A 62253-nucleotide genomic window follows, 5' to 3' on the forward strand; every position below is an offset into this window, starting at 1 on the left:
ATTTTCATGTGGCTCTTCCTTTCAGTGATGTAGCTTAGCCAATGTTTTCTTGCAGTCATTTCTAATTCCTCTTGTAATGACTTTTCTTGCATTTGCCGATAAACATCCCTGCAGATGATCCTGAAGGTAATATGGACCATCAACATCAAGCCTATAGGAAGTATTTTGTTGAAGCAGCCAACACCTTTCAAGTGCAACCACTTCAGATGAAATTATTTTTACATGCAAATAAAAAGAGCTTTGGTTAACTGCCTCACTAGTGAATTCTTCCTCTAGCAAATCTGGGAGGGCAAACTGCCCCATCTGACTTTGTCATCTGTCTTTCTTTTCTCTTTCCATTTTCCTGAAACTACTGACTTGAATATTTTCCCAACCGATTTCTGCTTTTCAGCAGTACCTGACTTTTTCCCGCTAAGATGGAGACCACTCTGGTTCTCAGAGTTCAGTAAGCAAACCTCATCCTGGAGCTCTCCTTTAGTTCCGGTTCTCATGGGTGTTGTGTAATCAGTATTTTGGACGAAATTACTTCTCTTTTCTTGTTTTTTAAAATTTTTCTTTCTTTCTCTGTGCTCATGTGGGAGAGACAGGCCTATTCAGCATCTGGAGAATCAAACTTCCATTGCTTTGGCTTGCTACAGGTTGTGGAGAGCTTAAAACATTTTCAAAATTTCTCCTACAAGACACTCAAAACAAGCAGCAATATGTGTCAAAAAAAGAGTGCTTTTCTTGTGACTGTTCTTTCTTGCCTCCTAAGCAATACAGAGCACGAGTCTTGTTGGACAGTTTTTTCTCCCCTAGAAGGAGTTAAGAAAAAATCCTGCACTCTGGATATGTTCGTGGAGTATTCTGAAACCTTTCTGGTACGAGGGAGCTGGGGCCAGCCACTAGAAGGCAACGTGATCCCACAAACAGCCAAAGGTAATATTCCCTCGGAGCTACTTAAGCTGAAGCCTGCCCTTATGCTCAGTAAAATTGCTTTTGTCCCTTGTATGTGTAATTAGTAGGGGATCTAGTAAAAATACAGCATTTTACTTGGACAGTGATTGCAGCATCATGGCATTTGAAAGGCAGAGCATAAGAAGAGACGGCGGTCACTGCTGGCACACAGGCATTTCAGTCTTGTGCTTTAACAGCACTTATTATACTTATCAGCTATGTTTGCAAAGCAGGCTGATAGCAATTTACTGGAAAATAGTTAAATGCAAATAATAGTCTTTTGATAATCATTCCTGGTTTCTTAGCTATGTACGACTGTGTGAAGGGGATTTGTTGTGCCAGCTTGTTTTTGTGGACTATTAGTAGTGAATAACTTGTCCCTGTCAGGAATTTAATGCTGCCAAAGCACAGCTAGTATCACCCTATATCTAGGTGGATATACAACTACAAAATAGATGCAGTGCTCCTGTTTCACCTTTTCCCTTTCATCTCTTTTGTAGCTGGGAGACCCAACAGATGGTCCTTTCTATGTGTCTCTGTTAAAACTAGTATAAAAGCCACCACTGAGTATTTTCTGCCTTTTAATTGTCAAGAAAACATGTAAATGGAGGAAATCCTGCTCTACGGATCAAAAGAGCAGAACCCAATTAGCACGGCGTTCTGCTCTCGGAGTGCTGCCCCAGTCCTGGTCCCATACCACTCTTAAATGGACCATCTTGATCTTTTGACACCTGTTTTTTGCGGAGGTTATTTTGTTTGCTTTTTTTCCCTAGCATTCACCTGAAATTCCACCGTAATTGCTTTGTCTCTTCCTCTTCCAGTGGCTTTTGTCTTACGTGTGGGTAACAAGGACCTTTGCATTTATTTCTTTTTACTCACATGTGCTTCACGTGCAGGTTCTTTAGGCACCTGCCACTGGCCGGAGCCTGGAAGAGACGCCACAGTGTTGCTCAGAGCATGTCTTGTTCAACAGCACAAAAAGGAAGGAAAATAAAAAAACAGAGGGGAACTATTACCTGGCAGCAGGTAAGTAACTCCCCCTCCCCGCTATTCCTCCTGATTTGGTAAGTTTGTGGATCCAGGCAGTATTTACTGTAGAATCTAATAAGATGCCAAAATTTAATTAAACCTGGTAGAAAGGGGAATTATAAAATAATCATTTATGACTTTGAGAGTACAAGCTCACCTGTCACAAATGAGCCTTTGCTGCCTATATCTAACAAAAATCTGGCTTTTTGCACAACTTCGCTCCTTGGAGAGTAAAACGCTGTCCTGTACCAAGCCTTTGGATCCTCAGAAACAACTCAGAATTGTTCTACGCTGTATAAAAATGCTCTACGAGGGACAGGCACTTGGATATCATGCCATAGTCATTTTTTCTCATTACCATTGTGCCTTTATGACTGGGGCTTGCGTGAGTGTGACAAGAATCATCCATAAAATAGAAATCTAATTAGGGAGATTTTCACGTCTCCCGACTCAGTGAAACGCTCCCGCGAGAAGGGCAGGGCAGCCGAAGGACAAATCAGTGCTGATAGTCTCCCGGTAACCCCCGAGGCCGCAGTGGGGTTACCTGTGTCACCGCAGGGCTACCTGTGTCACCACAGGGTTACCTGTGCGCCCGCCGGCTGGCTGGGAGCCGGGTCCGGGTTTTGCTCAGGCAGGTGCAGAACCTGCTGTTTATTTAACAAGGTCGGCGGCAGCTGCTGCGGTGGCTTCGGAGCAATTAAGGAATGTGTTGTTCGGTAGCAGGTTGCCAGGTGCTTGCTGTCCTATATGCTGTGACAAGCAGGGCAAAATTTCATGTAAACACCTGCCAGCATCCCAGGCAAACCTGTACTACGGGGCTATTATGTACCTGCCATTAAGCCGTTTGTGGGTTTAGCTGACGGCAGCCCGTGCATGCCCGCTATCGCGGCCAGGGCTCGAAGAGATAAGATATGGCGGTGTTTCCTTACCTCCGGCAGATGCGAGGCCAGGGTGTTTGAGAAACGCCAACAAGCCTCCGGCTTTACTCTCTCAAGCGCGCAGGCCCAGTCCGTCAGCGGGGTGAACCGGTGCTGCGCCGCTGGTGGCCGGGGGAAGGTGCGACGCCCGTGGCGGAGCTCTAACGTGGACCAGGCCTGCCACCCGCGGCCCAATTTTGCAGCATGGCGGTTTTTTTTTTCCTCTGGGAACCTGGGTTTTGGGTGGGCTTTCTTGCCTCCACGTACATGGCAGGCAGGCTTATAGGTTAGCCACTTAATTGGTTTGCAAGCGTGTGTGTGATCTCTGCTCTGGTAACTGAGATTGGTACAATTAGTGTCATGAGCCACAAACTTCCCCCCAAAAAGAACAGATGCTGCTACTGACAAAATCGGGTCTTCAAAATATTTCAGAGCATATCTTATGATGATTAATACACTTCTGAGAAAGCACATGACAAATAATGCTTCCGTTACTGTGTTGTGGGAGACACCCAGATATTCTGCTACAGTCATTCTCTGAGAGCAGAAGCCAGGGGAAGAGGCCAAGGAGAGTTACAAGCTGTTCCTTCTTTGAGGCGACTCAGCCAGAGATCAGTAGTAGTCCCTCAGGGCTCCTCTACCCACTGTGTGTGGCCAAGAGCCCTCAAGGGACCCTTGACCGGCCAGAAAAGGCTGGATCGCAGCAGCGGTGTGGCCCCTGCCCACCCACCCTCGGCGCGGGAGCGATGCTGGAGCAGCAGGCGGGAGGGCTGGGTGCCAGGTCTGTGGGGAACCCCCGTGCTGCGAGGCTGGGGAGAGGGTCCTGCCGCTTACGGAAATACAGCAGGTAACAGCAACCGTACCGTGAGGAGCGGGAACCAGTACAGAATCACAGAATCACTAAGGTTGGAAAGGACCTTCAAGATCATCAAGTCCAACCATTAATCCAGTGCCACCATGATCCCTAAACCATGTCCTGAAGCACCACATCCACACGTTTTTTGAACACTTCCAGAGATGGTGACTCCACCACCTCCCTGGGCAGCCTGTTCCAATGCCTGACCACCCTCTTGGTAAAGAAATTTTTTCTAACATCCAATCTAAGCATCCCCTGGCACAACTTGAGGCCATTTCCTCTCGCCCTATCGCTAGTTACTTGGGAGAAGAGACCAACACCCACCTCGCCACAACCCCCTTTCAGGTAGGTGTAGAGAGCGATAAGGTCTCCCCTCAGCCTCCTCTTCTCCAGACTAAACAACCCCAGTTCCCTCAGCCGCTCCTCATAAGACTTGTGCTCCAGACCCCTCACCAGCTTCGTTGCCCTTCTCTGGACACGCTCCAGCACCTCAGCGTCCTTCTTGTAGTGAGGGGCCCAAAACTGAACACAGGATTCGAGGTGTGGCCTCACCAGTGCCAAGTACAGGGGCACAATCACTTCCCTAAAGTAGGGATAAAATACGTAGGAGGCTTTTCAGTTCACTGCCGTACATTAGACCATAAGAGTTTATTTTTCCTGTGCTCTTAAGCACATGAACGGGTGTTCTGCTTTTCGGAGTTGGAGACCGTCAGCCGATTGCCGTTCTGAATCTTGTTTTGTTCTGAAAGGAAACGCAGAAACCTTACTTGGAATGTGGCTGTGGCAACAGTTGCTTAAATCTCTGAGGGACTGAACGAATGAGTTCGACGACAGTGACAGCGCTGCGGCGCGGCAACCTACCCAGCTCCTGGCCGTGCCCATCCAACCACCACTGTCTGCAGCTCCATGTACGCTCTGTGATCGCTTCTCACGTGTCAGCAGATGGGCTGTGCACTCATGCCTGCTAGTACGGGTACTTGTGCTTTTTGGACTGTCCAGTTGAACGATGGAAATTCAGCAAATTAAAAGACGAAGTTAGAGATTTATTCCTTTTTTTTTTTTTTTGCGACAAGACAATCCCGATACTATTAGTGGACGAGTATCCCAGAGGTAACTTAGCCACGTTCCTTCATGGAGAAGGGAATGACTCTTATCCACACTCACTTTCTGCGTACTGTGTATGTTTGCAACAGCGATTATTGTATATGCATTTTTCTTCCTTATTGAAAAGAAAACCTGCAGTCTCTTGCCCCCTGCAGTTTTTAGTGAATACTGTACATAAATGATTTATTTCTTTCTTTAGAGAGGTCTTTGCTCTGCACGGCATCTGTCATCTTGGGATTCCCCCTTCCCCCTCTTGCAGAAATGTAGCTGGAAGCTGTTTGACTTAATCTGAGCACAACTCAAAATTGGTTGTATTAATTCCATCAAGCTTCATCTCCTCTTTAACATTCTCTTTCACCTGGTGAGGACCGTCATTAATATACACCATTTGTGATTAAGGTAGCATTTACAGGATCATCACAGGCTAATGTGCAGATTACTACACTTCAGAAATACTGCCCTGTCATTCATCCATGAAATTCAGATTTCTAGAGTTTAAAAAAAAATACTTAATAAAAAAGACTTTTTAATCACTTTTTTATTTTTACTCTAGCAAAGTTGTGCTAATAATTGCCCTCTAACACATGATCTCTTCATTTGTTGAGGCAGGGAGATGGGCAATGAGACAAGATTTCAACTGAAAGATGGGGCAACACATAAATTAAGATGAATCAAAAAAGCTAACCTATAAAAAGTCAGTAACTCGATGGGGTGCTAGAGTCCATTGCTGATAGCTCTTCTTAAGGGAAGAAATAACTGTATTACACTAGGTACCACATAGTAGTTACTGTTAGCAAATGCTAACTGTGACTTTTATTTTTTATTTTCATTTTTTAAACAAAGTTCAAAGTAGCATTCTGAAATAGAGCCATCAGGTGAACTTCTGTGTAAAGGCCAAAGAAATGCAGTTGCTGGCAGGAGATAAAAGACAAAAGTAAAATGGGTAACAGGACAGAGAAACTTTGGAAGAAAGAATAACAGAGGTCAATGAGGAAGAAGATTAAAGTAGAATAGGAAAAGCAATCAAAGGAGGTCTCAAGTGAAAGTTGTTGGAGGATAACTACACGTCGCTGAGAAGGATGTCTGAATCATTAAATACACCTAGTGTAGCCATGTCTTTTCTGATGGTCAAAACTGCTCCCACTGAAGTGAGTACAAAGATTTCAAGAGATGCAAAGCTGAGCCTACAAAGAGCCTCAAGCAGCACCACCACTGGAAATGGCAGGTGAGGTGACAAAGCTGGGGCTTTGCTATCACAAAGAAGAGCTGGAAGACTTTACCAACACAAAGCACATACAGCTCAACCATGCATGGTTCATGGGAACCCCCTTTTTCAGGCATGCCATTGCCAGAGGATCTGGAGCCAACCACAGGGTGCTGGGACTCCAGTGGTGAGGTGAAGAGCTACATAGGGCAGCTCATCACAAGCATGCAACATGCTTTGGTGTATGATCATGTCCAGGTGTCTTGCAGAGAGAGACATCAAAAAGAATGGGAAGATAGGAGGCTTATCAGCACATCAAAGTGGAAGGTGCTGCTAATTTCCCTCACTGAGGTTGAAAGCGCGATCACTTGTTTGGTGAGCAGAATACAGAGAAAGGTTTATTTCAGCCTAAAGTAATAATATTTATTTCAGCTATTTAGCAATACGGTTCTATGCCATGTGGAGGCCAGAGCAAAGGATCAGAGCTGGGATGTGGGAACACGTTTGTGAGAACAGAGTTTTCAGGAATGTGGTGGCATGGATTGCAATTGAACCAAGAAACCAAGGAAAAAGGAGCTTCGTATGAGGAGGACCACCCTTGTATACGGGGCCCACTGTGCCTTTAAAAGGATAATTCTGGGTTTACAGAATGTCTCATCCTCTCTGCTGGAGAGTAGATGGCTGCAAGGGTGGAAGGGAGTGATAGCTCAGAAAACCCAAGAAAGCTGAGACCTAGTTCTTTACCTGTTCAGCAGAAGTGTTAAAACATGCTGGGTGGATGAACAAGTTCAAGGATACTGACCTGGAGAATAAAGGAAAGCAAAACAAAAATTACTAAGAAGATAAGGTTGTAAGCAGCAGACAAAAGTGGGGTTCAACTGGGACCTTGCAGGTGCATGCTGAATTACAGTTTAAATGCCTTCTCCTGCATGTGGGCAGGCATGTGGAGCCTGACCTCTCTCACTGCTGCAGGTGAGAGATGGGCTGGAGATGTGCTTCGTGCTGCATATGTGCACAATGATGCATTGAACTGGAAACCATTTACAGGGGCCTTTGCGGCTGGGGGGTTGGGAGAAAGGAGGGAAAGCAAAACAGATATGGCATGTGAAGTAGAAAAAGCAAGATGTTGAAAGGTAGGGAAGAACAAAAGCTGAGGTGGGAGCTGTGGCTGCAGTTTCTCTTCTTAGACCATATGGGCCACTTGGAACTGGGAAGTACTTTCCCTGCCCTTAACTCCAAATGTCTGTGTTTGTGCAAAGTACCATTTTTATAACGATAGTGTAACCTGCATATCACATTTGCATTATATTATTTATTTGCATACCAATCGCACTTGATTTCCCTCCTGCATTTAAAAATTACAGATATGTTATAGCTATAAGCAAATACTGAACATTTAGTAACTTCTTTTAGCTTCTCTAAAAACACCACTTACTCATGGGACCATGTACTATTTGTTCGTGGCAGGAATATTAGCAAATGCTTGCAGGGTTTGTGGGATGAGTACAAGGCATCAGGAAAAGTTTTCAGAGTGAAAACTAGGTACTGGTTTTAGGGTCTTCAAAAAGAGTGTGTTGGCAGCGGATAATGGTTGGTGTTGAGGGAGAGGAGAATTGCTATGACATCGTGAGGCCCTCTGCTTCAGAAGCTACTGGCTGGGGGCAGTGAGCGGGCAGAGGATGAAGCAGATTTAAGGAACTGCTTTCTACAGGAAAAGGGCGCTTCAGTCTTGAAGGGGAACCAGAGAGTGGAGCAGGGTAATGAAGACTTATTTCTGCTTATGAGGATGATGACCAGCCCAAAGAGGGGAAATGAATATGTTGTCACAGATTTCCGTGTGGGCAGGCCTGAGGGGTAGAAGGGCCTCCAAGGAGCTCTAGATAGTAGATGGGACTTGATCAAGATTTGTGTATCCTTGATGGTAGAAGAATTGCATATCCTGAATTTATTCAAATTGATTTTTGTTTGAATCTTGCAGTACTGCTGAAATCTCCTCTTGGGGATTGCTGTCTGCCCCAGAAAAGAGCAGGTCGTTGAATGGAAGAAACATGGTTATCTCAGGTGGGACAGGGCAGCTCCTCCATGAATTACGCCATTTCCCACTTGGAACATGATTGCAAAGGATGCTCTGATGAAAAATGTAGAGATATCACTCTTCTGCTTCTTCCCCTCTCATCAATCTTCCCCTCCCCTGTCGACTTTGCCAGTTACTCTCTCATCTGTTTTACCTCCTCTATTGTCCCTACCGCAGGTCTCACACATGAAGCCTGAGCTTCTTCAGTATAGTAAGAAAGGATTGGAGTAACAAGGGGTTGAAGAAGCAAAATAACAAGCCAGAGGAAGAAATCTTGAGTTGAAGAAGGAGTGCCATATTGGTTGTCTCATGTAGTGCCCTTGTTCAATGAAATTAACTATACAATCCCATAACTAATTCCTTTTTCTTGCAGTTGCATCAATTATTAGCATATAACACAGATAAAGCGAAGAGGCAGTGGTTGGTATTTTGCCTTCAGCAGCCGGCAGTGCAATATGTTAAGCCATCAAATTGTGTGTGTATGTGCCGCAGATCATTTCTCCCTTTGAAAAAAAGTGCCCACCATTAGGGCACTAGCAAAGAGAAATAAGCCAGAAGTTTAAGGCAAAGGGGCAGTGCTTTAAATGTATATTTTATGCTGCTAAAGAGATCCACAGTACTGTGACCAAAATCCCATTAAATGGAACACTTTCCATTTAAATCTTCCCGTGACATGTTCCTGGTATTACTGTACCAGGGAGGCACATAACTGTCAGGCTTAAAGGCTGCTCTTTTGAACGGCTCTGTGGACTCCGGCTGTCACTTCCAGTTCAGGATCGCAGGCTAAGTGCCAAACCTCTGGGCAGAGCAGTGCCTCACCTCTGACTGCCGCCGAGCCCCTTACCCCGCACACCTTGCGCCGCGAGACGTGAGCCACTTAGTGCTCGGGTACGAAAACTCAAGACCTGACAAGGGAAACTGCAATGGCCTGAGCCCCTGTGGGTCATCTGCTTTGGGATGGGCTCCAGCACAGTGTCATTGGCGACTGCCTTGTCTGTCCTCCTCCGCTGGCGGAAAGACCTCTGGCGGTGTTAACCTGGCCCGCACGGAGTGGTGGGCAATAACTCAAACAAGAAGTTTTTGGTTGCTGCATTTGCAGTCGCCCTTTGGGCACGGGAGACGCGCTGCGGCTTCCGGCCGGCAGAGAGAAGAGTTTCTCACCACGCAGGGCAGCAAACTGCAGTGTTGCAATGAAAGTCTGCCTTCACTCGCTGTTAGCATCTGACATGACCTGAAATACCACCCTTCGCTTTCTTTCAGGGGCCCATTCCAGCATCTTGGATATGCTTAATGCTGGCTTACATTAAGCAGTTGTTGTTAAATGCTTTCAATAATCCCAAGAGCAGTGTGTACAGCGTGGAGTGAGGGAGCTGGTTCGGAGGAGCAGGGAAACAGATGCTTAGCTGAATCTTAATAGATTGTTATCCTGAGCTCCCCAAATATTGACGATGTAGAAACAATAGGATAAGAGAAAGGAGGAACGTAAATGAGAAACTAAAGTCTAGGAGTCTTACTTCGTCCACTGACAGGCTAAAATGTTCCTTTTTTTACATTCTGTATAGGAAGGGTAGCCCTTTTTGTGCCCAGTTCAAGTGCTTTGGTGCAGTCATCATTTCCACAATGTGGACACCTATAGCACTGTTTTCATATTTACTTAGTTTGTAAAGTATTTAGAAAACTCATCAGATTTGCGATTCCTCCTAGAAACAACTAGCAGTAGCCAATAGATCAACCGGAGTTGTTTTTTTAGCTAGGCATATTTTTCATTTTTGCATGTTGGCTTTGGTTTTTAATGTCTTCTACTTGGATACTGAACTTTTCTTTTTGCCATGGCTTGATCAGTTGTTTTAGCCTTGGTTTTCTTGCTTCATCCCAGCACATTAACAATACTGAAAAAGGGAATAACTTTCAGGTAACTATTCAGTGTCCATCTGACCTGAAGTGATTTAACTCCTTTCTGGCGGTTGCTGGCAACACTGGTAAGCTCCCTGAAGGCCTCAGGAAGGACACAAAGGCCTGAATCATCAGATGAGTACTAGCTCCAAGGCATCTGTTTTCCCGTATCAGCCCTTAGTCACATTGGGCAATGCAGAAGTCCTAATTAATGTTCACCTCTTCTGTGGGTGAGCGGGACTCTAGCATCCTTCCTAATGCTTGCTACGTGAGAAGTAAACCCAGCAACCCCCCCCCGCCCAAAACCCACAATCCCAAATAAGCTAAGAGAAAGAGTATATTTAAAGGCAAGGGCATGTTAAAATACAGTATCTGTCAGGTAACTGAGCCCACACTTTGTTGCAAATGTTTTAAAATAATTTTCCTGGCCAATATTACTATTTATCAAAGCTCTCTTTTGTTTGAGCAAAGGCTTGCTACCTCTAAGCCTGTCTGCTTGGTCCTGCAGTGCAGCCTTTACGCTGAAATTATGACACAACAGTAATTATTGTGCCAGAACCAACCAGCTGCTGTTTAAAAAAGAAACCCCTCAAAATCCAAGAAACAAAACCACTGGATTGTGCCTAACAATGCAGAATTAGATGGTAGAGGACAGGGAAGCTTTATTCAAGCACTAATATTCACCGAACTAGCAGGGACACTGGAAATGAATGGCAGAGTAAGTAGGACGTTGAATAAACGTCTCCTCCAAGTTTGCCCCAGTGTAAGAGCCCTTCTCAACGTACAGCGTTGCCACAGTATAAGGCACACAGAGAGCCAAATGCTCACTTAGAGTGAACAAAAGCCTGTCTCCCGCTGTTGCTTAATGCTGTAACTTTTATTAGCAGCAAGTGACAGCAGTTTAGCCTCCCTTCCTTTTTCTAGATGATTACATTCTTAAGCCGATTGACTGTGTTGACTAAAGGCAGCTGTTGATCCACACTCTTTCCTCTTACACACACAATGGCACATGAAGAAAAGAAACGCCAGATTTTGTGTGTTCAGGATAAGCTTAAGATTTTGATTGCCTGAACAGAGGTGAAAAATTGGTTGCTGTATCAGCAGCCCGGGATCCCTAAGGGCACAGTTCCCACATGCCTGGCAAAAGCAGGTGGGGCTGCTCTGGGTTTGGGAGCCCAAAACTGAGCCTCCCTCCTAAGGTCCCTTTCCCTTCCCTCTTGCCCCAGATGGGAAAGGGGAGCACAGTAATTGTATTTGTTCGTATTTGGGCCACTAACCTTATAAAGGGAACACCCTACCAAGAAGAGGGGGGATTAGTGAATCAAATATAAATGCAGTCCTTATACAGAGCCAAATGTAGATGTGTAAACGGAATTTGTTCTTTGGTTTTGTTTTTGGGTTTTTTTGTAGTGGTTGTTAATACCTAGATCTGTTTCCACCTCCAAGTCCAGGCAGGTGCTTTGCTCCACGCTCAGAAGACCTTCAGGACTTCCAAAGTGGCAGCTCGCCTTTTTTGCTAAGGTTTAGGGATGCAGTGCCAGTGCATGGGGGTGTGGATGGTGTTGCACGGTCAGTTCACTGAAATTCCAAGCTGTCCTTTGAGCTTGTAAAGAGCACTACTATAGGGGATGGCACTGGGAAAGGATTCCTCATAACTGTAAAACAGCTGAAAAGCGGCTTCTCGCAGAGGTACTCCCTTTTAAGTAACTTGTCTTTGTGAATTGGCACAAAATTTTACCCAGGAGGAAAGATGACAGTGGAAGTGGCGTTGCAGCTATAATTATCCAATTAAGCTTTTTTCAAGGAAAAACATGTCTTAGATATCAACTTAGCTGGTGTAAATTAATGGAAAAAAAACCCAGTCTCTTTCTGCAAGGATTTAGGAGACAAATTTCCTGACTCAGCCTCTGTTGGCTGCAATGCATGGTAAATACATCTGTTAAAGGTCTCAGGAGAGGTTGATCTGACACGAAGGCTCCTGCTACTGTCTTACCTCAGGTGAGAGGCAATTTGCTGTTGAAAGGAACATCCAAGAGGAAGTTCACATTTGCAAAAAGAAAATACAAGTGAAGAAAGTGCTTTTTTTTCTCGTGCGCAAACCAGTGGGGCAACGCGGCTGCAGGAAAAAGGGATCTAACTACAAAATTCGGATCTGCACTTTCTTCCCTGACAAAACTGTAAGGTATCTACTTAGGAGCCTCTCTGGCTAATAAGAAAAGGCACACTGAAAAATTGTTCCAGGTGAAATGCTACTGAATGCAGCCGAAATACAATCAGAACTTTTAAAGGGATGGTCATGTGGGAAAAAAAATATTTTGACATCTCAAACTGGAGTTTTCAAAAACAGTTAAAGCAAAGGTACTTTTCCTGGTACTGGGAAACTGTGCCATCTGCTTTACTGCTTTGGAAGTTTCAGTAGGAAAAAGTTCCTTTTGTTGTACTCATTGTTCCTAGAAGGAAAGACCAAACAACAAATGAGAAACGCTGTCATCTCTATCTTTTCTTCCCCTCTCTCCACCTAAGCTCCCATACATATTTGTGTGACATAAGATGATTTATGCAGCTGAAGTATTGGCCAGACATACCGCTTGTAAACTGCTGGAAAAGCTGCTTGATTCTGCCTTGTGCAGTGTGAAAATGGATTTATGCACAGTGGAAGAACTTAACAGGGATGACAATTTGATAACTGACATTGTTACGGTAATTTAATAAAAGGAGAAAACCTAGAGTAGATCTCAAAAGCTTGAGTAGACATAGATAATAGCTCACTGGTAAACCGTATCCTGAGGGATGAAAGTGCTGCCAGTGTGCTGTCAAATAGGGAAATTCTATTCAACAATGAAACACAACACATTAGGGAAGCAGATGGCTTTCAAGGTGGTAACAGAAGTAGGAGTGTGGGTCTGAGCTGGAATGAAATGGTTGAAAGGGTCAGAGTCCAATGGAGTCACCACTGAGAAATGGAAAAATGCTTTATTTTCGTGAACATCCCAAAGAGTTACTTGTTTTAGAAACATTTTGGAAAATTCTGCACCTATTGATGGAGTGGTGTGGTAAAATATGGTATTTTAATTTCAACCCACCAGTGCGTAATTATAGTTCATACAAATGTGTTTTCTGTATTTGCTCACATGGGTATTTTTGCCCCACCAAAGGACAGATGATATAAGGCGGGAAGGTCTGTAAGTCAAAAAAACCCCCGACGATGAGGACCATACAAAAGGAATTAAAGCTCAGTTCTACTGCTTCTCTTCAGAGCACCTTCAATCCACATCTAGTGTCTTCAGAATAGTCCATCAGCTGTGACGTTACCTTAATGAAAAGAAATTCAAGCTTACCTACAGCAGCCCATGTAGAATACATCAGTGAAAGCTGCTTCTCAGTGATGAGCTATTGCTTTCCAAAAACCTAGGCTAAACCAGGAGCTATACTTTTCAGGTAGGGATGGTGTCTTTTACGTGATCGCTCTTCTCTCTTAACCAGGACAAACCAGAAATGAATTATAGCTTTAACTGAAGCTAAAACCCCAAATGAAGTGGCTTGTCTGGACTCCGAGGCACAGGAGCTGAGTATGCAATACTTTCCTTACCTGGGACACACCAGTCTGGGGTGCACCTGCCCTTTGCAGGTGTGTTTAAACACACCACCTCCCTTTCCTCCTCGCCCCTTTCCAATCACTTCAATGTGAAACAAAAATCCCAGAGATTTTTGTAGACAGAAACATCTGTTTCATCATTCGGAAAGAGCTGCATCTATTTATTTTGGTTATCTCTACCAGTAGGTGTCATGATACAGCAACCTGTGAAAATTCTTGGTGTGGTAGAAAATAAAGTGGTTAAATGGACACTAATAGTTATGGCATTTTATTCAAATGATTGGATATCCGTGGTTAGAAGGGTGGTTAATTTTGCTAGATGCTACCGCCCACACATTAGTCTCCTTGTTTTGGGTGCACTGCAAATAAAAACCTCTGTCACTACCCAATTTTTTTTTTATGCCTGTGTAATATACCCATTTCCCTTGTTCCAGGAACAGTACCTGTCCTTCAGTGGGACACCCTAGTAATGGGGTGGGTAAGTAACTGAGAAGTAACATCCTCTGAAGAAATTAATGATAACCTCTCCTTTGAAGAAAGAGATTCAAAATGAATGCCACAGCCATGTGGTACATGTAAGAGCAATCTGCTCAGATGTTTTTGTCAAACATCAAAGCACACACATAGCCATGTCCATTTTTGTGATGATCCTGGTTTCACCTTTCTAGGGGGAGAAAGAAAAAAAGCTGTTTGGGCTGAGAAATTAATTAAAAGTAATGGTAATGTGTCAGATGGCCACTCAGGTGGCTGGGCTAACTAGGACAACCCCCGTTCAGTAATGTTGTTGTGCCCCAGTGAAGTTACAGTTATAAATGTACAACCAAAGTACGCCTATAACTGCAAAATCTTTGTTTTGGGTTAAAAATCATATTAGAAATCTATAAACCCTCCTTTGTCTACCCTTGCTTCATGTTCTCAACAAAGTTCTTGCTCTAAGATCCAGGGATCATGTAAAACCATTCTAGGTATTTTTAATGATTTTTGCAACCCATATTTTGAAGCTACTACTGTGTTTTTAAGGCATTTGTGTTTATAACTGAATTTCTAGATTCCTAAAGGGTTAATATGAGAAAATAAATGGAGTCTCATTAAATGGATTCCTCAGGACAGATGGAAGCAAAAATATTTAAGAATATGCATTTCCTTTCAGTGAAAACCCCAACCCTACAAATTCAGTAAAGGAGCCGAACGAGAGTGTAAGAACAAATGTAGCGTGAGGTTAAGAAGGCACCATGGAAGTGTACAGGTTAACCACGAGGAGCCCATGAGTGACCTCTAGTCAGGCGAAGACTTGACTGAGCTCTTCAGTTCAAACTTACTACCTACCCACACAGAAACCCTTCTGCGTCTCTGACCTGGAGGGGCTGATCACCCAAGTCTTACCTGAGTGTTGGATGTAACACAATACTGGAATAAGCACTGCCATCTGCAGAACAGAATCAAAGCTGCTTAATTGTTAATAAAACTTCTGTAGTTTGACAAGTGTGGGTTTTGCACAGCACACCTCCACTATGTCATATTGTCATTCTTGAAGGAAATGAGACAAGATCACTACCTTATTTTGGCATCTCAAAATACTTCGGGGAGAAATCCGGTCTCTGTTGAATTCCTACCACAAATACCCTTACTTTCAACACACTTTGGAAAAAGAGAAGGCAGTGTCACAGGAGCTGGTCTTGGCAATACTTACCGTAAATCCTATTGCTAATTACCCAAGTGTTTCTCAAACAGATAGAAAAGCAGCTACCCTCTTCTGGACACCTTTCCAGGGACTGATTTTCAAAAATGCTGCTGCTCAGCAGCCTGCAAAAACACAGGTTTGGTTGTTTGGTGCCAGACTGGGCCAATTTTTCACTTGTCTCTACTTTGGCCTCAGTTTCAAAGCAATGTTCTTACATAAAACACATAGTGAAATATTCACAAGGAGAAGCTACCACAGCATACCTGTTTGTCATCAGTAACAACCACTTTATTAGTGTTAACAAGGAGTCTGTTACTTGGGAACTAAATTATACAAATGAACATTAGCAGATTAGGTAGCAGGTTTCAGTGGATGAACACAGGGTCGTTGGCACCCAAACTAAATGCTTACCCTTTTTTGAACTGGAGGAGAATTAGTCAATGATGAAAGAGCTTTTTACCTTCATCCTAGCGCTGTCAGCTTTCCAGAAAACAACATATAGTCAGAGTATTTGGTATGGGTCTCTCAGCTTGGCTGTGATTGCTGGAAGAACTATTTTGATGAGCGATGTGTAATCAACTCCACACTTCATCCAGGTAAATGATGTGATTGTTTTAACTGAGTATCTTTCTTACTGTTTTAGTTGCAGTTATGACTGAAATTCCACCTTGTCGTAAGGACACCCTGTTCGTAAGGTTTGCCAAAGCCTGAACTGGGTAAAACTATGGCTTAGGTGAATACTTCTCATTTTTATAAAGATTTTCTAAGCTCTTAGTCTGAGAGATGCTCTCCGTTCAACGAGTGCTCTCTCTTTTCCCACTCAAGAGAGGCCCCAATAGCTGTTACAGCCTCGGACAGCATCTGCAATGTTTGAACTGTAGGTAAGTCTTTCTAATAGTTCACTAATATAAACTTAGTGAACAAAATGTTGACAAGTAGAGTAAACTGTGCCCACTCAAAATGTGTTGAGTTTAGTCTTGACTCAAGTAACAGACAAACAGATCGGGATCTGCAGAGTCCTTTCAGGGCTTGCTGCTCATCAGGGCACTTAATGCCTACTGATTTCTTTCATTGTATTGTGTCATTCGCACTGTATTAGCATAACAATGACATCCTCTTATTGGTGGGGAGCAATAGAAGGCTAATAAAAAATCAGTATCCCTGTTAGTATTCTCATTCTCCTCTATAGAAGAAAAAAAGACTTTATAGTCTTTTATAGTGACTAGGATGGGCAGATGGCCCTTTTTAACCAAAGAAGATTCGTGTTCACTTCTTTATATCATAAAAATGTGTCATCTAGCATGATGCGCAGAGTGACAGCTAATAACCACATTTCTTTCTCAAATTCTTGACAATGGGATTCTCTTTCAAGTTCTAAAATATCAGTATGAAGTCCCAGTGACAACGATACAAGAAACTGCCGCTGGAAGGTTTTCTAAACTACTACTGAAACATCCCCACACTGTCCATAATACCTGAGCTATAGCATTCATGGAGATTTTCCACAAAATCTTCAGCTCAAAAATAGAAGTGCAATGACCAGCCAGAAGGCCATCAGGAATGAGAACTTTTCTATAGCATCATACAGGAATCGTAACAGCACAATCCTATGCATACTGTAGTAATGGGTCAAGACATCAATACCTCTGGGATGACATCCAGAGAGACTTTGACAGGCTGGAGAAATGGGCCAACGTGAAACTCATGAACTTCAACAAGGTCAAATGTAAGGTCCTGCACCTGGGTCGGGACAATCTCCAATATCAGTACAGACTGGGGGATAAATACACTGGGAGTGGAGAAGGACTTGGGGTACTGGTGAATGAAAAGCTGGACATGAGCCAGCAATGTGTGCTTGCAGCCCAGAAAGCCAACCATGTCCTGGGCTGCGTAAGAAGCATCATAGCCAGCGGGTTGAGGGAGGGGATTCTCCGGCTCTACTCCACTCTCATGAGACCCCACCTGAAATACTGCATCCAGCTCTGGGGTCTCCAGTATAAGAAAGACATGGACCTGTTGGAGTGGGTCCAGAGGAGGGCCTCAAAAATGATCAGAGGGATTATGGAACACCTCTCCTGTGAAGAAAGGCTGAGAGAGTTGGGGTTGTTCAGCCTGGAGAAGACTCCAGGGGGACCTTAGTGCAGCCTTGCAATATATGAGACAGACAGAAATAGACTTTTTACCAAGTCTGCAGTGACAGGACAAGGGGCACCGGTTTTAAACTGAAAGAGGGTAGATTTAGACTGGACATAAAGAAGACATTTTTCACAATGAGGGTGGTGGAACACTGGCACAGGTTGCCCAGAGAAGTTGTGGATGTCCCATCCTTGGAAGTGTCCAAGGCCAGGTTGGACAGGGCCTTGAGCAACCTGGTCTAGTGAAAGGCGTCCCTGCCCATGGCAGGGGGGCTGGACAAGATGATCTTTAAATGTCCCTTCTGACCCAAACCATTCTATGATTCTACCAGGATCTGAAAGATTTGATGTTCAAATCTTCACTAAACTTTACTCAATAACCATGTGGTAGTTTTTTAATTGAGCATGATTTCAAGCCCTTCAGCAGCAATGTTTGTAAGATAACAGAAGTGACAAAGAACTTGGCAGGGAGAATAGACAGGGGTGTGCCGCCTTCTTTGACACCCTAGTCCAAAGAAGAGGGTGGACTTCCACTCTAGAGATTTCCACACATAGCAGAAGAAATCTGTACTCCGTATACTGTAAACAAACATTATTAATAATAATTTAAAAAACCAGAGCAATCATATGATATTGTACTTTAGCACTGACAATTACATTTTTCTGAATGTCAGCCTCAACTGTATGCTGGGTATTAGAGATTTATATTAAATCCATAATTTTCTTTTTTGTTTTTCTTTCCAGTTTAATGCTTACATTGAAAAGAAAACAGTAAGATTGGACAACGACATTAAAAAAAATTAGCCTGTGCCTCTAATTATTAGAGAACAGATATGCAAGTTAAGCATGCCTTGTAGCTTCTAATTTTCAAATACCGGGGGCAGCAATGAACGCTGGTAAGGCTGCCTGCTGGCCAAGGCAGTAAAGAGCTTTTCTCAGCTGGAAGCTATTCCTCCTCACAGCAAATCCTTCCCTCCCTGCTACAGAATATGAGAGGAAATAAATAGGTCAAGCTTGTAGTGCTAAAGCACTCTGAGTTTGCAACCACAAATAAAAATAATTTAAAACAGTTAAACAGAGACTTGTTTGAAAAATTAGTAATATCCATCCTTTCTATTTTTCCAGTTCTTCCTAGTGCTTTTCCTGCTATGAGTTGTGTCCTGCTTCACTGTGTTGTGACGGAGTGTAAAAAAGAAACCAGCACCAAGAACTGATTAGCAACTCCACGATAACAAAAGAGCAGCCTTGCAGGAAAAAGGGAAAAATTATCTGATATAAGTTTCCAGGGGAGCATTAGGAAAAACTGCAATTAAAATATTTTCTAGAAAACCTTGAAAATGCAGCAACAATGTTTCTTTTTAATTAGCTACAGCGATCCATCCCTTTGCTGAGTCAAGGGTTGCCCAGACTCTCAGGGAAAATGAGGACAATCCTACCTATGTGAAATTGGTAGACTGGATCCTTCTTCCAACTCTCCTTACACCATAATTTTATAGTTGGTTTACCACAGCAAATGTGTACTTACAAAACAAATTATATATATATAGTCACAATAATTATAACTCTTTTCCATTGTGTTTCCAGACATTATTAGAAAAGGGAACAAAGAACTTTGCATGCAATATCTTTCTCTACACTTGGAGAAATTAACTGAATTAGGTGGCACAACATAAAGTTTCTACTCATAAAGTAGTTATTACTTTTACAGACTTTCCAGCTCCTTCATGCTCCTTTTTTCAGTGGTGAAAAGAGATTTAAACAGGTTATTTGGGTTAGAGTAAAAAAACATTTCTGCATCCTCTTCCCCAACATTTGATCCAGTCCTGAGGACAGCTTAGCAGAAAAAGATAATTCAATATTTGGACTTCACATACTGCACATGGCACATCTGGAGTGCGGTTTTCTGGGGCAGGACGTTGGAAAGGAGTCAGCAGATCTGGCTCGGGCATTCACAGATTGCATGGCCTCAAGCAACTCGTTTGACTTTTGTACCCAGAATTTTTTTTATGATATACCATACCTTATGACAACACTCTTGGCAATAAAACATGAGGGGAGTTGGGATGGGGTGTGTGTCTAAAGTAGCCATTGCTTGGGAACCGGCTGGGCATCAGTCTGCTGGTGGGAGGTGGTGAATGATTGCCTTCGCATCACTTTTTCTTCTTTCATTCTTCACTTATTAAACTTGACCCACTTTTTTCCCCTCACTTTTGCTCTCCCGATTCTCTCTCCCGTGCCGCTGTGGGGGGTGAGCGAGTGACAGGGTGGGGGCATCCCTGCCAGCCAGGGACAACCCGCCACAGCCTCAGACTGTTGTTGGCTATGGACACGCATTTAGAAAGCATTGCTATATGCTTGCTCTATTCTTCTGGTCTGCTCTGTTACATCTTTATCTGTTTTATTTATTATCAGAGGCAGAATACAAGGCTATGGACAATTGGTCTTGTCCAGTACAGTCATTTTCTATTCTTGCATACTTACTCCAGTAACCACCTGTGTGGCATTGCTTGATTTCTGCCATTATTTCACAATTCTTTTCCACGTGCTTGTAACAGTTTTTCAATAGTGGTTCGAGTCAGGGCTAGATCCTGACTCCAAGATGTACTGAGATTAGCTCTTCTTTATATAGAAAAACATATGTCTTCCTTATGAATGCCTCACAAGACACTCAAAGCCAAATTCAGAGGAGTTTTAACAAATTTATAAGAAGTTTTTAACACAGTGCTAGGACCTTGAGAGAAATTAAATTGTTCCTTATTTCAATGGAGTTTTACCAACAAAACTTACCTCCACTTAAACTGCATACAGAGAGACTGAGGTCATTACAGCAAGAATATCCAACCCCTTAAGTGAAACTCTGTTTTCCAAATAGTTTTATAGCTATGGTCATGTACATCTTCTTCTGCTTTCCTTCATTCAGAAAATTCATTCTCCATACAGGACGGGCAGCTTTCAAACTGTCGAATACCTGTTTACCTGTGTATTTTCTTTCTTTAGCTTTTGACACTCATCATGGCTGATACAGTGGTATCCTCCTTCGATGACACGCAGCGAGGTGCCAATCTGGATAAAAACTTTTGACTCCAGATCTCTTTTCATGTGCTCTGACTGTAGTTTACAGGCTGACATCAAAAGCAGTAAACAAATCTGTTTAGCTGCTAAGCTGGTCGGATTGTCCACTCCCACTACCTGAAGTTGCATCTAAAGCTATTGCCCACAGTTGCTTGCCCTATCAATGAAAACCACCCTGCAAATCAGGGAGAGAAGAGAGAAGAATGGATAAATGACTCCTCAGTGTGGATGTGAGCCTAAAAAGACTCAACTGGTCAAGTTTGGCACTTAACTCTGGATGGGAAATTAGGGACATTATAATCCATTCTCCCACCATCCCTCCCTTTCCAGCAACCCCCTGAAGACTGAAGATCTTACAAGACCACTCCCAAGGAAACTCCAGGGTAGCTGGGAAAACATGAGGCTGTCTGAAGGAAGACCAGCACCTACCAGTCTGCACTGATAAGGTTCTGTAGTGAGATATCCATCAACTTGAAGCACTGGTATAATAAAGACACTGGATATAAGGATAATGCTTTTCTGAAGTCAGCCTTAAGCATTCATACTCAGGGGACATGCCCATGCTGGAAGGGACTGGTCTTATCCTAACAGCAATATTCAGGCTGAGGCGATGAAGCATTGATTACAGAAGCTGTGGATAAGAAAAAGAAATAACTCTGAAGTTATTTCTGGATACCCAAAGGAGGTGGCTCTGAGACCTACACTAGATCCAAGAGGGCAAATTTAATTGTGATGCTTGGATCTAGATTTCCACACACAAAAGTGGACTGAGATTTATGGTCTTTCCTTCACAGGGTGGGATTGAATTTCAGTAGCCTCTTAAAAGAAGAGGAAGCTAGAACTACAGTTGAATCTATGATTGTTTTAACGAAGAGATTAATAAACCCAGTACTTAAGAGGTGGAAACAGCTATAGAGTAAAAACCTCATCAGTCTGCTAGAATCTGGCACAGATAAACCACTTGAGGACTGAAAGCTAAGTATCTGTCTGAGCCTTTAGAGAAGGACATCAACTGCTCCTATAATTGAAGAAGGCCCTAAGTATTTCAGAGAAGGCAGTCAGAAGAGGATGTGTGTGCTACAGAAGGCATACTTGGAGAACTATCAAGGTAGGCTGGGGGTGGAGTAGGAAAAAGGGGAGACTAGCTCTAGGCCTTGATGGTCATATGGTGACCTGCAACTTCCCTACTTCTCCCTCAAGAAAAGGAGTAACTGGGGGAGAGAAAGGAGGAGTCAGAGGGTACAACACTGAAGTAGATCTCTTACCTCCTCTTATTCTAGTCTCTTGTCCTTATCTGGATTTAGCAAGACAGCTTGAAAAGCAGTGAGGCTCTCCAGTCGAGAAGCATTCCTGGCTGACAAACAGCCTCTTAGACAAACTGCTCGTTGCTGCGTACTTGGCAGTGTGAGGCACACTGCCCTGCAAAACCGGACTAAGAAAGCTTCGAAACCTAGGCATAGTTGTCACTCCTCTGTGGAAAATGTATGCCAGAGCTTTTCTTTGGGTGAAGCCAAGATAGTGACCGGGCACAAGGTACCTGCTTCATCCCCCTCCTGGCATGCACAAGATAGAAGCAGCTGTAGATACTTGAAAGCAGAAGAGAGGGAAAAGGCACTTGGTTCCTAATAGACTTTTGAGTGCCTGGTGAGACAAAAGTTCAGGCAACCACACATCTATGGCACAGACAAGCTATAGACTTTCACAAGCATGGTGAGAAGATGTTAGGAGCAAATGCATCTCTCAAACGATGGGTAGCAACTAGTAAGAATTTGCAACAATATTCTCATATCCAAGAATAAGTGTCTGTAAAAAGCCATCCAATAGATTTTTAAGAATAAATGTAGGGTGGCAAAACGGTGCTGCCTCCAGCCAACTTAAAATCATAAAATGCTAGCGACTCAGATCTCATGATTTATGGACCATCCACTTCTGCTCTTATTGGGGAAATTCTTCATTACTACAAAGCTCCAGCTAGACCAGCCTACTGGATTTACTCAATAATTTTGAGAAATGAGGTTTGGGTGTCTACATGAATTGGACTGGAAGGCCCCTTTTCCTGTATAAAGACAGTATTTATAGCTTTAAATGCTATGTCAATTTAAATGTTATAATGTTTCACAATCATGTATTTAAACACAGAAATCTGTTTATTTACCCAAACAAAACAGAGGAAATTATTCCAGCCCTCAGGTTTTGAATTCTTGTTTAAATATGTGAACATAAGTCCACAACTTAGAGATGTTTGTGTATCTATGTACCTCCAAAATACTCATATTTCATAGGCTTTTTCACATTAATATTCACCAACAGTATCACAAAAGTTCTTTTTCTTTTACATAACTGTAAGCAACAGTAATTCTAGAAACACTAGAGAAAAAAAAGCATAGCAATGTCCACAGTTACAAGAAAAAGTGCACATTACTTGATCACAATCACAGTCATTACTTGGAAAACTATATGTAACAAGTAGATATAAAATATCACTGATGCCTTAAACTCATTGTCAAAAACGGAATTACATAAAATTTTGTACATGAAATAAGGCAAATTTAGGAATGCACAAGAAACTTGTTATTCAACAAAAGCTAAACAACAGAACAGAGAGTACAGTAAGCATAAACTAAAGTACTTTTTTCTATATACTTAAAAATAAGCCTGCCGTAGTGCACAAAGAAAACACCATTAATGTGTAATCAATATTATAAAATAAGAAATAGAGGGGTTGGGAAGAGTGGGGGAGGGGAAAGAAGAGTTTTATTATAGTTGCAGCTGCATCCATTTACAGGTTTGTACAGGTTTTAGCTAGGCCTGGGAATTATACAAATCATACCAGAAGTGTCGATGACCTTCCTCCATAAGAATTTTGTTTAAATTAAGGAAAACAAAATAAATACACACAAGAGTGCAAATTTTCAGATTGTCACTTGCAACCTCTTAACATTCATCATCTACATCCAATCACAACTAGAGGGACTTGTATAGGACAGCAGCAGTGATCATGGAGTTAGATGATCTCACCGTTAACAAATCAATTTATCTTTTTTTTTTCTCAATGATATGTCTTTTTTAAAAAACCCTCAACTCCTTATTAATTGCTAATAAAGCTGCAATATATTACAGAATGGAGTTGAGAATGGTATGAATGCAGGAAATGCATGCTTCCTTTGGAAGGTATTCCATAGATGACAATTTACAGTACACAGGGGAAGAATTATCCAGCATCAAGAGTTACTCGTTGTAGAAAGAATATGAAGTTGGGGAGAAGGGCACAGTCAGGGGTTCAAGAGAGGAAGGGGGGACTTACAATAGCTCCTCAAAACATTTTCAGGACCAGTGAAAAAGTTTACCAAAGTAAAAATGAAAAATCTTGAATGAAAACAAAAATCTTTTGTTTTGTTTTTTATAAAAATTACATTTTTTTAAAATACAAGATCCTTTTAATTGCAATTGTGCCCTGTAGCAACAGGACATTTGGCAACATTTTGCCATATACTGCAGCTTTAAGTCCAATGAGTCAGTATCACATTCCACTAATATTGCACTTGGATCTTGAACCATTTTTTTTAAAACCATCACAGCATCTTCTGTTTGCTCCACTTGTTAGAACGAGTTAATTTCTAGCCACTTTTTCGATATTTATGCTGACACACTAAAACAAAAGCAATAGGCTGGACACAGTAAAGTACCTCAGACATACCAGAGGTCGAAGTTCACTTGAAGCACCTTAACACATCACTTTATGGATCAAGAACAGTGTGGCATTATGGTAATTAACTCTCCTAAAAGACTGTGCAGTAACTGAAGTGTGTGCTCTGGGAAATCAAAATGTCATTAGTGGAAACTCTGAGATAAGACCAGGCCAGTGTGAAGGTCACATGACTCAGTTCTGCTGCAAAATAAGGTTTTCCAGTTCATCTGCAGAACGCAATAAAAATGCGGCTGATTCTCGATACCCTGCCACAAGCTGCCTCACTGCATTTATTTCAGTTGGACTCAGCTGGGGTCTAGAGCTTGAACTACTGGAGGATCCAGAGCTGGTTGCTAACTGCCTCTTCATACTGAGATCTGTTGGACCTGCAGATAACAAAGGAAAAGAAAAGCTTCAGATCCCGCTGCCAGAGACGTTTTGCAGGTTTGTAGCTACAAATGCAGAGTAGCAAAATCTGCTCTCAGCTGAGTGCCAGTGAGAAGCAGCAGAAACAAGTAATAACTGTTCAGTTACCAGTTGCCTCGACAGGAACCACAGTGATTTATTTTTATATATAGCAGACACCCTTTAAGTTCTACTTACTTAACATAAGGGGCTAGTGCACTGCCAGCAGAAAATTAGCCTCTGGGGGTACCCCAACAGTGTAAGCCGCTTGCACCCCAACACCACCCTGGGACCTGATGCTGGTGAGCAGGCAGAAGGTTCCTTTCCTGTGCCTCCTCCGGCTCCAGTTGCCATCATAGCCCTCATGGCAATCTGCACACTTGCACATTTTTTATCACAGAGTATCAAACTGATGTTCTCTAGACATCTATTTTCACGTTTTATGCTTCAATCAGCATATGGCCAGATTGTGAAACCTTTACAGACGCAGATGAACGGCCATTCACTTCACTAGCCCTGACACCACGTGACACTAATATAAATGTGTCATGAATGAGATCAGGCTGGTGACAATCCAGCTCCTACAGCAAGGAGCATGCTACCATCTGAAGGGGCGGCATACGGCTGGCAATATATTGCAAGGATCTTGTAAGGCCTGAACACTGACGAGGGAACCTGCAGCAATTGCCATGTTGCATTGGCATCTTATACCAATATGCTTAGCGCTTTTCATCAAAGAATATTCTCAAGACCATGTATGCTGCCTGCAGAAGACAGCACTCCTAAGGGCAGTCTGCTGGATACCACAATGAGCAAAACCATCTGCCGTCACAAAGTTCGGCTTCATGTGGAATTTCCCTGGTCGTTTGGCCATAGTTGTTAACCTGCTAAGATGTATGGTGCTTTGATGAGATGTTTGCATTTGCCACTTAAGACAATACATTTTTTCTTCCTGGAGTGTAAATTTGGATAGGTAGAATTGGACTGAGGACTTTTTTAAACATAGAAGGATAGAGATGGCAAGTAAACTTATTAAGCAATTTATTATGTGCAAATCTGGAAAAATACTGCTCATTCATTTTGACAGTGTAGGAAATCTAGACTTCTGGCAGGCAGAAGATCAGCCTAGCCTGATCTTGATCTTAATACTCTCTTGGAAATTGGGATCAGGTAATCCAAAGCAATGTATCTTGCTTTCCTATGAGAAAAATGTCACTGTTCAGTTTCATCTGGACAACATATGTCAGTGCCAAGGCTTTCTCAGCATTGGCTCACTGGATGGACCTTACTTCCTAGGAAGACTGGAATAATTTTAAAATTTAGCATATTCAACTATAGAATACAGAACACACCAATACATGCTCTAGAAATTTTCCTAAACAATCCCACCAGAATCACAAGATTCAAAAACAGACTTGCTATCTTAAGCACTAATGGAAAGAGATGTACTGATTCCCAGAAGCCGAAGATCTGGTCATAAACCTTACTTATTTTTATTTCTTTTACATTTATGCAGAGATACAGCTGGGACCACAAAGAATGTGGAGATTGCCATGCCCCCACAGTCACTGAAGTTAATGAAAATCTCCCCTTCAGTGAATGAAAGCAGAGCTGGGACTATGAAAAGAAACTACTCAAACAGAAACAGTCCTATTAGATGCTATTTCCTACTACGCAACTAGCATGAACAGCACTTAGCCTTACAACTGTATTATCCAGTTTTACACTGGCATAAATGAACTGACTTTTAAATGACTTCCAGTGTACAAAGGATAAATAAAAGGACAATTAGCTCAGTGAATTTGTTTCAATGTGACCACACGCTGCAGGGAAACGATCACAGTGTGAAGAAGTTCAGAGGATATTTCTCAGTAAAATCTTAACCCAGCACAGAGAAGAAGGGTATACAAATCATAAAGGTAGCTGGACTGAATGGTTGTAAGAAGCCATTAAAGACTTCTATATTTATTGAGGCGGTAGTGAAAAAACTACCACTGACATATTGAGGGCATTGTGCTCCACATGAACCTACTTTAACTTTTATGTTCTTTCCTTGACTCTCATTCATGTCACAGCCAAAAACACATACACAGAGTATATGGCAGAACAGAGCTTCTGCGGCAGAGCACGTCTTTTTCTGAAACAAAACTGAAGGGCTTTTCTTATTGGTAATCCAGATTTTTAAGTCATTGAATGGGATATTAAGTTTATTTCACTCATAAGTAGAAAATATATAGAAATGTGCTTGCTCACATCTCTGAGGTTTTCCTTACAAAAACTGATGACACAAAGCCCTGCTCTGAAAGAAAAACTAGGAGAAGAACAGATGTCCAGCATGCATAAATCAGTGTAACTCCTAACAAGTCTATAGGGTCACAGTGATTTACACAAAGTGAAGATCTGGCCCTGTGTTCCTAGATGTCCAGATTAACTACCGTAAGGAAAGTTTTTTAACTCTTCAGAATATATATATTTGAATCCCTGAAAGTACTGCAAATGAAGTTTTATGCAAGTGCAAATCTGCAGTCTGCATACACAAGGAACCATCAGGACCCAGAAGTCCTCTTGGCCTGGGAGACTTCTGTTGTATCTAGAGTTCCTGTATACAAAGGAAATACGAAATCTCAGATTTTAACTTACCCCAGCTACTTCAATCTACTGATTTTTTTTTTTAATTTCTATATACTAGGAAATATATATCGCTCCCCAACTCCTGCTTTGTACTTAACAAGTCACAGTGCTGTCCTCCTTCCTCTCAAAGAAAAGCCTCCTGAGCAAAAAGGCAAAGAAATCCAGACACAGAAAAGTGTCCATGGCTGTGGTGTCAGGACAGTGAGTACACCCACGCCTTCCCAGGAAGGCAAGCTGCATGCACTGGCAGAGAGCTGATTAGAAAAAGAACAAGCCATGCTTGGTGTGGGGATAAGGATTTTAGTTCTTCTTTTAATTATGTTATGTGACCTCTACACCTCACCTCCAAAGCTTACCTATGACAGCCCAAGCTTTATATGTGTGAGAAATCCTCACTCAGAGACTAGCCCCAGGATGTATGATACTCGTCTCCGCTTCTAACAGCTATGATAGACACTCACTGGCAGTATTACTGATTCTTAGAGGTTGTCCAGGCTGCTATATGCTAAAAATGCTTTAAGTTATCTGTAGCTTCATCAGTCATACTTGGTCACTCAGAAAATAAGGAATAAATGCATCTTATTCTTATAGTGTTGATTTTTCCTGTGTAATTTTATGAAAATCAGCTACTAAAACACGGGAACCTAAATCTTACTAATAAATATCCACCACATTTATTTAACAAGAAAAATAAATCACAGATATTCTGAAGGCTTAAAATAGCTGGTTAAGGTAGACAGTTCATGTACCTCTGTCTCCAGAAGCCATCCCTACATATGACTAAATCTGGAGAAAGCTGAACAGCTTCGCCACCATTTCTTTTCATAACTGTCCTTACTTTAAATAGAACTATTCCTTAGTGTACTTAACATTATTTATTAAGCTGACAGTCTTCAAAGGAACAAGGAAGTGTATCCTTATACAGAGGGAAATCTGAATATGTTTGCAATGAATTTTGCAGTGTCAGGTTCCTCCAAGACAATACTGCACATTTTAGCCTACTGCTTCCTATCCTGGAGTATTTCAGGTCAATTAAAAGTCTTGACTGCAAACATTATCAGGTTCCACAATGTCCATGTCAGCATGCAAGCAAAGATTAAGCATATATCACAGAGATGAAGACAGGATACTTATTTATTTATCTTAGTGCATACTATTATAACTCACAATTGTGACCTCCCATGTTTTTATAACAGCGCAACATTCCCTTAAGCAGTGGTTTAAATAAACTGCTAAGACAGATCTTTTCTTTTATACTCTTTCAGAAGACTCAAGTAGTGTTCCTCTGCCTCTTGCCGAGGCCACCTGATCGACACTTTAACACAGGAATATTTTTTATTTACCACCTCAGTCCAGTTACATAGACCTAATTTCCCGTGGGAGGTGAAATGGGTCGTGTTGGAACCACATCAAGATGAATATGAGGACTCTGAAAACCCACTGTTCATGTGCTAGCCAACCATTTATCAAATTAGCTGTTGGGAATATCTGCCATTAAATACCCTGTGGGACAAATGGCTTTTCTGTAAATCGCAAGACTTAAATAGAACTAGTTATTGCCTCATACACTACTCATTAGCAATATGATTTATATAAAATTCCAAAATCTGGGTCAAATGTACATATGCTGTTACTGATTGCTTAGACACTATCAACTTTCTCAGCAAAAATCCCTTAAGAATTGTATGCTGTCATTGGGTAGATACCAATCTTATAATTAACAACAACTGAAAGAATAATAAATGGGTCAATGACTCTCAAAATAGTTATCGGTATTGCAGATAATAATTTAGAATAACAAAAATAAGTTTTAAAAGCTACATGTGCTTAAGCATCTATGCTTCTACATTTTCATTTATAGTTAAGCAACTTTTTCATCAGTGAAGATGTAAAAAGCAGGGGCATTTATTTATAGAAAAATAGATTTGCCCACGCTTTGAAATTTCTCTTGTGTATCTTTTCTATTGCACCTATTCTCCTCTCTCCCTGCTTTCCCCATGAGTGACTTTAGAAGTGAGTATGTACTACATCCTCATATACTCCAATAAAACTAAACAGAAACAACTATCAAAGTAGGCTCCTTTCTCCAAATCAGATGTATTTATTATTGCAAGAATATTATACTGTGATATTATGCATCTGTCAATGTTTCTTTTCCTCCTGCCTTCAAACAGAGAGCAGATCTGCCTAAAACTATTTCAGGTGCCAGGAGATCTCAGGTAAAGAAAACAGGGACGAATGAATTGGACCTTTTAAGCTTCTATCTATCTCCCTTCTACACTCTCCCCTCTTGGAAATACCTTCAACTAGTTTAGATAGCAGAAAAAACTGCTGTGTTGCCTGAGGAAAGAGATGTGAAAACACAGAAAAATGCCTATAGCCACTGAACGTCATGCATTTTCAACAACCAGCAAACAGACTGGTTTGCAATGAAAGGATTGTGTGACATCCTCCAGTAATGTTTCCTATCCATCATAGGAGATTAATTATGTGGCATACACCTGTTTTGCCTTAATGGCTGTCTCCTGAGCTTTGTGCAAAGGCAGAAAAGTAGGATACTGCCCAATATATCCACAGGCATTTCATCTCTGTTCCTGTGGTGGGAGCAGACTAATGCATAGCATATGCCATGTGTCTGATAATTTGAAGAGGAGGAGGAAGGGGGAACAGGAATGCAGGGATGATCTTAATATGGAATTCAGGCAGTATTTCCCAGTGAGAAATCCCCACCTTTGCCACAACATAGGTCAAAACATTTAACTTCTTCCAACCCCACATTTTCCCTTTTTTTAATGGGACTAAACACACTCTCCTAGGTTCCTCAATCTATCACTCTTGTTCTGGCTCTCTTCATACCCCAGGCTCCAGCTGTGTTAGAGGCAACCTGTTTTGTCTTTCCTTTCTATCTCTGCTTTGACATCATCATGGTAGCACTGAGAACCCAGAAGACTGTGCAAGATTAGAGGTATAAAGAAAAGCTGGAGAGAGCAACCACAAGGAAAATCACATTCAACCCCTTCATCATGGCCAGCCATGCTGTGGGTAACCCAGTCAGCGCTTTAAGAATTAGCTGCATACTGGATATTATAAGCTAGACTTTTTTTTTTCCTAGTTTACTGCCAGGAAGCCTCTACTGATCATGCAAATGCCAAGATTTTACAGCAGGTTACAACTTCATCAGATTTGAGGGTGTGGAAATGAGGCACCCTCCCTACCGCCACACACAAAAGCAGACAAGAGTGCTTAGCCTTCCTCTTGCTGCCCCAACACAGCACGACCATGCTGATTGCTGGGGCCCAGCAGCATCGGTTCCCCCAGTAGCTTCCCCCAGCTACTGCTTCGTCTTCAGCAGGGCTGTACCTCCTGAAGGACCGGGAGGCTGAAGGGCCAGGGAGGCTGATTTGCATGTGGGTGAGAGGCCTGGCTAAAGCGGGGAATGGCCAGGAGAGTGCAGCCCGTCTGGGCCTCTGGAAGGAGCAGCAGGGAGAGGTGGGCGGTGTGGTGGGACTCCGGCAGCTACCAGCTGCACCACAGGGCCATGGATCGCAGTCTGCAGGCCCACCTGTGGGAGAGGAGGCTGAAAAAGAAACCTGCCAGGGCTCAGGACTTGCTTGTGGTGTGAATGTATTTGAATTTGGCAGGAGGACTCACCTGAGCTGGAAGGGGACTGGACGTTTGTGGTGCCTGGGGTGCAGTGCTGAGTCGCGGTGGTGGTGGAGGTAGGCTGCAGATCTGTGTAGAGAAACAGAGACACAACAGCTGCTTTGTCTTACCATGACACAAGGGCATGTCCTGCGTGGCCAGTCTGCCACTGAGTCTGAAACACCATCTCCTTTTACACAAAGGGAAATGACTGACATTTCTGCCTAGAAAACCAGGCAATGATGCCAAAGAAACAGGCCCAAATCACCTCCAGAAAACCCAGCAACAGCAGCAGAAGCATTCTCCACGCCTTTTAGGGAAAATGGACTTCAGGAAACGAAGTGGCTGTGGAGAGCAAGGCTCCAACAAGGCCACCCCACTTCAGAGAGTGCTGGCAGCTGACAGTCATCGTGAGAGGGCAGACAGCAACCCACTGGACAGAAACACGTGGGGAGACAGGGTGATCCTGCTCTGTCAGGAGAGGCTCAGGGACTTCAACAGCTTCTGGCGGCAGCACGAGATTTTGCTCCCAACAGAGCAGTCTGTCGCCAGTCCATACCCTCCCTTCCTCAAGCTGGGTGTCCCTCCGAGCTTGGTCCCGGTGTGATGGAGCGGGATCAGCTGAAGCCTTTGTGGCTGGCTAGGAGCTGGCAAGCAAATTTTGTTCACACCTACTGGGCTACTCCACCTTGGAGATTCTCCATGCAATTCTGTCGCAGGAACTGCATTAGCTTTAAAAAAAAGAGTGCTGTGAAAATCCACCCTTCTCAAAGAGCAGCTCTCCTTTAACATCTACAAGAATCAAGGACAACATGCCCAAAAGCTTCTCCCTAGCCCATGGACAGGCTGACAGAGGCTCTGTCAGCACACAGATTGCTTGGTGGTGGGGTGACACTTTGCAGCTGAGCTGGCTTGGCCTAAAGGGTTTAAAAGCAGGGGAAAAACAGACCTTGGTGCTGTAAGCCCAAGCCTTTTCCTGCTGTACTCCTTTCCCACCCACAATAAAGGGGGGGTCAGTGTACAAGCTGTTGTGTTCAGCTTGCTCATATTGAGCAGCTGCATGAAGGCTTGCCCCATACAGTTGTGTAAGGAGCTAATTATGGTTCGGTAATCAGCCATGTGGAAGGACAGGCTGAGGAGGGAAGCACTGCAACAGAAGGCACAGAGAGGTCCCTGAGCCAGAGCCACCAAACAGTTGGGTGAGCAGATAGCTAAGTCTGTAAGATGGCATCAGAGTAGGGGTGAACTTTATAGGGGAGGAAATAGCAAAATCAAATGAGTCACAGCATACAAAATACATGCATCAGTTTGACTACTAGATAGGAGAGCCAATTGGACATAGTCATTATATTACTGTGGGGGAAGGTCCAGAAATAGGATTCAAGCAGTGAGTTTTTGCTAGCTTTTGCAACTTCTCCTTTTTTCTGTTTTAGCAGATACACAAAACCAGACTGTATTTCTTTATACATGCATCTTGACTGAGGTGTATATTTATTTTTATAGTAGGAGACCAATTGTAAACATGACAAGAATATTTGACAGGTTACTAAATTGAAAAGGAAATGCATTCTTAAATTACTTCTTAGGTCCTGAAAACAATTCGCAAGCAAATATCCTGTTCTCCAGAGATTAACCATCGTAACAGCCTTGCATAGGTTTGGAACAAGAGTCCTTGAAACAGAATAATAACGGCAAACAACTGTCCTGTGAGGTCTGTCAGGAGAGCAATGGTTGCCCATCTCAAATGCAACTCCATCCACTCCTTTTAGTTTACAAATGAAAAAGCAAATATCCATTTTTTCAGAGGGGACTGACAGATCCCAAATAACTGGCCTCCAAGTCCTCCCATTTCTCCTGTATGGAAACTAGCTAATGGAGCCAGAGCACTTTACCCTCAATAGCCAAGAGACAATTAGGTTGGCTACTGATTGCTTTTGTGTCAATGAAACTAAGAAATTGATGGGAGTTGCCTTTACACAACTCTCCTAATCATATTCCTGAAACGGCAGGCGGGTCACAGAGCAGCAGCCAGCTAGATTGTTAGCACCAACAGCTGTTTTCCAAGTGCTTGCACACAGACTTTCGGTTCATGGAGCTTATGTGTTTTGGATCCCGTAGGATCCCTGTGGAGAAGACAGACAACTTTGCACAATGCTTCGACTATGCACAACCATCTCAGAGAGGTGCAATGGTTTACTAGTCTTCCAAAGTAAGAGGACTTACAGACAAAATTTTCCAGTGCAAGTAGCGAAAGGCAAGGAAGAAGAAATATTTGAGCATGTCAGTATGCAAACTGTAAGCATCCACTGGCCACTTCACCCCAGGCAATGCTACACAGGGAAATGCAGTGCACTGCACAGTTCCTTGACTGTGTTAGCTGTGCAGCACCTGGCAGTTCTTGAAAAAACACTGTTTGTCCTGCAAAATGCATCTTGAGCTTTGATTCCGAAAAAACACTGAAGCGTTCTACACTAAAGGCACAAAGAAAATGTTGCTGCTAATCAGAAAGCAACACTATAATGTTGAATTTGTACCTTTTATTTAAAAATTGCATGCTAAAGTGACATAGAATACTTTTGCCTAGATCCCACAATTCACTGAAAAATGGGAGTAATGAAAATGTATCCTATTACAAGAGGTCTGAGGGGAAGAACAAGTACACAAAACAGTTGTGATTCCTCACAGTTTAACGTTATGTAAAACAGGACAATTCTGATGGTTTCAGCTAACAAATAACACATGGGGAGTTTAATCCTGTTTTTAGTTGGGTGAAAGAGCAAATGCCAATTGTTTTCAGTGGGAACTGGCTCAGATCTTCTCTGGACGCAATGTAAAAGACAATTTTAAAGTTCTTGTGTGTTTTCCCAAGAAACCAGATTTCCATGGCCTGTCTTACTCTTATGAAAATATTTGATCAGAGATCATATTCAGTACCTCAGATGTGTTTTTCATGCATATGGAAACAATTGTAATGATCATTCACTCTTTAAGTCAAAGACTTTTGACAAATAAAATACTATCTTTTTAAAGCCTTTTGAAAACTTAATGCAAATCATTCACAGAACTTTGAGGATTTTGGGGGTGGGGGATGAGGAAGCAGACATGACTGAAGGTCACCCGGACACCACATAGCAATAACTCAGTGCAGGCTGCAGCCCTGATAGCGTTTTGAAAATTGCTTATCATGTTGAATATAGAGGCTGTAGCTGAACAATTACCATCTTGCTTAAGTTAGACCATGTACCTGAAGTAGCACTCTCCTCAGCCAGGCAGAGATCATGCAGGACAAAAACCCAGGGATTTCTCAGTCCTCTGAGACATTTTTTAAATACCATTCTCAGAGGCAAGAGACCCTCAGGCTTCCAGAGTAATCACTTTTCTCTGACAGACAGACAATGCCCTTGTAATCAGAGTGGGCAAACCTTTTGCTTTGCTCTGAATTTGTATGAAACCAATAGGGGGGACTATTTCAAACTAATAATACAATTCACTTACATTTGTTTGTTACAAAAGCTTGCTAAGGTAAGAAGAAAGGAATGTCGTCTAAATAAATAATACTAGTTTTTTTTCAGAGGGGCATACAACCTCATGGTGACACATAATTACCTGCATCATTTTTAGTTTAGAGTATAGATGGATATGCTGATTTCTCATTTAACACTTGGTATGCCAGATCCTTATCTGCAGTAAATTAAAGTAGCTAGAGAGACCATGTGAGAAATCTAGATCGATTCATTTGTGTTACAAAATATGAAGTTCAGTGCTTTCAAACACCAGCCACAAAGATACTAGGGACCTTATTTTGTAATCAGTATAGGATAGGACAATGATGACAGGGTAGGTCCTCATAAAGTCATGTAAATCGACTGAAGATCTAACCTCGCGTTTTTTTACTCAGCTTCGTTAGAGACTTCAGGTTCAGTCTCACCCTATTGTGAATTAGCCCCTTGAAACTGAAAGGAGACTAGCATGCAGTGAGCAAGTATTTTGCTCAGCAGTAGCTGTTTGCAGGATTGTGTTCCTGCTCATTATCTGATAATAGCCTATGGATATTGAACCCCTTGGACTAGCTTTCTGTACAGCAGGGGGAAACATACACATGAGCACAGATACACACAGGCACATTTTGTAAGGAAACTCACCACTGCTAGAAGCATCGTTGAGATTTAGCAGCCCACCTCCGAGCCCTCTGTAACTATGGTAACTGTAGGTCCCATTGCCATTGATGTACAACACCTCCTGTGTGCTGGAAACGGCTGATGTTGAGTAAGTGACCTGGGCTGGCTCCTGTTTGTACTGCTTGTCAGCTGGAGCAGCCTCGTCCTGCAAAAACAAGGAAAGGTTTTTCATTATTGTTACATTTTATTTTGCACGGGAGCGTCTTTTCCATTGTTAAGACTCCATATCTATTGCTTTCAGAGAAGTATAATACATGTTAAACAAGCACAGATGTGTTTCTGATTTACCAAATATAAGCTGAAAAGAAACAATGGAAATAAGCAAGAATACAGGTTTCCTACAAATCTGAGAATATTCATTTATTTGTGCTCCACAAGTCAACCATACTGTTTCTCAGTGGAGAAGATGCATCCTCTCACCCTAAAGAACTCAAGTCTCCTGCAAAACCCAACTCGGTCCAGAAATAGCCATTACTTTCCGAGTACAGGAGTGACTCTTCCGAGCCAGAGAATCATATCCTTCTCCATAAGACAAACCAATACAGAATACATCAACTACTTCTTTTGACGTATTGGACTCAGAAATGACAGAAAGAATAGAGGAACAGAATAAAACAGCATTTCCTATGTTTGCAGAGGGCTGAGTGTCCACACAAAGGCCAAGTGGTAAGGATGCCTCTACAAAGGTGACTTGAAAGCATTTGTTATCTGTGTATGAGCAGTGACTGTACACCATGAGTTCTCCTCAATGCTCCCTGTTTGCCTCTTAGATGCTTGCATAATATTTAACAGATTTAGCACAATAGCCCTCCAATTTTCCCCTAAACGAGGTCATACTTCAGGTGAAAGTGTATTTTTCCCTATCTGCACTTACCATAGCTACTGCTTAGAGCACCTCACCTCCACTCCTGATCACAGAATGCCCCTGTGGCAACTTTAGTAATGACACAAATGAAAAAAAGAAAAGCATTAAGAGAAGATTTAATGCATTTTAGTAGTTGGAAACAAACTATCAGTGTGTGACTGCTCAGCCCACCACAGGGACCTGAGTGCAAGAATATCTGATTTAGTCTGCAAATGTATTCAAACTTTTTCTTTGTTTCTTTTAACTTGTAGACTTTTTTAATGGGCCTGATTTTGCACTCTTACCTGATGAAAATATATTTCAGTAATTTCAAATAAAATGAATAAAATGGATCTACAGAAAGACAAGTATTTAAAAAATAGAGGTGAGAATGTGCTCAGACCTTTTCAGAGTAGTTAACTGAAAAATGATCTGTTAGAATTATCTCCCCTTTGTGGAAGATTTTGTCCTTTTTATGCTTCTTCTCCTCTGCACAACCCTTTTATGATTGCTAAATATACCAAACTTATTAAAAATGCAATAAAATACCTCAAACCTTTTTTACAATGTTTACTTAAAAATAAGAATGTATATACCAGCACAGAGGGGTCAAATAGTTCCAACTGTGTCCAGTCTCTGTGTCAAAGCAAAAAGGATCTGAAGCAGCTTTGCTGTCTGCAATCAGGAGCAGTCATCAGTTCCATCTCTCAAATAAGACATTACCAACTTCTCTGAGATTAAGATATCCCTGTCTCATAGATATTTACTGGTGAAAGACTTGGGCACAACTGAGATGACTCAGGAGAAGAATATATATTATTAAAAAAATTTTAATATTTAATACAGAACACTGAACCATCAGATAATTAATTCCATAAACAATCAGAATGAGGCCTCTTGGGCACTAATATGAGCTGAGGCAAAGCTCTGCATTTTTAAGGGAGTTGGCCAAACTGGTTTCCTATCCATTTCCTTAAGTAATAATAGACTTAAGCGAAGGGCCAAAACTGCAATGTATTTTTGCCAGGAATTCAACTTTAATATCATTTACCTTTTATCTCCAAAGGTCATTGCTGTCTCTTACAAAAGAAAATGTATTATTTTGTACAAGAAAATATTCATAAGCTATACAGTAAAGTTCTATCTTGGCAACAAAGCTTAAATCATGATCCAAATCTTTAACACTCTCAAGGCTGAGATATTCTGGATCCTTATGTCTAAAACCAGATGATACTTCTTGCCATAGGCTCACTCAGAGCCTCATTTTATTTTCACAAAGATCCGTGAGGGATCTTCTGCAAATTTATCAAGGACTGGACTGTGTTCAAGGAGTGCAGTGCAAATGGGACTAACTTCTATAGCTGAGCAGAGTATCTCAGGGCCTGTCTCCTTATCCTGACTTGTCTGGAACGCACAAGTTTGCTGCCCCTGAATTTAAATGTCCTCCAGAGCCCCTCTAGTCAGTGCACTGAAAACCTAACAGGGAGTTTCTTGCAGAGCTGATGCACTGAGCTTCCAGCAGAGCACAGCAAGCAGAGCCTGGTCAGAGGGCACAGCAAGGGTGCTTGGTGCACCTTGGTGCGTACCAGCCCACATGTCAGAGCATGTGGCCAAGAAGTGGGAGACAGTTCTGGCTTCTTGTTGCAATACACGGTGAAGAGGCGGAAAATTTGGGATGCGAGGTCTTTGCTAGCTGTGGTGAGGTGGGGACCTGAACTCAGAGCTGCCATCTCCTAGCAACTGGGCTCAAAGCACAACGGCGGTGGGAGTCGTATCTGAAGCTGTGCCACTGTGTGGAAAGAAATGCACAATTCATAAGGCCACAGAGACAGCAAACAGAAAAGGGAGCATGACTCAGTTCCCTTTCAGAGAAGTGCTGCCCAGGGAGGCTTCCAGCCCTGCTCCCTTCTGGTGACTCCCTAACATGAAATTCAGAAGCTGCTCTGAGGTTGGCAACCCAAGGCTGGGGCCGGGCTGTCTAAGGGGGGTCTTTGTATCAAAATAATCACAGCCCTGGGTGACACCGTGGCATGCCATGGGCTGGGGTGTGGGGTGTAGCCCAGGCATCCTGGTGGGGAAGGCACTCCCTGGAAGGAGTGAAAGAGGTTGAGGAGGATGCTGAGCCCAGGACTCCTGGTTCTGTGCATGAGCTCTAACCTCTCAGCTGCTATACAAAAGGTGGCTTCCTCCAAATATTACATATGTTTCTAAAGAGCAGACCTATCACCTATACCTAAATGATGAATAAGTTGGCATACATTTCAGACCTACAATCTGGGCCTCATCTAAGTGCTTAACTTGGTGCTTCAGGATGACTAAATGAAGAAGCAGGGCAGGATTTTTCGTGAGCATTTTCTGAGCAGGCTCAGGTGTCAGCCCTACTGGTAGGATTATGAACCATTAGCATGGTCCCAGGAGGTTAGGTGTTACCTCTTACACATTCCCCTGGGATTTAAGCATTTTTCAGGAATGTTTTGTACTTCAAAAGACAAAACTCTGTCCTTTTTCCTTGCAGCCACACTGATGATAAAGAAGCCAGGCTCTCTTTTTTTTTGAGGAGAGAGAACATGAATATCATATTCACTTCTGTATACCTGAGATTTATTCTGCACAGATTAATTCTCTTCTTTCTTTTCATCTTAATTGCCTTTGCTTTTAAACTAATGAAGAAATTAAACAAACACAGTGTTTTTCCAGAACTGAGATTTTTTTAACATTTTGTGTTAGTTGTTCAGCACTTCTTGTTTCCCCCTATATTATGTTTACACTGGAAAGGCTTAATAATTTATTTAAAATGTGATTTTTTAAAAAAAGTGTTACATTCATAATAATCAGTAACAATTAACTATTTATTAATATGTTTGACCTAATTATCTAGAACACACACTGTTGTAATTCATAACAAATTTATAAAACCTGTGAAGTGTTAACTAACCATTTTTAAACTATTTATAATTTACCTTTAATAAGAAGTATGAACAAGATGCAGATAAAACATTAGTCTATCTAGAATTTTACCATCTTCATTTCGTATATGGCAATGGAAATAAGTCATCCTTCTAACAATATTTCTCTTCTGAATTTATTTTGGTGGAGAAGTAATTTAAGTCTTGAGCATATCATCCAGAAAATGATGGAAATCACAGAAATGCAAAAATACCTTTTAGGTACAAAAGCATGATAAAATACAGAGGTATCCGTTCACTTGAAAAAGTGGAAGCATGAAGTACATACTGTGATCCTCAACTTGGTATGTATCAGAGATCCATGTCTCAGTTTATGCCTGGATCTGTACTAGAAGAACACATTTTTTTTCCTTAAAATAGCAGATAGATGTCATATATTTTATGAATTTTTTTAATCACAGAAACAATTAAGTAGCCCTCTAAGGACAGTACATACTAAGAAAAGATTTCATGAACTATTGCACTACCTGTATATTGAAGAAACCCTGCTCTGCTCTGACTGATATTCTGAACAGCTGATGAATAGTTCAAAAGGAAACACCATCCACAGCAACACAGATGCTAGTGCAGAATGTCATGACTGTGGTACGAAGTGAGGCTCACCCAGCTGCCTGTTCCCCATGCCAGAGGCACAGCATACACATTTCTTTTCAAAAAGTCTGTCCTTCATGGAAGCAACTCTAACAATGCCTTTGCGCCTTTCTGTTTCCCATCTCCTTCACCACTACCAAAATAATACAAAAAAAGTAATACTTTGTCAAAATAATAAGCTCCGGGTGAATCAGCGCTACACTGAGGTTTGGGGTTTTTTTATATTCCCATACATACACAAGTGTCAGAAATTCTGTGTATTCCCATTAAGAGAGAGCAGTGCTATTGCCTTGGCTCCACTGTTAACAACAGGCATTACTAGCATGTAAATCCCGAAAAGGAGTGTGTATACAGACCAACTCACATGGGCAATGCCAGTCAGCCATAAAGCTAACAAAATTTCTGCAACAAGAATATAAATGGTAATGTTCCAAAAAACGGCAAAGACGGCGACATGCATTTAATTTACTGCTTTCATGAAATGCAGTGTTCTCCTGACTGACAAATTAACAACTCTGAGAATAACAGCTTTGAACTGCCCCTGTGTCAAGGTGATTTTTTCCCACTCAGTTAGAAAAGAGACAAAAAGGCAAACACAAAAAATGTGCCTCATGTTTCTTGATACTTTCTTTTATAATATGTTAAACTGAAAAATGTGGATTGCTTGTTGTTCTTGTCAATAAACACTTCTCTTAGAATACCACTTTGAGGTTAGGAAAACGCAAATGCAGATTAGTCTTCAAATAGATAGGCAAGCCAGGGACCCTATATTTGCATACGGTCTTCTACTTTTTCAGCATAGGAAAAAAAATTAATTGACATGAAAAAATAAAACATGCTTTCGTGTGCTTCAATTTTAATTTTTTTCTTTAGCCTCAATAGCTTGTAGTATGGCTTTAGAAGAAGGGAGATAATGTTTCATATATCTTTCCCATTTGGAATCCACCAATTTATTTCTATGATTTTTGAATCAAAAGTAAAATAAACAGAAACACATAATGAAACCATGTAGCACTTTTTAAAGCACACCAAAATTAATCCTTACAATACTCCTGCTAGATAGGACTTTTATCACTGCTTTTCAGATGGTGAGATTCTGGCAACAAAGGCAACCTTAAGCTAGCATTACCTAATATGTAAAGCGCTTGAGTTTTGCAACCATAACAACATAAACAGGCTCCTCTTTGTGTAACTTAATTTTTAAAATAATGGGAAGAAACTGAGAAATTCCATGACAGGGCACCCTGCTGAATCTGCAGGGGCTGTGGGGCTGGGAGCTCTCTTCCCATCTCAGCTCCTACACAGAGAAGCAGATGCTAGGGTAAGTGGCCAACATCCTCTGCACAGAGCAGGGCGTTTAAAGGAGGATAAGCCATGGGATTCCTGGCTCCCATTGCAGGGTGCAGAAGGTCTCAGACACCCAGAGATTGCTGCTGTTTCCCCTGCCCATGACCTGATAATGTATATCTTGTGCTCTGTCTCTTCAAACTTGTTTCACACCGTTTTTTCCAAATCCTTGACTCTTCATCCCATTCTCCAATTTCATCTTCTGCCCTCCAACTCCGTTTCTGTCTTCTTGCCTAGCAAATCCTAATCTCTCCTTTCCAGACAAGCCTCTTGCTCCCTGATACCTGAGCAGCTTTAGCAAATCAAGTCCTTTCATTTCCTAATTTGTATTTAATCAGTGTCACATCCACTGATGGTCCCATCTGAGATATTCTCTCCTTCCTCAGACTCCCATCAGTCTCCTAATCCCCCAAATCCCGTTTTACAAGGAGCAAAGCCAGGCAGGGTTTGCCTAAAGCAGCTCCTGTTTTAAACCTACATTATTTTTTGTCAGCCATATTTGACCCCCTTTCACCACTAGTTCTTTAAATTATCTGACCAGTTTCCCTCATACCATCATCAGCCTCAGATACTCGCTTCCTCATGCAACCCAATCTCATAATCTCACTTTCCCTTGTCATCTCTCCTCCTGCCATGATCCACAGCCTCAACACTCTTCCTCTCCTTTCTGCACCAAGATCAGATCCTAGTCACATCCACTGAAATTCAAATAATCTGAGAATTTAGCAACTAAAATATTCTAACTGAGTAAGCATGTGAATCCAGTGGCACATCCTCAGCATAAATGACACCACTATATTGTCAAGACTGAATACAGAGCACTTTTTTTTTTTTTTAAGGAATGGTAAATACATTTAAGGATCAAACTACCCTTGAAGGACAAAATTTTCCTAATTCTTGAAAATGGCTGAAGTTTTCTCTGAAAGATTTCAACAGATGGAAGACATAGAGAATGGTAAATGTAATCCCTGGGGGGTGAAGGTCATGAAGTTACCACCAAACTGCATACCTCCTATTATAATGGGAAGTGTCAAGTTATCTTAATAAGTGATGGCACTACTAACTGCTTGGATGACACACATTGTTCTGACAGAACACTGGATCTTTTCTTAGCTTTAATTACATTAAATTAATTCTCTAGTGTTTGACCTGGCTTTTAATTTTATGACCAATATCCTGGAAGCCTAGACAGCTAACGTTATTTTGGCAAATCACAGTAGACTAAATTTTCCTTTAACTCTACAATAAGGCTGTTGACACAGTGTGCTTAGCAATGATGGAAACAGTATTTCTGCAAATGATGGATGTGAGTTTTCACTTTAGTTTTGGATTCCATTGCCCATTCCATTCCATTGCCCTCTCCAGTTGCTAAGGTTTGTGTTGAGATTACCATCCACTAAATACAACCCGTTCAAGACTAGGGAGGCCTGACAAAAATGAAATAGACCTACATAATTTACTGAGTTTGAAATCCAAACGAAGCTTCACAGTAGTCCTTTGCATTGGCTGACCTTCATATTTAAAGTACTGAATAAAAAGGACATCTTTTAATATTGTAGGAGGTGCTTTTACAGCTGTAATCTATGCATGGAGACAAGGTAAGGTTTGTACAAGGTGGTAATACCTTCTCCTAGACTAGGAGAAGAACAACTGTGCCCAAAAGCTGATCTAATAAAAGATACTGCCTTTCCCAGAAGCTTTATTTCTCTTACAACACAATGAGTAAAGCCAGACTTTCAGCTGAAGTCACCAGAATTTCAGTACTCACAATGAGAAACGTCAAGCATTTGCTACAGGTTCCCTGATGAATTTCTGCACAGAAAAGTTAATTTGTGTGACCTGTTTGCCATGCTGCATCATGCCTTCATAACTCAAAACTATTTTGAATTACATTCTACAAAATTACCAGTCCCTATATTGAGGGATTATTAATCCAATATTAACATCTACCTGAGTTTTCAACTCATGACACCAGACCCACAGCTGAAACCTGAGAATTGAATTCCTAGAATATTTATAGTCTCTTTAGGAAAATATTTAAAACATATCAGACATATTTTATCTGAAGGGCAAAGTTATTCTCTGATACCTTTCCAAGACAGGTATCTGTATTCATATACACATGTATTTTTATACACACATATACACACACACACACATTTGGGTATTTCTCCACCTCTCAGGCTAGTCACAGTATTCTTTAAAATGATGCATCCACTGACAGTCCCATAATCTGTTGTCCAAAATCATCAGGACAGATATATTAAAAAAAATAATTGCATCTCTGGACAGATTTCTTCCCCTTTAAGTTTAGTTGTCCTTCATAAACAGCATTCCAGGTCTTCATCAGAAAATAAGGCACTAGAATTACGGATGAGGTCTATGCACAAGCAGCAGAAAGACCCCTGAGGTTTTCCCCAGAAGTACTAAGAGTAAATTTCAGCAAACTGGGTAAAATAAAACATGAAGTAAAGTTCAAATAATATCACAGAACTCATGCCAGATATTTTTTAGATTGGGAAGTGTTTTGATAATTCAGGGGTGGACTTAGCAGTGAAATCAAGAGGGCCATAATTGCTGTCCTTCGGGCATGCACACTATTTCTCCTCTTGTAAGGAACAGCTGGGGGACTGTACAGCTTTCTATTTCCCACCCTCTGTATTCAGACATAGACCATGTTTTTCTCTATTACTCGCTCTGCATTATTCTCTTCACTTCTACTTACTTAAATCAAGTATATAAAAAACATAAGAAAGCCTGTTCTTATGTGACATACTACTCAATTTGTAGCTCAGCTGGAGCTGGGTATTCCAGCTAAGCTGAACATTCACGCTTTAGCTGTGTCTATCATTGCATCATTACATGGAGAGACATCAGTCTCAGCTTAGGGTTGTCTGGCTCCTGCTCAGAGAAGCAGCTGCCAGGGTAAGCAGCTCTCATCGTCTGCATGGAGCAGGGCATTTAAAAGAAGATAAGCCACAGGATTCTTAGCTGCCATTGCAGGGTCTAGAAGGTGTTCCCTTCTTAGACACCCAGAGATTGCTGCTTTTCCCTTGCCTGAGACTCAGTAGTGCATACCCTGTATTCCACCCTCCTTGCGTCTGTCTATCATCTCATCATTACATGAAGAGCACATCAGCCTCAGTGTGGAATTTTCTGGCATAGATGTAACATTGTATAAAAAAGTGCTCCTAGCATGCAGATGCAACTATATTGAACATGTTACTGCCAGAATTCTAGGTATTAATGATGATTTTGCTGTGAAGTCCAGTATCAAAATGATTTTCATATTTTAAATAAAAAATTATAATTTTTTTAGGTGGTGAGGAAATACTGATATAATCTAATTTGAGCTAAATCAGGTGTAACAGAGAGTCCAGTTAGGCATCTCAACCCCCATTAATGCCAATGGTGATGTGGGAACTTGAAGAGTGTCCATCAAAATGTTAAGTTAGCTGCCAAAAGTTCAAGGACCTCCACACTGTCCTGCTGACACAGGGTATAGAGCAAAGAAAACAAAGCACGGTTGCTTCTGTTTCAGATTAGAAGGGCAGTAGGATCCTTTTTCTTTCAGATTATTAACACTGAAATGAACTCCATCACTGCTGTCACCAGGCATCAAAAATGACATGAGCCAGTGTTCAACAAGAAATGAAAGCACGAGACTGACACAGAAAAAGATCATAAAAATAAAAAGGTGCTATTGTGTAGAAGAGAGAAAAATGAACCTCAGTATTCTTCATTTCTGATAGAATGACACATTATTTATAGACTGGAATGGGTATGTTAACCTTAAATAAAAGGTTAGTGTTTTCGCATTGAGTGTTTGAGCCTTGTTTTTTCACCACTGCCATTTCACCTGCAGAACTCTTTTGGAAGAGGTACTCAGATGGCTGTTGCAAGGAGCTGTTGGAGAATCACTTTGGTTGGAGCAATAGCAAAGCAGAGGGATCATTTTTGATAGCCGTTCATTATCTACTGTGATAACAGAAGAGCAGCATGAGCTTTCAGAGGTCACCAGTGCTGCTGGCTGAACATGGACACATGGATGAGCTATTCCTACAGTTTAGATAGCTGTGCTACAAAGTCACTGGGGAAAGAGAAACTGTGTTCTAAAAGGACCATGTCTCTCTCTGTCCAAATGGCAAAGGATAGCATTTCTCTTTTTCTGTGGTGCTTGAGATAAAAATACTGTTCTTGAATTAAGTTCTAGAAAACTTATTTTTGAATGTGCTTTCCCTGGTGTGCTTTTTCCCATCAGGGACAAAGAATGTTAAAAAGTGTAACTCAATGTAGGAATCACATTTGAGGTGGACTAATGACAGAAAGTGTCCTGCAAGTTAAATTTCTCTATATATACTTCTTGTCTTAGGTTGCAGTTATCATCCTTCATAAGCTATTTCATGTTATATCGGACATGGTCGTGCTCTTTGTTTTTCTAGAGAATTTTAATGTATTTAAAAAATTAGTTAACTAATGGTTTCATCATTATGAATTCAAAGTTGTCTCAACATACAAGACAGGTGCATAGTACAAGACTGTACAGTGCACTGCAGTCTATGCACAGCAACTACTTCCTCAGTGCAATTTTAAATGTGCCCAATGATGGCCAGCAACAGATGACAAACAGTTACAGGCATGTAAGCAACAGAACAACTGGACCTGGTCTGAATAAGTGAATTCTGCCAATTCCTTTGAGATTTGGCAAGAGGCCTTGCAATGGCATCTAAACAGATTGGAGCATTTGGGATGTTCCCTATGATTAATGGGATGAAATTTAATAAGTTGGAATGCAGAATTCTGCACCTAGGACAGGGTAACACCAGGCACAAGTATAAATGGGGAGAGGAGTGGCTGGAGAGCAGCCCTGCAGAAAGGGATCTGGGGGTGTTGAACTGGCTCGATAAGAGTCAGCAGTGTGCCCTGGCAGCCAAGAGGGCAAACTGCAGCCTGGGGTGCACCAAACACAGCGTAACCAGCCGGTCCAGAGAGGGGATTTTCCTGCCGTATTGAGCGGTGGTGCAGCCTCACCTCGAGTACTGTGGGCAGTGCGGGGCCCCACAATTCAAGAATGATGTGAAGGTCCTTGAATGCATCCAGAGGAGGACAACAAAGCTGGTGAAAGGGCTGGCAGGAATGTCCGATGAGGAGCGGCTAAGGACTTCAGGCTTGTCTAGTTTGGAGACAAGGAGGCTGAGGGGTGACCTCATTGCTCTCTGCAGCTTCCTGAGGAGGGGAAGTGGAGAGGGAGATGGTGATCTCTTCTTCCTGGGATCCAGTAACAGGACGGGTGGGAATGGTTCAAAGCTGTGCCAGGGGAGGTTTAGACTGGACATCAGGAAGCATTTCTTTACCGAGAGGCTGGTCAAACGCTGGAACAGGCTTCCTGAAGAGGTGGCTGATGCCCCAAGCCTGTCAGTGTTTAAGACACATTTGGACAATGCCCGTAACAGCATCCTTTAACTTCTGGTCAGCCCTGGAGTGGGCAGACAGCTGGACTAGATGATTGCTGTAGGTTCCTTCTAACAGAAATAGTCTATTCTATTGTATTCTAAAATGAAAACTCCTATGTGTTCACAGCATATTTCACAAAATACATGTGACGTTTACCACGGAGAATGTAGTACAAATTGAGACAATGGGATAAAGGTGCCATGCAAAGAGCAGGAGAGTCTTTAGGGGCACCATTTTCTGCTTTGCAGAGGAACACTAGAGGAGGGGGGCAGGTGGAACTTTCACTCCTCCCCATTGTACCAACAGAGAGGAGAGATTTGTTAGGGCCCAGGCCTCATACAGAATTTCTTCCTCTCAGGATAGGCAGAAAACAAAGGCAGATTTTTATTCTGACTTAAGGAACAGCACAGCATGACCCTTGCCTCAGGCCTTATGATAAGTTAATGATGTAGACATTGTTTCAGTCATCAACCTTGAGAATTCCCACCTCCTCTATTTGCACCTCCCCACCCACTCTCAGCCAACATTTTCCTTCAAAGGAAAGCCTGTTTCCCTTGGGAACTGCATCACCGACTCCTTCAGCCTGCCACAGAGGATGGGACCAGAGAATATGAAAAGATGCTTTCCTCACCTGTGCCACCTCCATAGATCTCACCACTTAAGATAGCCAAAGGCACAGGACCATGGGAGCAGGCTTAGCAAGCCTGCTCCTAAGAGAACTCATTTGGTATGTGTCTGATCCTAAAAGTGAAGCACTGCATAACTCCAGGGCCCAGGACGCACCTGCTGAAATTAGATTAGCTGAAAATCTGAAGAAAATAAAGGTAAAACTTCAGTGGAAATGAAGTACAGGTTATGTTTATTCTTATGTTGCTGCATATGCCCTCTAGTCCTTTCAAAGCCAATTTCTTTGCAGTAGCCAGCACCTTGCAGAACATGGCTGCTGATTTTTTCTGCTTCCTCATTGACAGGCAGTAAAAATGGAGGAGGCTGAACACCCAACCTTTCTTCCAAACAGAAACAACACAAACCGCACGAAAACAATGTCATCTTTTCCCACCCCAAGAGCAGTTTTGCCTGCAGGTAATGATGCTGAATGAATCAATGTATTGCTGAAACTGAAGTATGATGACAAAGGCGTAGCAGTACTTACTGCTGAACTAGAAGGATGCAAAGCGAAAGAAATTCTTCCTTCACGGTGTATTCCTCTCATTCAGAACAAGGCTTCCTATGCCTCAGGCAGCTCCACTTTTATGACCACAATCAAGCATTTTTCTCTGCATTTTTCATACTTATGTGTCCTGTCCTCCAGAAATTATCTCAGTGAGGCACTCCTATAGGGAGAAACGTTTCTGTTTCCCCTTGCCAACATGCCATCTTAGAGTCATTATGATGGGAAACCCTTTCAGCCGGGATAGACCAGCATTATCCCATTCAGTGCAGGAGGACTGTGGCACCAGAGCACCAACAGAGAAAATTTTTAAACTCATGAATCAAATGTTTAGGGAGCATGCAGGGGAAAGTGTGTGGGAGTACTGGAGCAATGCTTGTGCCAGCTTTGCAGATTTATTACTACAATATCATCACGGTCAACGTAATTAAACCTCCCACTATAGGTCTCTCAGTCTACTGCATTACAACTGATATCACTCCCACCACTGACAGCATATTTTCTTGACACAAAACAGCTTTCCATACACCTGCTAGATCTGGGGTATGGAGATGCAACTACTAAAAAAGGCTTTATTGGAAAACTATGTGCTATGATCTGGACTATTAAGTGCTTTTTCCTATTTTACTTCTGCCCCACGCTTTCTTTTAGTATTACATATATTGGAGCGTGTGGCAGGGGGGATGGACCAAAGCACTTTATATTAGATTCTAAATGAAATTCTTCATTTAGAAACAGTAGATGATAGCCTAGGTATGAAGCATTTGAGGTCAACACTGAATTAACTTCCTCAGTTTCAACTAACTAAAAATGTCTGTGTGTTCTGCTTTGAAAACAAAAAAGTAAGTGCACTGGAGATTCCAGCATATTGCCGTATTTACAGTATGGTGTCTCTTCCACAGGTAAATTCTAGTGGGAGTTATAGATAGATAGCTGTCTTAAAAAAAAAAAAAAGTTTTCTTGTCTGCTAGAGAGTGAGCAGTTACTTTTTTGCATGCCTTTAATGACTGTTTCTTGTTTTCTACAGTAGGCTCAGATATTTTAAAGGTACCTGTGTTTGATACATTTGCTTGATGATTATTTTATTTCAAATCTGCCTTAAAACTTGAACTGCATGTTTGAAAACCAAAATTCTTTCTATGAATTCAATACAGGATGTCTGTTTTTGAACACTGCCTCAGGTACAACTTGACTTTTACAGTTTAAAAAAAAAGCCAAAAAGGCTTTAAAAAATAAATGGTATTTTAAAAAAACCCTGACCTCCCTACCCTGTCTCAAACTATGTAGTAGAAAGAAAATGTTTTGATACTGAAGAAGACCTGCTCTAAATTTTTGACAGAACTTGGTGCACATCCTTTAACTTCAGTACAGTGAGGGTTCTGTATTTTAAAAGATTCAGTAGATATGAAGTGATGCTTTGGGGTATGGCCTTTTGATTCCACAATCATCAAACCAGAGTAGCATAAGCCATTGGAAGAAACAATGAAATGAACTTTGACTGGCCTTTGGAGGATGCACTTTCTGATTTGCTTCATTAATGGAGACAGTAAGACTGAAGCTTAATATGAAATACCATGAGTAATAAGCATGAAATTTGTGCACTGCAGTACAAATCTGTTCCCCAAATATTCTCATTTCAGGGGAGGATTGTTTGGCATGATGCCTGGGCTGCTGGCCACAGCCTGTTTGGCTGCCTTGCCCTGTGCCTAGCCTCTTCAGCAGCTGGTGCTGCTCCCAGGCAATGCACTCAGCTCCTGCTCCCACAGCTTATTACATTTTTTTATTTTTTTCTTAGAAAAATATGTTTCTAAATTTAGTTTAGGGACATCAAGCCAGTTGTTGAATCATAAACATGCTCCTGCTACCAAACATAAGTAGTCTGTGCATACATTTCTACATATATTTTCTGCATGGAGAATTGCACTGTTCTAACAGAGGAATACATCTGAACCCACTGTGCAACTGATGCTTTGAATTTAGGAGTAATGTATGATTGCTTAAAGTCTTCTAAATATACTAATTCATTAACCAAAACACGCCACTCTTGAACAGTAAGAGGTTGTACACGCATACTGGGTTTGCATTGACCTCATCAAACTGGCCCAAACTCTGCCTGGTAACAGGGATTTACTCCCCAAAAACATTATTCCCTACCTATGCTGTAGGCAGGAGGGTATATGCAATGAAGTCATTAGCTAAACACAGGAAAGGAAAGACAAAATCATACTTCTAACGTACTTGTCTCTATGCTAGAAACATCTGACAGGCAAGAAAATGCATCACATTTAATATCTTCCTGCCATATGAAAGGGAGGGATAAGTAAAAAGGTCTCTGTTCCTGGCTTTCAACATGGGAGCAGGAAGAACGAGATCCCTGGCTCCAAAACCTCCGTCTTTGGGCCTCAGGAGTTTTTATATCTACATTTCCACCAGCCTTTCCTCTTCTGACTTCTTGACAGGAGATGGATATTAAAGATACAGGGAAGAAGGCTGTTCCGGTCCCTGTTCGTTTACATTCCACCTATGGTAGGAAGGGGGATAAGGTTGTTTAAAAGCTTCTGTTGAAGAAACAACCTGACACTCCATTTCTGAGCATTCAGCTTTATCAACCTCCAGAACAGAAAACTTAACACTGGCATCAATTTTACTTCACATTCAAGATCTTATTGCAGCTCAGGGTGTTTAAAATGTTCTCTGAAATCAGCAGCTTGAAATTCAACCATATATGCTAGCATGAAGAGCCTGGAAAAATAAAGCATTTTCTAATTTAATGATGTCTGTGTTGAGGTGAAAAATTAGCTGCTCACCTTAGGCCCTCACTGTAAATCCAAAGCATGAAATTATTTGCAATCGCATGCCTTGGAGTTATTATTCCCTTCCAATACATATAGCAAATTTGATGTAGGTTGGGCTGGAGCGTGGAGGGAGGGGAGTTGCCCTGTGATACTTGGCAGTCCCTTCCAGCTGCATCTGCTAATAACAGAACACTATCCAACACTGCTGAAATCAGGAATTTTGCCACTGACTTGAAAGGCAGCAGGATTTAAAATTACAATGCATACTGCTTATTTTCTTCCCCTTGACAATATGGCCAGTGCATTCTGGGTAGGAAGCTAAGTTTCCCAATACTAGTACATAATTTGATCTCTTGACAATAATCCACATGCAGCTAAACGGTGCCTGCATAACATTTTGTGCCTCAGTGGTTAAAGCATATCATTTGGAACCACAAAAGCAAAGACCAACTCAGAAGTAAAATAATCATTAGGTGGGGAAATGATGGAAGTGAACAAGGCCTGAAATGTAAACTAGCATGTGGGTATCCAAGGACGATACAGTCATTTTAGTGATCATTTTCAACACAGATAAAAAGGATAAAGTACTGAAGTACAGAAATCACTCTGATCCCTATTAAATATCAAATCACAAAGAGATGCCTCAATACAAAAAACTATTATCAATAAAGCTTCTCTAGCATAAGAGGCATTGAGGTCTCTGCAAGTTAAAGTGACTTTTGCCTTTTGTGGGTTTTGGGATTCCAATTTCTATTTGTTTGCTTTATGTTAAGTGAACTATCTGCTTCCCTTTGCTCTTTTCTATTATCTAAGACTCCACAAGCCTCCCATTCTGAAGTGAAAATCACTCTGAGCTGGAATTTTTCAGGTCTTATGTAAATATACAGCAGAGAGAGGACATGGCCCCATCCCTCTGCACTGCTGCCACTTGTGGTCAGCATGGATGAAATACCTTTTCTTTCCCATCCTCTAGAGCAAATTAGACTCTCTGAAACCCCAGAGGAAGGAACTCCTGATGCTTTCTTCTCCACCTCTAACAAGGATGTATAGTGGATGTGCTTTTCCTATGTACTAAATAGCTGTGGCAAGGACTCCATCTCCCCGAAACAAAAGCACTTTGTGCTTCTTCCTCTTAATTTGCAGCTTTGTGCCACAGAAGCACTGCTTCAGCAGGGCATTCTCCAGCATCCACTGGGAGATATTTTTGCATAACTCCCTTTTCTGTAACCAATATTGTCCAAATCTGTCCTTGATACAAAAACACAGAAACAACAGAATAAAGAGAACATTTAAGAACCCTACAATTTGTGTCTTCCTTTCTCCTGGGAGCTGCAGTACTCATTGATCAGGAAAGAGAACAACATACACACGGGGACACAAATATATATATCTCCTTCTTCCTTCTTTCCTGCTATATGAAGGGTAATACAGGAAATAACTGCTCAGTGTGTCAAGATTTAGAAGGTGTGCATTACTGGCACAGCTGAAACACAAATTCTCTGTCCTCAGATATGAAGGTTTCAAGGTCTCTTCCCCCTCACTGCTGAAAGCCAGATACAGTGATCCTGAAATGGAGGTCCATGCCCTCACTGGAATTCAAATTTTTAATTAGTTTTTTCCAAAACAGTTTTACAATTACCTGTAATTTGTCCACCAGTAATTTCCTTCCTTCTTAACAGAGACACAAGCTGCTCCTGGTCTACAATGGCCAGACATTTTTTTTAGAATAAAACTGTACTTAGAGTCTTTCTTTAGGTCAACCCCCTTGCTACATGCAGGGAAACAGCACCAGAAATTGTATGGAGGGAGATCATTAACATCTCCTTACAAATGTCAATTTCTTTAAAAACGAGTATTTAGGAATTAGATATAAATGGAAGGAAACACAGCAGTGGCGATTTCCAAGCGGCAGTACATGTGCACTTTTATTAATATTCAGATGTATTGCCTTAGCACAGAACCTGTATCCAGTCTGCAACTGGCACTTGTTATCAAGCTGCTCTATTCAGGTTGCTGCTATGACAACTATCCAGAGGCAAATGTCAGGTCAGCTCCCAGCATATGTGTCTAGGCCATAATTGCTTTGTCAGAAACCTAATAGCCACCTACTCCTACTCCTCTAACAGCTAAAAGCAATATTGTTAAAATTACTGAATGCTGCGATATTCTTAACACCCTATTCATTCCTAAAGCAATGAAAACTTTAGATTTGCCTTCCTTTTATCCCCCAAACTAGAATGGGGGTAAAGAATGCGTTTAAAGTGCCTATTTGCAAATTTATGTTCATTTATGTTTCAGTGTAAACCTGGGATCATTAAACTTTCTCTTCCTTGGGAGTTAGACATTATCTTTCACGCTACCGCAATGATTATTGATATTTAATTTGCCTTGTTACAAATCACAGCATGGAAGAGAACCATAGCTGTCATCTTGATGAGAGGTTTCTTAAAAAATGCATTCAGTGTTTATCATAAAGAACTGCTTCACAGCATCATAGTGCATGACAGTTTGTGCACAGTGCATAGACCTGCTCTTATCAACTTGAATAGCTCAAATAATCGAAGACTTTTTTCTATTGAGTTTAGCTTTTGTCATTAAAGAAACTGGTAGCTTCCACAAGACTCAGAAATATAACCTGCACATTTATCCTTAACTTAGATCATATCTTTTAACCTTATGATTAAAAGAAAATTTAACATTTATATTGAGGGAACTTTTTTAATATGCCTAGCAGAGAGTGAAATAATTGAAGCAGAGACAGAGATGAAATAAGTAATACTCTTGCAACTGCAAAGTTGTCTTGCAGCCATCTCCAAATACGATCTCATGTGAAGAATTAGTTAGTCTGCATATAACTGGTTTGTTCATTGAAAGGGAAATTGTCTCCCATGTGCACATGGAGACATACACATATCTGAACAGCTTCTTTGTATTACCTCCCATTTGCCTTGTAGGTAGTGATAAAGAATAGTTGAATTAAATCAAACTAAAAAAATTATGAATTTTACAAGAAAAGTATTATTCTGATGTCTGTGCAGTGAAGGTATGATGACAGCACTTTTGTCAGGCTATACAGTTGTCTGACTTGTTATTTTCAGCTAGTCTGTGGAATGAAAAGAAACTGTCCCCTTTAAATTCACATTTAAAAAAATGAAAATGCAGAAAGCCTTTTTCTTATCATGTATATTCTATAAAGTATTGACTGACAAGCACTCTGTGAAGAGCCTACTAGTTTTAAAAGTACCAGCTCTGGCTGAGAAATGCCTTTGTTAGGATGGGAGATATGTAAGGTAACTTTAATTTTCCTCTGAGCTCTCTTTGGGCTCAACTTGTCTTTTGCTATGTAACTACAAAAGAGTCATACACTGCATGTCCGATTACTTGGGGCTTAAGGATGAAGTGTACAAGCGTACACAGAAGTGTACGTAGCTCACTCCTTTGCCTACCCAAAAAACTCTGCATGCTATGGTTAAACCTTCAATGACATGACTTGCTGAACTGGAGGTCAAATTGCTAAAATAACATGGACTGAGTCCAGAAAAGAATCCAGTTCACTGGCTTCACAGTTATATGTGACCACTACTCTCCTATCTACAAATATAATAATGAATTCTCAAAGGTCCAGATTCCTAACTAGTACAAAACAACATGGTGCCAATGAAGCTACATCAATGTTCTAAACGATCTGTCTAACTATACATGACATGTCCATAAAAAGGTTCATAGACTTCTACAGACATAGTATTCTGTAATTTGGTTCTTTTCCTGCTTTCCCATATTTATCCTCCCTCCTTGCTCCCAGGTGCTTATATTTTGTCTTGATCACCACAAACTTCTTATTTCAATTAGAAGAAAAATAATCATTCATAAATTTTGCAACATGACACCATGCAAAAAGAATCAGTTCTAAACAACAAAACAGTGAAACAAAAGGCAGCTGTTGTGAAAACCATTTTTGTCCAAATAAGGGTGAAAGCATTTTTTTCCTAGTATCATTCTTATTTGCTTTTCCAAAGGAAGATTTCACTTTTTTATCTTCCTTAGTGAAAATGAAGGGGCAGGTTGTCTCACATACTAATGTAGATAAACTACTATTTCCTCTTAGATCTTCCCTTGAAGAATTTTCATTGGTCTTTTTGATTTCAGAGAGGACAGTAACAAGACTAACCCACTGCCACTTTCCACAGAGTGCCATAGCCCAACACTGCTCCAGGCTGGTTTATGATGAGGTTTTATAAAGACTACACCACACACATACCTGTTCAGAAGAAGCAGAGACTGACAACGGTTAAGCTCTTAAAACTAAACTTGCATTTCTGTGACTGACAGCAAGCACAGCCACAGAGCCAGGGCCTCTGCAGCAGCAGCCCACAAAACAGGCATTCCAACCTCTGTTCACTGCCCAGGACAGTAATGACTGGATGACTTTTTCCAGATTTTTCTACTTATTTAACTATTATTCCTTTGCCCAACCAAGGAACAATTTGGTTTGCAAAGTGAAGGACACAAAAAAAGCAGTCATCCTGTTCACCATATGTAATGAATGCATGTAAAAAGGGCTGTATTTTAGGTCTACTTAATTTGTTTCATGACTCCCATGTTGATAGTACAGAACTTCCACTTCAGTGCAACTGCTTCAAACTGAATATTGCTAGAGATGTAATAAGGAGTCAGATAATGCCTCTTTTCTCTCTGAGTGAAGCAAGTCATAGAAGGTTGATCCAATTATTGTTTCTACATTTTTTATCAACTGTGATAAAAAAAGTCCTCAAAATTCAAGACTGGAGTTACCCTTTTCCACTATCCAGACTCAGCAGAGATGATTTGGAGAACAACACGAAAGCTCTGCATTGCCTCTGTACACATTGCCTGATTTGGGCTGTGGAAAGATCAACCAAATCCAGCCCAGTGTCATGACCACTTCACCGTTTGGCAGTACTATCAGTAAACCTATACAATTTCAATATATAAATCTATAAAATTTGTGCAAGGGAATAAATTATTTTTAATATCAGGCAGGACTAAAAAGTGGAAGTGACAGAACTCTTCAGTAAGGTAATAGATACCAAATATGCAACTTCTTGGCACTTAAGCTACAAGCCAACCAACAGAGCTTGATCTCAAGATAATGAAAATGTGCTGAAGTTAAAGAGAGCACTTGAGTAACATCTAACACAGTCAGACAGCCAAAGCATTATAGTCCAAGCTACCATGACCTAGTAAACACATTTATATTCCTTACAGAGAAGTCTCAGAAACTGACAATGCTTCTATTGCTACAGTTTCAAAAACTCCAGGAAGGTACTTGTTTCCCAACAGACATGATTACATTGAGTTTCCCATTATGAAATAAGTGATTGCCTTGAAAAAAACCTAATTGATACCAGTGAGACTAGTTTTCATTAACTTATTTTTAAAATTGAGATAAGAAATACAAAGATCATGTCAGTAGCATTTGAGGCATATAGGTAGAATGATGGCTTTGTCCTGCTTCAGACTTAACTTTATGTCCTGGTTTCAGACAGGATAGAGCTGGCTTTCTTCACAGAAGCTAGTGTGAGACTGTGTTTTGGATTTGGGATGAGAAACTGTTGATAATGTGCTGACGTTTTGGGTTGTTGCTAAGCAGTCAAGGACAGTCCAGCTTCTCGTGCTGGGATGCCAGCAGGAAGGCTGGGGATGCACAGGAAGCTGGAGGGGACACAGCCAGGACAGCTGACCCAGGCTGGCCAACGAGATATTCCATACCATACAGTGTCATGCCCGGTACATAAACTAGAGTTGGCCGGGGGGTGGAAATCGCTGCTTGGGGATGGGCTATCGATCACCAGGTGGTGAGCAATCGCTGTATTGGGCATCACTTGTTCTTCTACAGTCCTTTGTCAGCATTATTATAGTTGTTATCATTGTTTTTTTCCTTCTCTCTTGCTGTCCTATTAAATTGTTTTTATCTCAACCCACGAGTTTTTTCCCAATTCTCTCCCCCGTCCCACTGGGGAAGGGGGGAGTGAGCGAGTGGCTGCATGATGCTTAGTTGCTGGCTGGGGCTAAACCACGACACTTTAGGAGACTTAATAATATCACTAGATCAGGGCTATATTAAGCACTGCAGCTATCAGAAATACTTCTAAAAAATCATTCATAAGATGCACTGTTTGAATGCATGCAGACACACATACACAATTAAAGAGGTTTCTTCTGAAGAAATAATGAATCTGTGCACAGGATTATAAGTGTATAAATCCTACCTTCCATGTTTAATACTTGTGAAAGAAACAGCTAATAGTCATGAGCATAGCCAATACTCTATCTGTTCAAAAGAAACAATGAGCTATTAGACGTTTCCATAGTTTTGACTTTTAAAATTAATACTGGAGGCAAAAACATATTTAGTTTGTGAATTCATATTATTTACTGAAATAATTCAAATTATTTATTCCATTAGGGACATACATGCAACATGCTCAGAACTTCCTGCTCAGGGACCATGGTGTGCCAAGGAGAAGAGGAGAAATGGAGAAGAGGAGAAATGGAGAAGAGGAAAGAGCATAAACAAGACAAGAAAAGGAGTTCAGCAAGCTGTTGAAGTTTTGTCTTAGCTTCAGGATTGAACATAACACTCACTGTGTTCTTAATACATTCACATTTTATAGGTACTATTCTGAAACAGGTGGTGGTGGGGATGCAAATTACATCTCCCTTTGAGGCAGATCACCCCTCTGGAGAATAAAGGGCAGACCTTCACTGTGCTGCGTGCAAGAATAAAGCAGCTTTAATGCAACGCTTCCATTCAGCTCTGAGGGGAAGTGCTGAATGAGTGCTCTTACCAGAGCCTCTTAACAATCTACTTTCCAGGACTATCTAATGCTTGTCCTCCATTAGAAGATCTCTTGATATAATTTATGAAGTGGTAATTTTCATTACCCAAATCTTACTTTGCCTTTCGTCCTCCCAAATTTCTACTGAAGGGTCCTCAAAGCCTGAGTCCACCCATCGGTATAAAGCCCAATTTTGGAAATTTACATTTAAAAAGGAAAAGTAGAGACATGTTAACAAGAAAACAAGGCTTTTTTTTTTTTTTTTTTAGAGCTATGGAACGGTAAACACAACATGCTGAAGTGAACTTTTTCAACCTTACTCTGTTTAAGAAAAAATCCAATGAAAATATTTCATTTTGGATATATGTAAGAAAAGTGAAGAAAATTTAAAAGTAAGTAAAAGGAAAGAATAGGAGGAGAAGAGCCCTTTTACCTATAAGGCACTCTCTCTGGATGTGAGGATACAGGTCCACTTCCCATCTCTGCGCGAGAACCGAGTACAGCAGTGTGTGTTAAATACACCCCTCAGAAATATTCTGGAATGCTTTGCTCTCAGTCTACTTTGTTAGTGTCACAGACTTGCAATAAATAATTAAATTTCAATGGAACTGGGGCTACAACCAAGGTTTTCTACTTCTCTAACGCTTAACTATTCCACCCTTCAGGGTAAATTTCTCACTATAAGTTTTATGAAGCTACCTAACCATATTTTTTTCCAGCCAAACTTATTCAGCAAATCTATCCTGAATTCACAAATAGTTTTGCAAGCACCAAAGCTACATCAACGCAGCTAATTTACTGCTTGCTGAATCAAATGGCTGGTGCTATTTGCAGATGTCTCCACAGTGTTCCCAGAACTCCCTGCCAAGAGGGCAGAGCTGGAGGAAGCAGAACTTAACATCTGTTTTTCATAGGCAGCTTTGCTACTTTAACATCATAATTTTAATTAAGGTGATCAGTTTGGAGCTATTCTGCCTACAGATTTTTAATTCTGCAATGAAAAATAAAGAAATACCTCTCCTCTCAACAATAACTGCTACCAAAAACTCCTGTGATAGTAATACCACAAATAAAATAAATAAAATTCCTATTAATAGGCTTTTTGAGTTCTGTCTATGGTTTTAAAATTGGTTTTGTTTCAACAGCTCTCTGACTCCCTGGAGAGTATTATGGGATTCTCATTTAAATCACTCAAAAACTCTGCCTCACCCTGGCTGGACCAAGGAATTGAGCTACCAGTTTCATGCAATGGAAGTAACCACTGTTTGCACAAGTATTTTCTAGTTCTCCTTGGGGTAAGCACATCAACTTTGTAGCTTTTTTTTTTTTTTTTAATTGTTACTGAAAAATCAGAGAACAAATGAGAGAATATAAAACCTGCACAATCTGAAGGAGCACTACTTCTAAACTAAGCCATACTTAGCATTACAGTGCTTTGACATCCCATGTGATTTGTAAATCTTAAGGCAAATGTACTGCAATAATCAAAATACTAGCAAAAATATAACAGCAAAAAGAAATAGCAATATCCACTCTCAGAACCTAAATGATCAATGCCAGTAGCAGGAATCCTCTATTCAGTTAGGGTATGACCTGGAAGAACTCGATGGACTATGTATAAAAGGAAAATGTTCTTTAAAAAAAATGTTCTTTTCCACAAAAAAAGTTCATCTACCATGACAAAGGCATATTATGGAACAACTGAGATAGATATTACTAAGATTTGACTTCGTGATAATCATAAAGAGAAATAAAGCACAATAGTCTTTGCAATAAGAATCTTAGACATTCACTGTATCTGTCAAGCAACTAAATAATCCTGGAATGAGTTACCAGTTTGATTTAAAAAAACTGAAAGAAAACACACAATTCTCAGCAAATTAAAAGTAATGAAATTCTAACATGCCCTATAATAAGTGAATAATCACATGAGAAAAAATAAAATAAATATTGATCTGAGCTTTAAAAACTTACTAATAAGTTCATTGACAGCATTTTGCTATACATCACAATAACTTTTCTGTTTCAGGCAAATAGGTATTTTCAGAAACTTACACTATTTCACCTTAAATTTACAAATGCATACACATTCTGAAAGAGAATATGTGCACAGATAAACACACTGACTCATGGATACATGCACCATTTCTGTTATTCATGTAAATTATATATACTATATGTTCTGTTTCTGTTAATTCTAGTATGCAGATTACATACTATGCCCTCAAAATCTACAACCCTTAGAAAGCAAATATGCAGCTTCATGCAGCTGGACATTATAAATACACTAGACACCCTCATACAGCTTATGCAAATATAGACAAAGACATGCTTGTGTCTTCACTTAAAGAACTACAGCTTTTGTATTTTAACTATTCTTGCTAGCAAGAAAAGTATAAGGGATTGCACCACCCTTCTGCATGGCATCCTATGTAGATTAGACCAGTGCATTTATAAATATGGATGTGGTAGACCCCCAAACAACACAGTACCTGCTGTCTATCCAACCGCATCCTTTTTGCAGCATTTCTGCTTTCACTCTCACAGGCGGAAGCCAGGATACTCTCTGCAACTGCTGAAGTAAGGTGTGAGGGAATAGGTCGTGACTATGAGAGAAAAAAGAAACACAGAAATTATTTCTAGCATAATCCACGATACCCTTTTTCAAAGCACACAATACCGTCACCTAGGCAGGAAAGTCCGCTCACTGAAATGTAGTTTATACCAAAAAAACAGGGAAATGGAACTTGTAAAGATGAAAAATGAAACTAGTTAGATGTTAAAGCTGCAGCTGATCCATAGATCCATGAGAAGCCCTTTCCCCCCACAGCTCTATTGTCCAGTGTGTTTAGTCTGGCTCATTAAGCTGTACTTTGAACAGACAGTGGCATATTCTCTCTGTTCCAGCAGCACCCTGGCTGTCTGATTCTTGTTAAGAAAACTGAAAGGCTTTTTATCCTGTACAGCATGTGACAGAGATGAGTAGTGGTTTTTTATAGTCATAAAAAACCAAAACAAAAACCCCCAAGTGATAGGGTTGAAACATCACTCAAAACATAACAGATTGTCAGAACATTTCAGAGCAGTCTCAATCTGTAGTATATGAATATTTGCATTCCTTACTGCAACATGACTGATGTTATTAAAATGACTTAAAAAAAAATCTGTTTTTCTTTTGATAATGCCAGCCTTCCAACGATGTAGATATTTTGTGGTTCAACTAGATATGTTAGATATACTAGATACAGATAGTATACCTACATAGATATAGATATACTAGATATATCCCAATTCAAAACCTCTCATTGCTAATTTCATAGTGTTGACATGTTTTAGGTTAAAGGTGCAATGAATCCCAAACAACCAACGGAATGCTAAAATCCGTTAGTTATGAACTCAAATATGGTCTTCCCTACCAGTTCGTTAAGAATATATGCACACCTTTTTTTCCTAATTACATGCAAAACAATCTTTTCGAAAGATAAAGCTCTCAGTAAAACTAATCTTCTTCATTAATATACAAAGATATATCTGAACTACCAAGAAAATAAAGAGAATGGGGATAACAACACAGATACTGATATACATATTAAGCCTATTCCAGAGACTGCAATTTATTGAACCAGTTCTGAACTTCCATAAATTTTCAAAGCTTCATTGAACTCAAAAGTAGTAAGTAAATTTATACCTACTGAGGAACTGGCCATATGTGGGGGGTTTTGGGGGTGTTTGTTTTGTTTTGGGTTTTTGTTGTTGTTGCTTGGGGGTTTTTGTGTGGTATGTTGGTTTTTTTAGAGAGTCATACCTTCTTACTCCCAAAAGCATAAATATGCACCTGCCATGAAATGTCACCGAGTTTTGGAAGCAAGTTTTGAAGTATACCCATTCAGTTCTTAAGACAACCTTAGCACAGATTAATTATATTGCCTCAACTGATTTTATGGTTTTCATAACATTCCAGAAACTGAGGAGCCAATCATTACTAATATTACATTTTTACCTTTAAAGATTAAAGTCCATTTATTGACTTTGGATGTGCTCTGCATAATGCCAGTTTTTTATCTGACACGTACTTTCTCTAATGCAAGGGACCACAGTCTGTCTGGGACCAGAATCTGAACTAGCTTTTAGAAATAGAAAGGGATTTATGGGTCTCCTTCACTAGTGGGATAAGCTTATTTCTCCCCACTCATCCAGTTGCCCAAAGGCAATCAAAAAGGACTTCAGAGCACTGGGGCGACTGGTCGATGGAGTGGGAGCACAGGTAGTGTTTTCATCAACCCCTTCAGTGGCAGGGAGGAACGCTGAAAGGAACAGGAAAGCACACCTGGTTAACACATGGCTCAGGGGCTGGTGCCATCGGCACAATTTTGGGTTTTTTGACCACGAGGCGGTTTACATGGCACCGGGCCTCCTTGCAGTAGATGGAGTGCAACTTGTTTAGTCTGGAGAAGAGGAGGCTGAGAGGAGACCTTATCGCTCTCTACAACTACCTGAAAGGGGGTTGTGGCGACGAGGGTGTTGGCCTCTTCTCCCAAGTAACTAGCGATAGGACAAGAGGAAATGGCTTCAAGTTGCGCCAGGGGAGGTTTAGATTGGATATTAGGAAAAATTTCTTCACTGAGAGGGTGGTCAGGCATTGGAACAGGCTGCCCAGGGAGGTGGTGGAGTCGCCATCTCTGGAAGTGTTCAAGAAACGTGTGGATGTGGCGCTTCAGGACATGGTCTAGGGGACATGGTGGCGCTGGATTAATGGTTGGACTTGATGATCTTGAAGGTCCTTTCCAACCTAGTGTTTCTGTGATTCTGTGATTCTGTGACTCCAAGGGGCAAAAGAATTCTAGCTTACGAGCTGGCAGGCCTCATCGAGAGGGCTTTAAACTAGATTTGAAGGGGGAAGGGGACAAAACCAGACTCACTAGAGATGAGCCTAGGGATGGCGTGCCAGAGTTGAAATTGATAGCCCAGCTCAAGTGCATCTACACCATGCACACAGCATGGGCAGCAAACAGGAGGAGCTGGAAGCTGTTGTGCAGCGGGACAGCTATGATGTAGTTGCCATCACAGAAACACGGTGGGATGCTTCTCATGACTGGAGTGCTGCAATGGATGGCTATAAGCTCTGCCGAAGGGATAGGCAAGGAAGGAAAGGTGGTGGGGTGGTCCTGTATGGTAAGGAGTGTTTTGATTGTATACAAATCAATGATTGTGAAGACCAAGTCGAGTG

At 41.2% G+C, this 62253-nt stretch overlaps 1 protein-coding gene across 1 annotated transcript; it reads right to left on the reverse strand.

Moving 5' to 3' along the window:
* Positions 1 to 22624: 22624 nt before the first annotated feature.
* Positions 22625 to 59626, reverse strand: LOC104624327 (nucleolar protein 4-like). Its single transcript, XM_010291672.1, has 4 exons — positions 59519 to 59626; positions 35005 to 35185; positions 30872 to 30952; positions 22625 to 24570 (listed from the first exon to the last, which is right to left on the reverse strand). Exons 1-4 carry the CDS (start codon positions 59537 to 59539, stop codon positions 24377 to 24379), a joined length of 477 nt encoding a protein of 158 aa, XP_010289974.1. The 5' UTR covers positions 59540 to 59626; the 3' UTR covers positions 22625 to 24376.
* Positions 59627 to 62253: the final 2627 nt, after the last annotated feature.

This window comes from Phaethon lepturus, unplaced genomic scaffold (assembly GCF_000687285.1).
Source record: "Phaethon lepturus isolate BGI_N335 unplaced genomic scaffold, ASM68728v1 scaffold4970, whole genome shotgun sequence".
Lineage (NCBI taxonomy): Eukaryota > Metazoa > Chordata > Aves > Phaethontiformes > Phaethontidae > Phaethon > Phaethon lepturus.

Bases quoted from the DNA above. Each gene is read 5' to 3' on its own strand.
- LOC104624327 (XM_010291672.1), bottom strand. From the start codon at position 59,539: ATGCGGTTGGATAGACAGCAG. The intron at 35,186-59,518 runs GTACTGTGTTGT...TTGTTTTTGCAG, and splicing joins TGCGGTTGGATAGACAGCAG to GACGAGGCTGCTCCAGCTGA. The intron at 24,571-30,871 runs GTGAGTCCTCCT...TGTTATCTGCAG, and splicing joins CCAGTCCCCTTCCAGCTCAG to GTCCAACAGATCTCAGTATG.